The sequence below is a fragment of the Arachis stenosperma genome, chromosome 2 (assembly GCF_014773155.1).
Source record: "Arachis stenosperma cultivar V10309 chromosome 2, arast.V10309.gnm1.PFL2, whole genome shotgun sequence".
NCBI lineage: Eukaryota > Viridiplantae > Streptophyta > Magnoliopsida > Fabales > Fabaceae > Arachis > Arachis stenosperma.
In genome coordinates this window covers 62,639,848-62,711,936 of record NC_080378.1, presented here as the reverse complement: position 1 = coordinate 62,711,936, position 72,089 = coordinate 62,639,848, and the positions used below count along the sequence as shown (strand labels likewise).

The following is a 72,089-nucleotide window of genomic DNA, read 5'->3' as shown; positions in this document are numbered from 1 at the left end:
TTTAAAACAATAATCAAAGAATTGCGCATTGGGATCAACAAAGTATATTTAAAAATGATTCTTCCACTTGATATCTAACATAAAGAAAGAGTACTCACCTTGATGCATTTATTAGCCTGAAGTTTGTTGAAAAAAGGTGCATCACTAATGACATTGATAACTTTAAAGGTACCGCAATAACCCTAAATGTTAATCCTCTTTTCTTGAACTTTGAAAACAATTTGTTTCCCAATGAGTTGATGAAAAAACTGTAGACAGTATTGGTGCTCAATTTTCTGTCATAGATATTGAAAAGTGATCACTAATTAGTGGATGAAATTGAAGTATAAGAAATAGTTATTCATAGAGTATAAAGCAATAAAATTTAAGTGGATAAACCATACATCCATTTCATCTTCTAACAACAAAAAGACATCAGAACACGTTCTTTCTAATAGCTTAGTGGCTGCACTATCTAACAAGACAAACATTCCACAAGAAGTCCCGTGTTCAACAAGTATCTTAATCTTGTAACTATAATAAAGAAAGTAAATATGAGATTCATCTATTTGTCAGTCTTAGAAGAGGTTGATACATGAAGGTTACTTATATTATTGAATCAGAACCAAGAAAGAAAATTTCTAAATCATAACCTGGTGATCATAAAATGCTGAACTTCTCTGCTACACAGCTGACAATGAAACACATTATCATTACCTACAATTGGATGACCGCAAACACAAGAAAAGACCCACCACTCTGGTCTTTAACAATCTCTTTAATTTTTTCAACCACAAAGAATTGTCCATCCTATTTTAAAAAAATAATGAATTAAATGGGTAAGGAATGTCTACAATATCAAAAAATCAATTAACATCAGTACTTCTTATATACCACTAAAACATGTTAAAAAACTAATAGTACACACCTCATTGTTTCCCTTAAGATTAGCAATAGTCCGTATTAGCTTCCAATCAAAAAATTCATCATCAATTAAAGACACTAAGTCCCTAATATCATTACTACGGAGTCTACTGAAATGGTGTCTTGCAATACCGTATCTATGTAAAAAAATTAATATTAGGATAAAAGAATTTCAGGAAGACAGTTATAAAGAGAGAGAGAGAGAGAGAGAGGCAAAAATTTTGAGTTCAGAGAGACAAAAGTTAAGAAAAATTGAATCCAACTAACTGATTTAGAAAATTCACAGTTTCCTGCATATCAGGGTTGATTGAAACTCTAGAAATATTGATCACATTTTGGAGACTGACCTTATCTACAAATCACAGAAGACAATAAGAAGAAATTAATTCATAAAGAAACTATTCATTCCTAAACAAAAATATTTAAACAAATCAAATTGAGACATCTGTGCAATATGGACAACTTTTCACCTCCATTGACTTTGATCTTGAAAGATTGCAGAATAACAGTAGATAGTGGTCTCTGATACTTTTTCAAACTATTGATGTCTATAAGAGCACAACAATCACCAAGAAGATTGCAGGGGATTTTCTTCCTAGGTAATGATTATAAGAAAGGACGGACAACAATAGAATAATTCAACAGCAATAAAAGAACATGAAAAACACGGCATAACGTAATTTAAAAAAAAGGATCAAAAATAGAAAGATAATGGATACCCATCAGCAAAAACTTCAAAGATCATAACTTTCAATATCTTTCCATTATACTCAACATCCATTTTCCTTTTCAATCCGCAAAGGACCCCAACAAAATTTGTTTAGCAAAATTATAGCAGATAACATTAAATCCTCAGAATTAGTACCATGGGACATTTTCTTGAATTGTTGGTAATTTCAATTTAAAACACCTTCATACCGGTTCACATTTGAAAAAGTGAAACTTACCTATTAAGTACTCATAATCAATGCGCTTTTAAAGAATCTGGTCCATAGAAGTTAGAATTAAACCAGAATTAGGTACGGCTGTACTTGCAGGTGCAACAACAGAAGTACAACACTTGAAAAGGATGCGAAACCGACGTCTTGTAACCCTGACCAATCCACCATTAGGTATCACTTTGAAGTTAGAAATAATGAATACATCTCCTTCTTTTAACTGATGAATAAAGGTTGTGATCAAATCATCCTCAACAGTTGCTTGGATGTTGTGGTGCTGAAAAAAAATACAAAAAAATCATCTCAACATTTGTAAATGTTATACCATCACATATTACATGCTAAAAATTATCACATACACAATTTTAAAATACAGAATTTAGTTAACTAAAAATTGAGTTTTTGATAAAACATACACACACACACACCTGCTTATCCATCAAGACCATATGTAAGAGTTTCTGCATATTTTCATTAACAATGCTAACATCTTTTCAAATGGTCAAAATCTTAGCCTCAATACTCCAAGCTTCCTTCCATGGAGAGATTTTCTCAAGAGGATCAATAGTAAGACTCATGTTATAAAAAGTAGAGATGAAAAAAACAAAAAACACAATTTGAGCAAGACAAAACTGTGTGGGATCTAAGTCTTATCTCAGTGGAAGGGAATACAAATGAAGAAAGGCAAGTAAGAAACAATTGATAGCTTTTGAGAGATGTCCACAATACTCCATCACCTCATCACTACTTATAGCAGAGAAATGAGCAAGTTTGTAAGGCAAAGCTTGTAGAACACATTTTTCTTTAAGTCTTTGAATAGATTAATTGATTGATTAACATATGACATTTAATGTGTCCATAGGTAATTAAATTAGATATACTTATACCTCTATATATAGCTATGTCATATCAACCTATCTATAAATCTATATACATCTATCTATCTATCTATCTATAAACAAACCATACCTATTATTCCTAAAGAATAAATTATTTTTCAATTTGTGTTGGAAAGTCCCATACCTATACCTATTATATATATAAAATTAATGTGTTTCAATTTGTTATTTTAATTCTTGTAGGTAAATCATGAACAAAATCTCCTTTACAAATCTCTAGTTTTGACTAAAAGCATGGAGATTTGATTGATCAAATCTTTCACTATATAATAATACTGTTCCTTATAAGTATGAATGCTGAAATAGAACACATGTCAACTTATAGACAATTAGAAACATAGATTGCATTATTGAAAATGAAAATTGATACAGATGAACTGATAGCCAGCATTTAACAGTTTGATGTTTATCCCTTTCGTTAAAAATAAATCAAAGAAACACCATTCAATAAGAGGAAGTTAGCTCTGGACGTTAACAATAGTCAACCATAGTTAACAATTAGCAATCCATCTCTATTAATAACATCAAAATATGAATGGAATTAATCAACTCATAAGCCCAACCATTAAGTCAAGAAGACAACAATAAAAAACCAAGAAAATTAACTCAGAAAAACAACAGTAAAAATATTTTATCCAAAGGAATCAATTAAACTGAGAAAATGAAACCAAAGTAGCAGTGAATTAGAGGATGTACAAAATTAACTAAGAGATCCAAAGAACAACCATAAATAATTAACCAAACAAAAGCAACATCCTCTGCTAATAATTATCACCAAGAAAGAAATCAAGAACGCAACAATTAATTTGAATAAATTGGTAAGCATGAGAAAAGTGAACTCGTATTTACAACAACAAAAAAAATCAGAAAAATTAACCTAGAAAAATAACAACTAACGTTAAGATTGAAACTAAATAAGTAACGAAGAGGGGTCTCGAAGATAACGTAAGCAACACCGGATAAGAACAGCAACAATCTGAACGCCGGTGGGGACCTGTTCTTTCGGTGATGGAGAGATCGACGGCAGGAGTTATGGCAGAGAGGGAGTGGCACAAAGGGGAAACAACCTATCCTGATGCCAAGAACAGCATAACATGGATAAACGAAAATGGCCGGGGAATAACCCATGTGCTATGTGAAAGTTATACTGCAAGGCGAACAGCACTACTGCCTACAGCAGAGTACATCGCGTATGCAGAGAAGCGTGCAGGGGCAAAGGGGGGGAGAGAAAAGAGAATGGTAGGGCTCAGGTCTCTGTAAAGAAGGAGAAACTTATGAGGTACATGAATTCTGATGTTTCAATCCAGTGAGGAGCAAATAAGGTAATTAAACCAAAATAAACCAATATTAAATATTCCAACATTATTATAGTGGATAAGATTAATTCAATATTATTGTAATTAAAAGAAAATAAAATTAGCAACAATCAAGGTTAACTTTATATTTAAATGTCAACTTCAAATATTATGAATTTTTAAATAAACACAAGATGTATATTTTTTAATAACAATTAAATTTAATCTTAGGTTGAATACCTTTAAAGATGGCAAACAAAACCTTTTTATTAACCACGATTTATATCTTTTTGGGCGATTCACTTTTTTTTGTACTGATTAATAATTAATTTATTATTCACCAGTTCATTTCAATTTGGTAAAATAAATGCATATTTTCTTTTCTTGTAATTAAAAAGAAATTTCATTAAATACATCAATATCATAGTTATATGCACATTAGAATTCAAAACATACTAACATTGTATTACAAATCAAACAACATTTTAAAGTAGTATCTCAACATATTAAACTAAAAAGCATGGAGATCCTCCACAGCCTCATGATCGCTTCCACATTGGCTAAAAGTATCTTTAACTTCCGATATACAATCAACCAGAACATGAATCTGAAGAAAATTGAAATCATCTCAGTTATTAATATTTTTTAATACTAATAATTGAATAAATTATAGACACTATACACAAGATCTTATGCTCATTCATCTCAGCAGCAGCCTCAAAAAGACTAATAACCGAGACATCATCCCAAATTTGTTGAACAATATACTCTGATCGATTCAGCTCATATTCCACAGGCCTAGCATCAACCATGAATACAACTTTTTTGTGCAAAAGACTTGAAATGAATTTTAATAGAACAACTTTGCAATAAGATCCCTAAAAAAACCGAAAGAGTTAACAAATAGCATAATAATAATTTATGTTTTTCTTAGGAATGTGAAAAGATACAAACTAACTATATCTATATCTATATACTAATTGAAACCACAATTACATGATAACATGATTCAACTCTAGGTGATTATCCAAAAAACTTGAGTATTTTGTCTTTATTATTTGTATGACCTCACGATCTTTAAGAACAAATATATTATTGCCATTTGTATGAGACACTACAATCTTTAAGCAAAATCTTAAAAACCTTGAGAAAATAAGAAAAATTTTAGTAAACATTCAAATAATAATTAGTTACCAAAACAGAATAAAATTAAAGAACAAAACACCTTGGGACAGCATCAATGCATTGAAGCTGACATAAACCGGTAGGCTAATATAACCTATATAGGCTACAACATTGAAAATATGTCCAATCTCTAGCAAAGTCACTATTACAAAAGAATGGGTTGAGAATAGACCAAGTTGACACATGACCTGAGCCAACACACAAGGAAAACCCCTATATCTGACAATCATATTTGTTGGACACAATCTAAAAAAGTCAAATCAAAATAGTATCCAGACAGCATGATTACATTTAGATCCACTTGGAATCATAAGCTTTTCTAAACACTAATAGATATACTATATAAAAGGGTATGTCTAAAATGAGTTCAACACTTATGTGCTTATTGAATGTGCCACATTTATATAGGTCATTAGATTTTATTAGATTAAAATCAAAGGCTAATATAAAAGAAGAGTATTGATGGGCTCTAATAAATAGAGAATATCTTAGTATATAAATAAATGCTTTAAATAACAATACTTTAATACACAATACTTTAAATGATAACAAAATCTTTTATTCTTAAATAATAAAATATAAAATATATAAATACAAAATATCTAAATATTTTTTATTTATTAAAATTAATTATTATACAAATTTTTTTATAATATTAAAAAATTATATTAAAATAATATTTTAAACTGTAACATAAAAATATAAAATAATTAAATTATATTAAAATAATTATATATCATGTATTATATATAATATTTTAAATAAATTATATTTATTATATATAAGTTAATAGTAATTAGTTAGTTTACTTATTAGACTATTAATTTTATTTAACACATTTCAGATACTTCTATATCGAATAATGCCAGTTTAATTGATCTTTAAGCCCTGTTTGGTTTTCTTTAGCATATTTCACTGTGAGAGTTTGATTTGGGTAGTGTGCTAAAGAAAAATGAAATAAAAGAAATCTTTATGAAATCATGTCATCAAATTTAATTTTTTTTCTATAATAATTTATTCATTAGATACGAATTTAATTCCTATATACTGATAAAAGTAAATTTTATATCTCTATATATATATATATATATATATATATATATATATATATATATATATATATATATATATATATATATATATATATATATATATACGTGTATTATTATGTCATTAAAAATATAATTTATATCTATATATATATATATATATATATATATATATATATATATATATAATATTTTAAATAAATTATAGGGCAAATGACCAATTTAAAATAAACAACAGAAACGTTTACCAAATTACAACAATGGGAAAATTGATACCTGGATGTCTTGTTTCATTATCTATATAAACCGTGGGAGCCAACCACGGTTCTAAGTTACACATAAATCGTGGCTGGCAGGGAGGTTTTACTTGGAAGAAAAGGTCAACGTAAACTGTGGTAGGTAGGCACGGTTTACCCTTTGTTAATGAAAGAGAGAAATCGCTGGAAGCAGCCACGGTTTATGAAGATAAATATGAATAAAATGTGGCTGGCAGCAACAGTTTATGAAGGACCTCCAATAGGCATAAACCCTTGTAAATTAGCACGGTTTATGAGGATGAAAAATCTATATATAGGTGAGTAAGATTCAAGCTGGTGAAGAGATCATTATCACAATGTCAAGTGAGGAAGAGAGTGTTCTTGTCTTAGTGCATTGCTCTAGAAAAATCAAAAGAAGCAAAAAATATGGTGTGAAGTTCACTGACAGAGAACCATTGAGTGTATTCATTAGTTCATCAAGTACTTTGTCGGATGTGAAGAACAGCATCTTGCAGAAGCGTGGGGTATTTGGGAGCAAGTTGGTGAAGAAGATATTCTACAAGATTCCCATCATTGTAGTCTCGAGCGGTGTTCAGTATGATACGTTCGTGTTAGCGGCTAACGAAGATATTATGTTCTATTTCATTGCATTAGGAGTTTTTCGGAGGTCAGAATACACGAGCTGTATGCGAAGTTGGAGGTTGCTGTCGATAGTTCTGGGGCATCGGCTCCTGTTCATAGCTCGACTGCCGCAGGCGGTGCGTCTTATTCGATGCCTGTGGTTTGGTCATCTGTTCCGCAGGTTGCATCACCTTCCTTCGCGGATGATTTAGAACGAACAGAGGCAGTTGGTTCTGTACCTTTTCCTAATAATAAAAAGGTCGTTTAACCAACCTCTTGGTCGATATATCCAGGCACATGCACGATGCCATTTAACCGGTACATGCGAGCTTCTTCTTCCATCGGTCCGCTACTCAGCTGGTTCAGAATCTCAAACCGGCTACTAAACCAAAAAACTATCTTTCTCTCTCAGCCACCAACCTTCTCCAAATTTTTGCAACCTCACAAATGATCCGCCCTCACCAGCCACGGCTTCCCTATTTAAAGCTACACACTCATAAACCGTGGCTGTCTCTAGTGTTTTATGCACAAACCACTTCCTTCATAAACCGTGGCTGCCTCCCACGGTTTATGTGTTACTTTCTCCACTAGTAAATTGTGGCTGCCACCCACGGTTTACCTTCAAATGCTCTTCAACGTAAAACCTGGCTAGCAGGCACGGTTTATGTTCATTTAGAAACCGTGCTAAGCTCCCACGATTTCTATATAAAATGAAACAAGACATAAACGTATGCACTTTCCAATTGTTGTAATCTGGTAAAGGTTTTTCCCAATTGTTTTAAATAGGTAAATTGTCCTAAATTATATTTTAAAAATATTTTTATAAAAAATTATATTATATAATAATATCTTTAATAAAAATAGTTAGTTAATAAATTTTGACTATAATAATCTAATTATTTGTCAAGTAATATAAAATAAAATTTTAATTATTTTATATTTTTATGTTATAATTTAAAATATTATTTTAATATAATTTTTTAATATTACAAAAAAAATTGTATAATAATTAATTTTAATAAATAAAAAATATTTAGATATTTTGTATTTATATATTTTATATTTAATTATTTAAGAATAAAAGATTCTGTTGCCACTTAAAGTATTTTGTATTAATGTATTGTCATTTAAAGCATTTATTTATGTACTATGATATTTTGTATTTATTAGAGTTCATCAACGCTCTTCTTTTATATTAGCTTTTGATTTTAACCTAAACAAATCTAATGGTCTATATAAATGTAGCACATTCAATAAGCACATAAGTGTTGAGCTCGTTTTAGACATACCTTATATAAAATACCTACACCTACACACAGCAGCTCAATTCCACAACTTAAATCAAGCTCCATCAACCTTGGCAATCTTGGACCCACGCCCATCTGCATCATTAGTCGCCTCATTAAATTGGGGATTCAAATTTCTCTTGCCCTTGAAAGTAACAACATGATCTTCATGATTAACCCTCTCTCCATATTCGGAAGATGCATCAAGAACTTGGGAGAACACCTCCTATGACATACAAATTAACAAAAGGTATAAAAATCACTCAACAATGCAAAATACATTTAGAAACAGCACACATACGAAGGGGAAAAATATTATATGATAGCACCTGAGTTTCTTTCGCTAGTGAGCTAAGTAATATATCTATTTCAGCAGAAAGATCATCACTAAGGGTATCATTCTCGAGTGTTTTCTCAGTTTTTCCACTTTCATGATTAATTAAGGCAGCAACCTCAGTCCCTCCGAAAATATCAAGCTATTTTTCAGCCAGAAAATCTAGAAGAGATGGGGATTTACATAAAATCCCATAAAACTCAGCAGCAACTTTTTCACTTTTGGTAAAAGTCCTTGATGACTCCTTCTTAATACCAATATCTCCATTTCTACGGGGAACATATTTGTTCAATTCAGGCTCCTATTGATATAGCATAAGAGTTAAAAAATAGATAAGAACATAAGAAAAGTTGACCACAGCACAATACACAAAAAAAAAATAGGAATTTACACAATATAAAAATACTTATATGTATATGTAATCTTTTTTGGAGTAGACTCATCATCAGCATCATAATCGGGAAGTTCAAACATAGCTATAATGGTGGAATCATCACATACTCTCCTAACTCGAAAAGTGCCATAAAAATTATCAAGTCCGACACCTTTGGTATCAACCTTCATATAAGTATAAGGATCCCTACATATAAGCTATTTTCAAGGTAATAAATAAGAGATACACAGTTTGAATAACACATATGAACCAAAATAAAGAATATGGGTAAAAAAAATGAACCATATAAAGTGAACAACACACAAAAGAAAACTAAGCACATACACTTGCAATTTTTTGAACCTCAATAAACAAGTCAGCGCATGATTTCTTAAACAAATAAGATGCTTCACGATCAAAGAGAACGAAAATACCCTCCCCACTATGATCTTCAAGTGTTATTTTAATTTTAAATCTGCAGAATGAAGAAAAAAAAAGAACACAATGATTCAAGATAAATAAAAACATGAAACATTATTCTTATAAACAATCCACAACAAAAAAATGAAAAAAACATTTTGAACAAAATTTCTGACCTCAGAGTGACATTAGTTATATACTTCACACAGAAATCACAGTAGTATGCACGATTTTGAGGATAGATACCCTTTTCACACACACAAGCAGAATACCACCAACTTTCATCCTTAATAATACCTCTGATTGTACCAAAAATGATAAAAGAACCTTCGTAGGCAAGGGACATTTTAAAATTTGTTAACAATATGCATGAAAGAACATATCTGAAAATTGTTCCTTTTTTTCTGTTCATTAGTGTATAAAATAAACACAACTAACCCAAAAAATGTCAACCTCATTGTTATCTTGGAGCTCTTTAATAGTGCATCTTCTAGTTAAACGCATGAAATCATCTTCCAAGGAGACAACTTTACCCTCATTTGCGATAAACAGTGGCTGGGTACCATTGACACCTTGCTCAATCATACTAACAAAAAAATGATGCAAGTACATGTACTTGTTACTCCAGATTGATTATAACTAAGGAACAGAAAGAAAAACACCAAAATAAACCATGCTAACCTCTGCCTGAATTCAACAACTTCAGGAATATCAGGATTGAATAATATTTAAGTGGCATACATCACATTTTGGAGACCTACCTGACCTACACAGCAATACTGAAAGAGTCTAGCAAAATTCATGGGAGACAACACATAGAGTAGCAATAAGAAAATGTAGAGAAATTAAACAATGTACCCTTAAAGAACTTGACTTTTGCAAGTTGAATGACAACAACAGGCTGCTCCACATAACCAGAGGCTAGGAAATGATTTACTTGATTAACATAGTCCCCAAACAATGCACAACGCACTGTAAGACTAAAACTCAAAACATGAGAAAGAATGAAACAGAAAATAAGGAAAAAAGATGATTAAAAGATAAAGAGAAACCACCATAAATGATTGAATTAACATACTCTTTTGAAGTTAATTCGAGCACAATCATTTTCACAATTTTCTGCTCTTTTGCATATTCTTTCTCTTCACCCACTAAAGTTAAAAGATCAATGACATCTATTCCAAATAAACACAATCTATTAAATGTTTAAACAATTCGTTAAAAAACTTGAATAAAAGAATAGCACAATGATGATATACATACCAACCAAAAAATCATAATCTTGGGTCATGTTTAGCAGGTCAGAAAAAGGAAACATGTTGAAACAAGTCTTTGGGATAACATCTTCGTTAACAGGTACAACAGTGGTTTGGTGAAGGAAAACCAATCTGAATTCATGAGAAGTTACTCTATAACTTCCATGATTTGACACAACAGTAAAGTATGCCATTCTATAAACTTGACCTTCAACTATATGATCCCTAAACCTATTAAGAAGTTGTTTCTTAACTGTAGCTTGAATTTTTCCAGCCTGGAAATGCAACAAAAAATCAGATTAGTGAAAAACATAATTTTAAGTTGAAAACTGAAAAACAACAACTAACACCATATTTAAAACAGTAGCTAATAGGGGCTAACATGCTCATCAAGGAGAATCATCTCCATTGAGTTAGGAACCTCATGGTTACCAAAAGAGGGCACAACCCAAAGCCTTAGAATCCTAAATTTCTGCCTTCAAGCCTCTCTAGGAGGATGCATCTTAGAAATCATATCAAATGGAGGAGGCATTGAAGAAAAAAAAAAGAAAAAACGACGAAAACAGAGTTGATGAAATAGATGAAGATATAAACACAGAAAATTTGAAATAAACAAAGCTTAGGAGGAAATAGAAGACAGCAGAATGTTTGTGCATTGAATGTGGTTCACCAACCATCCTTTTATAGAAAAATTTTAGGGCACAAGACTCACCTTTTTTATTCAAATTGAACATGAAAATGGAGGAAAAGGAAAATCTCAATCCACATGCATCTCCATTCAATGGAATAGGGAAAATTAATCACATGAGCAAAACCTGAACAAAAAAAAATGAAAAAAAAACAAGTGAAAGTTTGAAGAATTCAAGGAATAGGGACCAAAGAAAGAAGATATCACACAATACCTAATACAGTGCACCTACATATCATTAGACCATAGGGAAGGCACAATCATCAACCACCCCAAATAATGATTCTACTCATAGTAATGAGAGTTGATAAATGTATTAGGTAGGCATAGGTTCAAAACGGCAAATGAACATGAACAAAATTATAGACACACATCAATAAAATTCTGTCAATCACATCAACAATCATGAAATGGATTAGATAGAAACCCCATACCTTCATAATGATTCCCAAATTTCCAATGAAGAATGTATGGCACAACATGATTATGTGTGCCAAAGATATTTTCAAGGGAACATAAACCTGCTAGATAGATTTCTCTTTGGATGAAGAAGTTTGTTAGTTAGACAAACAGTACCGTAAAGCCATTTTAGTGGTACAAGCCCATTCCTTTCTCAATGAAGCACATAAATTCATGACAAATAGCTCTAGTTCTATGCAAGAGGTGAAATATACACCAATTTTTGCATAACCAATAAAAAATTGAAATGCAATTGAGTTGACTAACCTAAGATTTCATCAAAATGCAAATAAATGACCAAGAAGCTATCAATCAATTCCTATCAATCACATCACCACTCACCAAATAAATTACATAGAAACCCTATACCTTAATAGGAATTCCCACATTTTCAATGAAGAATATATGGCAGAACATCATTATGTGTGCAGAAGACATTTTCAAAGGAAGATAACCTACTCCACGTATTTCTCTTTGAAGGAGGGGATCCCCTAGTTAGAAAAATAGTACTGTGATGCCATCTTAGTGTGACAAAGGCCATTCTTTTCGCAATGAACCTCTTAAATTCAGAGCAAAGAGCTGCATGTCTATGCAATAGCTGAAATATAAAATAATTTTTATATAAACAATAAAAAATGAAATGCAATTGAGTTGAAATCAAAATATAAATAAATGACCAAGAAACTATACATCAATTTCTGTCAATCACATCACAACTCATAAAATAGATTACGTACAAAACCCATTCCTTGATAACGATTCACACAATCCACATACAACCAGCAATTCACTTTATGTAAACTTAATGGATTTGTTGAATATACACAAAAAGAAAAATAGATTCATCAGTTTTTAATATTGGAATGAATGGGTCTACTTTGGATATAATTATTTGAGTGCTTCATAAAATTTGACATCAAGCATATATAGCAGAACATGATTTTGAATGCAAAAAACATTATAAATTTCTATATTCAGCCCAAACAATTGAAAGGGATTATTGAATGAGAATGGAAATCGAAATGCAAAACTTGAATAGGAGAGAATGAAAATGCAAAACTTGAATAGGAGTGGCACAATCCCATTCCTTTCTCAATGAATCACACAAATTCATGACAAACAGCTCTAGTTCTATGCAAGAGGTGAAATATACAGCAATTTTTGTATAACCAATAAAAAATTAAAATGCAATTGAGTTGACTAACCAAAGGTTTCATCAAAATGCAAATAAATGACCAAGAAGCTATCAATCAATTCTTATCAATGACATCACCACTCATCAAATAGATTAGATAGAAACCCCATACCTTGATAAGGATTCTCACATTTTTAATGAAAAATACATGGCAGAACATCATTATGTGTGCAGAAGACATTTTCAAGGGAAGATAACCTACTCCACGTATTGATCTTTGAAGGACGGTATTCCCTAGTTTGACAAATAGTACAGCGATGCCATCTTATTGTTACAAAGCCCATTCCTTTCTCAATGAACCTCTTAAATTCAGGGCAAAGACCTGCATGTCTTTTCAACAGCTGAAATATAAAATAATTTTTATATAAACAATAAAAAAATGAAAATGCAATTGAGTTGAATAGCCAAAGATTTCTTCAAAATATAAATAAATGACCAAGAAGCTATCAATCAATTCCTATCAATCACATCACCATTCACCAAATAGATTAGATAGAAACTACATACCTTGATAGGAATTCCCACATTTTCAGTGAAGAATATATGGCAAAACATCATTATGTGTGCAGAAGACATTTTTAAGGGAAGATAACATACTCCACGTATTTTTCTTTGAAGGAGGAAATTTCCTAGTTAGACAAAAAGTACCGTGATGCCATCTTAGTGTGACAAAGCCCATTCTTTTCTCGATGAACCTCTTAAATTCAAGGCAAAGAGCTGCATGTCTATGCAACAGCTAAAATATAAAATAGTTTTTACATAAACAATAAAAAAATAAAATGCAATTGAATTGAAATCAAAATATAAATAAATGACCAAGAAGCTATACATCAATTTCTGTCAATCATATCACCACTCATAGAATAGATTAGGTACAAAATCCATTCCGTGATAATGATTCACACAACCTACATGCAACCAGCAATTCACTTTATGTAAACTTAATGGATTTGTTGAATATGTACAAAATAAAAAAAAAATAGATTCATCAGTTTTTAATATTGGATTGAATGGATCTACTTTGGATATAATTATTTGAGTGTTTCATAAAATTTGACATCAAGCATATATAGCAGAATATGATTTTGAATGCAAAAAACATTATAAATTTTTAGATTCAGCCCAAACAATTCAAAGGGATTATTGAATGAGAATGGAAATGGGAATGTAAAACTTGAATATGAGAGAATGGAATTGAGAATGCAAAACTTGAATAGGAGAAGTTGGGTTTATAAACTCACTTTGCTGGAGAACTCTGTCAATCACATCACCACAAAGAAAGTAGATTAGGTAGAAACCTCATACCTAAGACAATGATTCACAAAACCAAATCCATGATCCATAAATATAAAAAATATAAGTAAGAAGACAATCTTTATAATCATTATAAAATTCAAAAATTGATGAAATACACAAAGCACATGCAACAAACAATTCAACAGCTAACAAAAGGAGAAATGATAATCAAATTAACAACTCAATTTGTTGGAAAAATTCTGTCAATCACATCACCACAGAGAAAGTAGATTAGGTAGAAATCTCATACCTACACAATGATTCACAAAACCAAATCCATGATCCATAAATATAAGAAGACATAAGTAAGAAGACAATCTTTATAATCATTATAAAATCCAAAAAATTGATGAAATACACAAAGTACATGCAACAAACAATTCAATAGCTAGCAAAAGGAGAAATAGTAATTAGATTAATATCAAATTCTAAACAAGAAAATGAAGAAGTTGAACCAGATTCATAGACCATACTCAAATTAATAGCAACTTCCAAAGAATGCAAACAAGAACATGAATCCAGAAACACACCAAGTCACATAGACAATTTGCAAATTAGAAAATTCACAAACCCTAGACAATAAAATCTGGGTTAACCGTCTAAGAGATACTAAAATTGATCACAAAGATGTACAAAATGAAGGAAAAGAAAAACGATGAAGAGGAAAATAAGTTTGGAACTAAAGGCACCATAAGAGTGCACCTGATTGATTGATTGGCGATCTTGAATTTGAGACTGTAACGAAAAATTCCTAACCTGGATGAACGGCGGGGAAGTAAAGTCCCAAGAAACAGAGCTTCTACACAATGTTTTGTAGGACAGAGGAAAGGAAATTAGGAGAAGAAGGCAAAGGTCCTAAGATTCGAAGTAATGATTACATGTTCAACCAAATCCGTGAAGAAGGGAGGTTACGTGAGTAAATTGGTAAAAGGAACAGCTGACGGCAGAATCATAGAGGAGCACATGCACCCTTGACGGCTGGAGGAGAGTGTCTACCTAGAATTGGAACCGGCCTGGAACGCGAGGAGCTCTCTACATCGGAGATGAATCTATGCGAATTCTATGTTTAATAGATGTATAATGAGAAAAGAACAAAGATTCGAACTCAGATGTTCATGTAGTTGATTTAGAAAAATAAAAATGGCTAACTAAATTTGACAAAGAATACCATATACAATATTATTATTAATTTTGTTATAAATAGTTGGGAGGCCATGGTCGGCCAAAATAAAGCTCCGTCCCTATGATGTATATACACTGATACAAATATTGGACACAAAATGATACAAGATATGTTAATACACGAATTTTCAAATTTTATAAGATATGCATATATATAAAATATAAAGTATTTTTTAGATAGATCGTAACGATATTTTTACATTTTATTAATATTAAAATATAAATTATTTTTAATATTTTATTTTAATTATATAAAATATTTAAAATAATTTTTGTTTTCATAAATAATAATATATAACACATATTAAGAATAAGATTAAATATGTTGACACATGATGGTATTTAGGTGCGTTCAAGTATGTCAAGAGAAAAATTTTTTATTTTTTATTAGTTATTAAGACACGGTTAGACACAACAAACACATATATCAAATAAGTGTCAATGAGTGTTGTGTTCAATACGCAAATATGACAACTCAGTGAAGTTTCCGTATTTTATAAGCTCCGCCCTAGTTGTTAAATCTCACTATTAATCTATGATTATGCAAGGTAAAAGAAGATGGATTAATAGTTTATGAAAATATCTCTTTTTTCTCCTTATCATGGGTTGAGTTTTGTAAAGAATGCTTTAAAAGTATAAAAAAGAAATTCTCAATGGATTATGATCAGTTACTCAAAGTAAAGTAAGACTTCAGCACATCTAATCTATTGTTTAGTAGGACCAACTACAAAGACTCTGTTTCCAAATTTGAGACAAGCTAAACCAACAATAGATGAATCTTCTCATATTAGCTAAGACAACAAGTAGATAGAAATGAAACACAAATCCAATTGTCTTGAAGACAAATCGAATTGTAAAGCAAAATTTTTGGGTTCCCTTTCTATTCCTCCTTACGTTAACCCAGACTCACCAACAAACCCAGCAGCTAATTATTCTTTTCGATCTTCAGCGTATCAATGAAGTTCTTCCCTTGAGCGATGTCATTAGACGCAAGAAAATCAAGAAAATCTCTAAAGCTGCTTTCCCTGTACTTCTTTGGATGCTCATGATCATCATGATCATCATCAATAAGCTCTGCAGCAACCCCCATCTTATCATCCATTCCCAAACTAAACAAGCTAACAATGGAGAACCTTGTCCTGTCCCTGTGAAGAGTAGCTCTATGGACAACACTCTTGAACAAACCATTGCTTAGCACCTCAAAGTGATCACCGATATGAACTTGAAGTGCATAAGGAACATGTGGAACTAACTTCCAAGAACACGTAGTAGAATCCATTATCTCAAGGCCTTGGCAGTTTTGGTACACGATGGTGAGGCAGCTGTAGTCAGAGTGTGGTGGAAGGCCTAAGGCCATAGCTGGCTCTGGACATGGTGGGTAGCAGTTCACTGCCATCACTTGCATCCCATCTTCAAGTTTTTTTGTTAGAGCCGGTGTTGTTGATGCCTTCAATTTTAGACTTTCTAGGATTGCTTCCATCACCTCTAGGCTCACTTTCTTTATTTCTTCACAATATCTCCCCATCTTTTCCCTAAAATAATCTCCAAACTTTTATTTTTTACAAATCAAATTCTAACTATAAAATACTAATTTGAATTCCTTACATACAAATATTTTACCTTATTATGTCATTACACAATAGAATTAATTAATAATAAAAATTAAATTAAATATTTCTAATTTTACTATATTAAAATCAACGTAGCTTTTCTACAAGGATAATAAACATATCTAAGTTTTATTCTTCTAATATATATATATATATATATATATATATATATATATATATATATATATATATACTAGATCCAATTACGTGTAGGTTGTTTATTGTCCGACAATAAAATAAGTACTGACTACTATAAAAAATAACAAATTACCAATAAATTTATCCACGAAATTTTTCTTTTTTGTCGACCAATTTTTGTTTACAAACAAATTGGTTGTTCTCCGTGAGTAAAAAAAGTAAAACATAAAATAAAAATATATTTAAGAAATACTATGAGAAAATTTAATTTCGCTTTTAAATAGTAAACTTGCTTGATATATATATATATATATATATATATATATATATATATATATATATATATATATATAATTATTTTAGGAAAATAACAAAAAGTTTGGACATTCGAAAATTGAAAAATTAAATATTCAAAATTTAAAATTACTCAGCTAAAATTTATGCTATTTGATAATTAAGTATTATTAGTTTTTCCTTATAAATTTCCTAACTGCACTAGCAATATAGTAAAGAATGAATAAAATTAATATTGGTGTTAAGTTTAAATGATTTTTTTATTAGCTAAGATGATAAAACTTATCCTGCATGCACATGCATTGTTGATGTTGAGACATGTGGAACCGAACCGACAGAAGAATGAGAGAGGAACATTGAAGCAACTCCAACTCATGACTTATAAAAATACAAAAAGAAAAAGTTAAGAGATGTCATATAGTTGCAATGACTAGTTTAGATCATACAGCGTATGTGGGGCGATATATATTGTACATACTACCTAAAAACATGAATTTGTAGTTCACGTACACAGCACCGTTGAAGTTGGATGAATGCCACAAATGAATAAAATAATAGGAATGAAGATAATTATGTATGGTTAAAAAGGTACGTATATTTAAGACTTTTTTATTCGAATAAATTTAAAAGGGACCAGACTTACACGAATCCATTAAATGAAATTTTGACGCAAATTAAAGTTTTCAGTAGTTTTTTTTTTCAATTTCCGATATTTTTAGTTGAAATTTCTAATTTTAAAGAAAAGATATGCATAAATAATATGAAAGCATCACATAGAAATGGATTTTTTTAAACGAAAATACCTGTAGTCTGGTGGATTATCAGGCCACATGTGAATCCAATCGTTCAAGGGATGAGCATAGTGTTTTAGAAAAACCCTCCAAAATTGATGCTTATCAACCCCATCTTTCAAGCTTGTTGCGTACCTCACTGGCTTGCGCACATCACTTGAACCCAATTTTAACTTTTCCTTTGTCGGCAAATCGAAAAACTTCGATGCTACGGATATTGCTCCCTCCAACACTGACTCACTTATTCCGTGGTTTACAATCTGAATCAGTTTCCAAACTCAACCGTGTAAGCAAATCTATTACAACAAATTAAAGTTATTAATTATGAAACTAAACCTAGAGAAAAAAATTAATCTTTTTTCCAAATTAATGATAATAATGATAATTTTCAATTTTGTGACGTTTTGTTGGGATTTAGGTCAATATTGATTTAGGTCATTATTATTATTATTATTATTATTATTATTATTATTATTATTATTATTATTATTATTATTATTATTATAGGACAGAGAAATGGTGTACTACTTTAATTTTCTTTTCTAAAATATCTTTTAATATATATATGAAAAATATATTTCTAAAACCGTGCGTTTCGTTAAATAAATATTAAGTATTTACCATCTTAACTAACTTGATATTTTCTATTATTATACATATTTGAAAAGATAGATTAATATGAAATAATATATTTATTGATATACTAGTATATATAATATAAATAATAAAAAGATTAAGTATGCAATTTTTTTTTCAAAATATCCTTCATCGTATATAATTATAAAAATTTATTTTATTAACTCCAAGAGTTGAAGTCATGACTTCTTTCTCAAATTTGTTATTATTATCCTATTTAATTTATTAAATAGTTGAACCAAAATAAATCGAATGAAAATTTTTTTTGAGAACTAATAAATTTATTGCTTACGAAAATTCTATACTGAAATATATTAAGTAGTTAATATTAATTAAACTTTTTATTCAAATTATAATTTTAATATTTATTTTTGAAAAATATACAATTTAGTGTTAGAATTTAAAATATAATTTAAATTTAGAATTAAAAAATTGGCTGAAAACAGTTAACTTCTAATTAGATTCATGAAAAACCAACACCGAATCATGAAGACGTTGGATATCTTTCTGAAAAAAAAAAATTTACCGGCATCAATATTATTGGTTAAATATATTAATTCAGTTTGATATAAAATTGGGGATGTAAAATTTTAAAAGATAGAATAGAACTTTATTATAACAGAGAAATTGAGAAAAACATAACCAAAGTGTTTAGAAATATTTATAAATTAAACTTCCATGAAACACATGTTTAATACCGTTAGTATTACGACGACAAGGTAGTTTGGAGCATATGCATATAATATAAAAGGATTCTAAAAAGCTTAAACTGATTTTAGAATTCACCAAACATTAAACTTTTAACTTTTTGAATTTAACATTCTAATATCATATTATGATACCACTCATTCTAAAAACTTCAGCTGATGAAAAAAGGTAGCACTAATAATTATATCTCTAATACTCTATGAATCTATATTATACATATTGTATAAATATTTCATTGACTCCTCATACTTTTTCAATATAAAAATAATATACTTAAAACGTTAGATGTGTCTAAATTAAAATTAACTATTAAAATTAATTATTAAAATAAAATATATAAAAATAATATTTAATTTAATCTTGATAGGTAAAATTTAATCTAATCCTTACGATTTTAATTGTTTCTATTTATTTTTTAAATTTTACCATATAATTTATGTTAGTCTCTAAGATCATTTTAGATATTAACAAAATGTTAATGTGAATAGTTAAATATCTCGTTAAACTCTATAAAACAACATGGTATTTGTTAGGTATTTGTTTTGACACTCAAATAGCATAAAAACATTTTAAGTTATTAAAATTTTTTCTCCCAAAACAAATAATTTGACCTTCTTTTTAAATTATTTGAGCGTCAAATTTAAAATAGCATAGTTTTACAAGTTCTAACATGCATATTATCTGACCTTAGTACTCCATTAATATTTATGTGTCGAAAATTATTTCTGAGACTAATATAAGTCATATTTAAAAAATTTAGGGACTAAATAAAAATAATTAAAATTTTAAAAATTAAATTAAAATTCACACGTAAATTTAAAGATTAAATTAAATATTAATTTAAAATACATATTAAAATATAAATATATTAAAAATAAATTTAATTATATATTTATTATACATAAATATATAATAACTAATTTAATAGTTAATTTTTAATATATACATAAGATATTTAAGATATTTAAAAATTATATCTTGAGTTCGAAATTTGAAAGAAACCATGTGACAAAATCTAATTTAATTTCAACATTTACAAAATTAACTAACTTACTTGAAAGAAGCCCAAGCTACGACAAGCGTCGCTAATTTCTTGAATTACACGAAACCTATTTTCTGCTGACAAGCCATTATTATTCCTGAGTGCAGCTATGTCAATAACAGCAACGTTAGCATCTTTTGGTGCCAAACTGGGCCTTTGCAAAGTTGGAACCACGTAACGTTGTGGAACATAAGTGAAACCCATCTCTTGAGCACTATTTCCCGTTGAGAATAATGAGCTTGATTTCTCCTCCTTATCATGATCCATTTTTTTCTTACGGATTGTATGTTTATTCAAGTTCAAAATCACGATGAATATAATGTGCAACAGAATTTATGCTTTTATAGCCATAGTGCTTGGTAGCTAAGTTATTACGTTACTAATTAATGCTTTGAATTGGGACTGTCGTATTTGCAAAATTTAAAAGCGTCAAATTGTACTGTAACAATAATATAAAACACATATTTCATTCATGAATTCCGGTTACTACAAGAATTTATATATATATATGCATCTGGTCTTTTTTCTTTGATAAGATTAATTATACAATTTTTAAACAAGACAACTTTCATGTTCTGCCGTGTTAGCTTTTTTGTTGAGATATATGCATGTGGTACCGTTTTTTATATTATTATACTACTTGGACCCAGGAAAGAGACAAAATTGGTCTGAATCAACTTGAAACAATAGACGTGGTTTTTGTTGTTTTGCCGCTGATTCTTGTCTTGTATAAGATATATGTTTTGTTTTAGTATGGTGGATTTGAGATACTTGATATATGAATACGTAGAGGTGGAGAGATATTTGAATGTGGCCAGATTTAGTACAGATACGTACATAACAATGTACTTTAACATGAAATTTTGTGTACTTTTTTTCTTCTTTACAATTTATCAACATTGGAAAACGGAGTTAGTTATTAACCTGCACATTTTTATTTTTAATATTAAATTAATAATGATGTTTTTTGAATTGTGATCTATTATGATATTTTTTTAAAATGTGAAATGATTTAATTTACGGAGTACGAGTCACACTGTCCGATTTTAAAGGAGTACAGAAATCGGACCGTCCGATTTGTGTTTAAAAAATTAAAAAAATTTAGAGTACACAAATTAGACCGTCGTCCGATTTGTGTTTAAAAAATTAAAAAAATTTAGAGTACACAAATTGGACCGTCCGTCCAATTCGGTAAGTCCAATTTGTGTACCTCAAATAAAAAAAGCAAATAGGTGAGTCCGATTTGTGTACCCCAAATTTTAAAAATTTTTTAAACACAAATTGAAAGGACTGATTTGTGTCCCTCTCATAGTTTTAAAAAACACAAAAAATTACAATGTTAAGATATGTCACTCTTCCTACTTCCATATATAAATTTTTTAGCCCATTAACCTGTTTTAGTTATTCATTTACAGGTTAAATCACTACAAGAAACATAGTTAAAATCTACGGGTAAACCATCGATAATATTAAATTTCGACGGCAAAATGAACAGCGGAGGTGGTCGCTATTAAACTGGTTGATTTTTCAAAATTCTAATAAAATCGACGGCTTGCCTTGCCGTCGATAATAATGTAATAAAATCGACCGTCAATATTATTATATAAAATCGACGTCATTTCTGTCGATATTTGATTCAATTAAATCGACAATAGTTTTGTCTATAATATGCTTAATAAAATCGACAACAGTTTCATCTATAATATGCTTAATAAAATCGACAACTCGATATTTGATTCAATAAAATCGACACAATTGCCGTCGATTTATTAATTTAGATACCGACAAATTCTTTGTCTATATTTTGTTTTTTTTTCTATTTTAAATTTAAAAAGCGACAACTTTTTCGTCGATTTTAATAGTTATATGTTTTAATTATTTTTTTATTTAAAAAATAGTAAACAATTAATACAAATAAACTTTTAAATATATAAATAAAATTTATACAGAATATTAGATAACAAGACAAATAAACTTTTAAATATAAAAATAAAATTTATACTAAATATTATTTTGCCAATATAACCTTTCCTTATTTCCAGTTAATATTTGTTATGTATATATGTCAATCTATCTTTTGCCTTTGTGAAAAGCTAATTAATAAAAAAAGCTGTGACATACACTAATTAGGAATGAAAGTACAACAGGAATGAATTAATTAATTAATTTACATGTTGTTGAAGGAAAGAAGAAAGTAGTGACTAGTGAGCAAGCTATGCATGTAGTATATATAATTGAGGACTTAACTTTGTGCATAGTTTTGATGATTCAACACTTGTAATTAAGACTACACTAGTAGTAGTACTAAGAACAAAATTGAAAACTTCATGGTGTCTCTGAAGCTACCTAATTAATCCAAAACATATAGAGATCTGCATTATCAAGAGGTAGTGAATGTGTCTATCCTTGTGATCTTCAATATCTTTACAGTGGAAACAAACATCTTACACCAACATCAATATATAATATCAATTAGTTTCATTAAAAAAAAGAAAGAAGAGAATTTAGATGATGATAATGACTTACTCCCAAGGAACATCCCTAACCATAACAAGATCTCCTTCTTCATCTTTATAAGTGAGGACATGGCATCTCTCACCAGGTTGAACTACAATTTCATCCATCTCTGTACCCAGAGAATGGTGGTATCGAACATGTTCTCAAGTCTCTTAACAAACTCATGGTAGCTTCTATGTACTAATATGTTGAGTTTCCTCCCTATTGGAATGTCTTCGGAAATGGATCCTCTTCATTTTTTTTAACACTTGAGAGAATAAAATGTGATCTCTCACCTTTGATTCTATGAGTGGGACCAAAATTAAATAGGAGAGAGAACAATAAAGGGTGAGATCAAACACTGGACACCATCCAGTTTCTTTTTCACTGGAGAGGATCCACTCCCAATGTCTTCCATGTACACCTTCACAAACAGGCTTCCACCACATTCTTCATAAGCGCTGAGTGCAAGCATCAAATTCAAAGAAGCAGTTGAAAAAATGTTAGAAGAAGAGGAACAAGTAGTAGCAGCTTTTCTTCCCATGCTAATAAAAAATGGTAATAGTAGGTAGCACTATCACAATTGCACCAAGCCTCTTATTTTTATCTCCCTTTAAATAATAACAAGAGAACCTAGAACACAGATCCTATATTCCTATTCCTATTGCTATTGTTGATGATACTAAAGGTTATATGCATCATAAATGACACAACAAACAACAGAGTCATATGAAAATGATTTTCCAAACACACTTCTCTTCTTCTTCTTCATTCTGTTATCCAATTAGCTAGAAATATAATGGATACTCTTTCAAAAAAAGGGGGCTAACTTAATTTAAGAATCTAAGAACATAGTTAGTAGCATTCAACAATCAGAAAAGGAGCTAACTTAATTTCAGATGCAAAAAAAAATACTCCTCAAAATAGTCACGGTTTTTTTCGGAACCAAAGCAGCAAGTATATCAAAAATTCAAAATCACTTCAGAAAATAACAACAACAATAACAACGGATGAAACGAAAGAAAAAGAAAGAAAGGGAAGGAATGGCGCCAACCTTGCGAATAGAATCCAAGAAATGGAAGTGGCGGGATTAGAACAAAACTAGAAATGCTGAGATCATAGCCTAGATACTGTCAGTACATCCAACAGAATGATCCACTCCTCCATTGGTCATTTTAGCAATTATCTGTTGAACAATATTAACATCATAGTCTTTCTCATTTTAGAAGAGTCAAGTTTCTCTATATATAGATAGGTGGAACATATCAAAGGCTTTTTAGTTTGTTATTTTAGGATCGATTTATATGGAGGTTTAGTTAAAAATTCTTCGAATAAGCTCAAATAAACGCTAATTAAAAAACAGTTCAATTCAGATGGGATAAAACGAGATCTTTGTACTCATTTGAAATAGATTGTTAGTTTGAAAGACTTTATTAAAATTCAACTTTAGAGAAAATTTTTGTTTTTTGCTATTTTATAAAGAAAATAAATAAATTATACTAAAAAGAAAATATAACAATAAGAGAGAAGAATTATTTCTGGAGTATTAAGAAGAGTAGTTGTGATCTTAAGACAAAATAGAAAGAGAAAGAATTGAAATTTGAAACTAAAATGAAAAAAAAAATTGAAGAGTTACCTTATTGATGAAGCAGCTTTAGCTTTCACAGTTCCACAGAATTGTTGAGATAAACATTGCCACTTGAAGAAGTGACGTGTTCTTTGTTTGTGAAGTGATATCAATTATCATAGCAAAAGCAAAATCCAAATCAGAACAAAAGCAAAATTCCTAACCAAAAATCAATACAGAAGGAGAGAATAAAATATGTACCAAAATCATTTTAATTAAGCAGAGAAAGAATATTAGTAGAAAAATAATATATTAAGAATTCATGAAGCAGCAAATTATGACCAGAATAAACATGACCAGAATTTCTAGATTTAGAAAATAGGATATTACAATTAGGTCATGGTTTACACCTGAAATTGGAGATTTCCAAATGAAACTGAAGTTGGCTTTGAAAAGAGTTCAGTAACAGTCAAAAAATGATACCTGGTTCTTGTGAGCTCAATTGAGAGAGAGTGGAGAAGGGCCAAAGTAGGAGGAGCGATGACGGCAACAGAGAGAATGAGCAACGGCGGCACGTCAGCAACGGAGCGACGGCACGTGCAAGAGGAACGACAGTGGCGGCGCAAGCAAACGGAGTGATGACGGCACAACCGTGAAGTGAGTTGAAATTGTGTTTCTGAATGCAGAAAAGAAGTGGAATGCAAAAAAGAAAAGAAAAGGATAAAATTGTGTTTCTGAACTTGGAGCAGGAAGTGGGTGCGGGCTGGTGTTTTTAGCAATAAAAATTGACGGTTAATTTATAACCCACAAACTATCCGGCAAGTGTATCAGGTCGTACTAAGTAATACCTCAGGTGAGTGAGGGTCGATCCCACGAGGATTGATGGACTAAGCAACAATGGTTAAATGATTTACTTAGTTAGGTGGTGCACGAAATTGTGATCTCTGACAACGGCACCAAAAACTTGGTACACGCGATCGTAATCTCAAAACTTTTCTCATAATTCTGCACAACTAACCAGCAAGTGCACTGGGTCGTCCAAGTAATACCTTACGTGAGTAAGGGTCAATCCCATGGAGATTGTCGGCTTGAAGCAAGCTATGGTCATCTTGTAAATCTCTGTCAGACAGATTCAAATGGTTATGAAGCTTTGATAATTAAAAGATAAATAAACATAAAATAAAGATAGAGATACTTATGTAATTCATTAGTGGGAATTTCAGATAAGCGTATGGAGATGCATTATTCCTTCTGAATCTCTGCTCTCCTACTATCTTCATTCAATGATTCATACTCCTTTCCATGGCAAGCTGTATGTTGGGAATCACCGTTGTCAATGGCTACCTCCCGTCCTCTCAATGAAAATGGTCCTCTACGGTTTTTGTACGGCTAATCAACTTTCAGATTTCTCGTCTCGGATGAAAAATACCAGGCACAGCTACCGCATGGCTAATCAGCTGTTGGTTCTCGATCGTGTCAGAATAAGATCCAATTATCCTTTTTGCGTCTGTCACTACGCCCCACAGTCGCGAGTTTGAAGATCGTCACAGCCATCCCTTCCCAGATCCTACTCGAAATATCACAGACAAGGTTTAGACTTTCTGGATCTCAGGAATGCTGCCAAATGTTTCTAGCCTATACCACGAAGGTTCTAATCTCATATTCAGATGCCCCATTATCAGAGGGAAAACGATGTGAATCAACACATCGTTGATTAGAAACCCAAGAGATACACACTCTAGCTTTCGTAGGTAGAACGGAAGTGGTTGTCAGGCACGCGTTCATAAATTGAGAATGGTGATGAGTGTCACGGATCATCACATTCATCAGGTTGAAGTGCGAGTGAACATCTTAGAATAGGAATAAACTTGAATTGAATAGAAAATAGTAGTAATTACATTAATACTCAAGGGACAGCAGAGCTCCACACCTTAATATATGAGGTGTAGAAACTCCACCGTTGAAAATACATAAGTAAAAATAGTCTAGGCATGGCCGAATGGCCAGCCTCCAAGTCTAAGGACTAAACATTCCAAAGATAAAAATACAATAGTAAAAGGTCCTATTTATACTAGACTAGTTACTAGGGTTTACAGAAATAAGTAAATGATGCAGAAATCCACTTCCGGGCCCACTTGGTGTGTCCTTGGGCTGAGAATTGAAGCTTTCATGTGTAGAGACTTTTCTTGGAGTTAAACGCCAGCTTTTATGCCAGTTTGAGCGTTTAACTCCAGCTTGTATCCTGTTTCTGGCGTTTAACGCCAGAATAGGGCAGGAAGTTGGCATTTGAACGCCAGATTGCGTCGTCAAAAATCGAGCAAAGTATGGACTATTACATATTACTGAAAAGCCCTGGATGTCTACTTTCCAACGCAATTGAAAGAGTGCCAATTGGAGTTTTGTAGCTCCAGAAAATCTATTTTGAGTGCAGGGAGGTCAGAATCCAACAGCATCTGCAGTCCTTTTTTCAGCATCTGAATTAGATTTTTGCTCAGGTCCCTCAATTTCAGCCAGAAAATAGCTGAAATCACAGAATAACACACAAACTCATAGTAAAGTCTAGAAATGTGAATTTTGCTTAAAAACTAATAAAAATATACAAAAAAGTAACTAAATCATACTAAAAATTACCTAAAAACAATGCCAAAAAACGTATAAATTATCCGCTCATCATTAGGCAAGCAGAAAATGGTTTTGAGATGTTTAAAAGGTTTAAAAAGTGACTTCAAAATATCAGAAGATAGCAAGTAATTAAGTTGAAAATAAAATATGGGAGAAAACAGTTAAGACTTCAGAGTTATCTATTTTCTGGATTGACTTTTCTTATTAACTATTTTAATCATGCAAGATTTAATTCATGGCAAACTATTTGTGACTAGACCCTAATTTCTTAAACCTTCCTAGTCTCCTCTAAAATTCATTAACTGCCAATTCCTTGGTCAATCAATTTCAATTAGAGGGTGATGATCAAATTCCAGTTTATATGCCACAAGAATCCTAATTATCCAAAAATAAGGGGATTATATGTCACGTATCCCGTTAAATACAAACAAGTAGAAATTCAGGATGATATATTTTCAAGTTGTTGTTCAAGTAAAGAACTTTTCCAAGTTATACAAGAACTCAATTAGAACATGGGTCATACTTTCGTTCCACCCAAATTCATAAAATAAAGAACGAAAATAATTATTGAAATATAAATCAAAACATGAATTAAAATAAAAAAATAATAGTATCAATCCATACAATAGATAGAGCTCCTAACATTAACAGTGGAGGTTTAGTTGCTCATGACTCAGAGAAAATAAGGATTCAGGTAAACTGTAGAATACGGAATGTAAATTGGTATAGAATTCCCTAATGGAATCCCCCGGAATCCCCTAAAGAAGAAAAGTTTTTCCTTTTTATAACTAATCCTAATTTATTTAAAATCTAATATCTAAAATTAAGATAATATCTTTTCCTATTTTCAAATTCAAATTTGAATCAGAATCAATTAAATAATCCACGCCTTGTAACGTGGAGACCACTTGGCTTCACTGGATCTGTGCCTAACTTGGCAGAGAGCTGCCCCTTACTTGAGTGCCAAAATGGGGCCCAGAAATTGCCCCCAGCATTTTCTGCATGTTCTGCACGTGGCGCATATCACGCGTACGCGTCAGTCACGCGTACGGGTCGCTGATCTATTCTGTGTGTCACGCGTACGTGTTAGGTACGCGTACGCATCGCTGTGCAACTTCGCTTTTCACGCGTACGCGTCAGGCACGCGCACGCGTCGCCAAGGAAAGCTCCAAATCATGCGCACGCGTCGCTCCTCGATGTCATCTCCTTTAATTCTTGTGCTGCAGAAACTCCATCAAATCCAGCTGAATGCTACCTAAAATAAACAGAATTGCACAAGACTCAAAGTAGCATCCATAGTGGCTAAAAGACAATTGATTCTTGATTAAACTTAACAATTTAAATACAAATTCACTAGGAAAAGATAAGAAAGATGCTCATGCATCACAACACTAAACTTGAATTGTTGCTTGTCCTCAAGCAACCAAAACTAACATTGGCTTAGGATGTGAATTTGCATGAGAATGAGAGTTTGATTAAGCTCATGTCTCTTCTTAAAATGGGGTTTATTCATTGTAATTTTGAACAGTTTTGGCATCTCACTCTCCTTTGAATCAGAGGAACGTCAGTGTTAGTCGGAATTAGAATTCGGATCATATTATGAATTCTCTGATCTTTATACTCCAATTTAATCTTTAAACACAACATGATTTTCTTTAATTTATTTTTCTTTAGTGCTTTGCACCTTGAGCCTAACCGTGACTTTAAATGTTTTGTCTCAAGGGTTACTTGACACAGAAACACCACAAGCACTTAACTGGGGAACTTCCTTTAAGTTCTGATTTTTCTTTCAGTTACTCCCAGACAGTGGTGCTCAAAGCCTTTGGCATACTCGGTTAAATGCACTTGGTCTCGACTCTAAGTGTTCTGTCTCAAGGATTACTTGACACAATCACACCACAAGCATATGAATAGCAAAACAACTCTTTGACTTTGCTTTTATAGTTTCTTTTTTTCTCTTTTTTTCTCTTTTTTTTGTTGTTTCTTTTGCTTCAAGAATTAAGTTTTTATTTATTTCAGAGAAGTCATAATAATTCTCTAAATTCTTGTTCCTTATACATCAACATTCTTTGATTCAAATTCAAATATGCACTGTTCATGTCATGCATTCAAAATCACAAATAATACCACCACAATTAAGTAAATAAGACTACTCTTAAATATAACTCAATTTCTCATGCAATACATCACTTCTTTTTCTTTTGAATTCAAATTTTAGTGAGCAATACATGAAATTTTTTTTTTTACTAAAAGTACTAAAGATCATGCAAGCAATCAAAGCAACAGAAAATAGACGATAACACAATAAGAATGGAAGAGAAATAGAATGAAAGGAACTTAACCACCTTAGTTATGCTGGTGGTCATCTCATTCCTTCATGAAAAATATTCTTCTCCCTTTGGTGCTAGACAGAAAAGCCATAAGCGAAGCGTCAACACCAAACTTAAAAGGTTTGCTTGTCCTCAAGCAAAGAAGAACTGCAAACAGAGAGGGATATAAAAGCAATCAATATGATGAAAGAAGGATAAAAAGATAAAAGAATAAGAGAGAGTTAGGATTTAGGAGGGGGATGATTTGAAATCAGGCGCTGAGGTGGTTAAATTGGGCGTCGCATGCGACGCGTACGCGTGAGGCACACATATACGTGGATCGCACAAACCTCAAGCGATGCGTACGCGTCGGGGACGCGTACGCGTCGGGGACGCGTCTGCGTGGTGGGGCTTGTGCGCCCAGCATAATTCCAGCCCCATACCAGCATAACTCTTTGGCCAAACACCTTTTACGCTGATTTTACTCATCCACACGTGTGCGTGCTTGACGCGTACGCGTGGAGTGCCAAAATTGTAATTGACACGCACGCATCATGGACGCGTACACGTGATCAAATTTGTGCGCAAGGCACACTTCCTTTGCCAATCCCGCACAACTCTCTGTTCACTTTTATTTTTCACGCACATACATATGACGCGTACGCGTCAGCGATGCTTGCGCGTCGTGTGCTCATTTTTTTTGAAGTGTCCGGTTCCTATTAAAAAATAGCTGCATGATCAAAAAAATAGTGAAAACTCAATAAAAATCAAATTAGTAAGAAAACTACTACTACGAAAAACAACTAAGAATAAAAAGGAGCGATCATACCACGGTGGGTTGTCTCCCACCTAGCACTTTTAGTTAAAGTCCTTAAGTTGGACATGTGGTGAGCTCCTTGTCATGGTGGCTTGTGCTTGTACTGATCCAGGAATCTCCACCAACGTTTGTAATTCCAATTGCCACCGGGATTCCAAGCTAGGCGCATAACGCCTTCGAGCAAGTTGAAGCAAGTGAGAAGGCCCCAAGAGTTTTGATTGTGGAAATGAATTCCAGGGTCCCAAACCTTGCTTTTACACATGTCTTCTTATGGATCCCCATTGTTTCCACCGGGTGGCAAGTAATGTGAATTCTCACAGAGACATCCAAACAACCTTCTAGACCCATTCAATTGAGCTCTACACCAATCTTTACACTTCAATTTGGAGCATGCAACCATATTGAACCTTGCTTGACAACTCTTGCCACTAACCATCTTCCTCTTACTCTTAATGCCACAAAGAGCTCTTAGTTGACCATTCGTCTCCAGTAGACCATATTCAAGTAGGAAAGTAAAGGTTAAGGATATGAATTTTACCCACTTGAATGTTGTATTGGATGGTGATGACTTTGGAAGAGGTTTGCAAGCTCCACTCCCTTGTGTTCTTCTTTGAATTCTTCTACCTCTTTGCAAGCTTCCTCAACTTTAACCTCTTGCTCTTGGTAGCTTTCTTCTAATTCAATCTCTTTTTCATTGCTTACTAAGGGCATGGGAGGTTGTGCATCTTCCTTTTCTTCCATATGTGAGGGTGAAAAGTTCTCTAATTCACTGGAGTATAAACTCCTTTGATTGGTTTCCTTACTTTCTTCCATAGGATCTTGCATTATATCTCTTGGGAAGGAATTTGCTTGTTCCTCTTCTTGGTTCTTGATCATCGTCTGCACATATTTCTCTATATTTTTTACACTTGTCTTTATATCATGTAGGAATTCTTTCATGAAAAGCTCAAGATCTGATGGTATTTGAGATGAATAAGGAGATGGTGGCTCTTGATATGCATAAGAAAGAGATGATGGTTCTTGATAAATGTAAAAAGAGGATAGTTCTTGGTATGAATAGGGAGATGGTGGCTCTTGATATGGGTAAAAGGATGATGGTTCTCGATATGGATAGAGAGGTGGTAGTTCTTGGTATGAATATGGAGATGGTGGTTCTTGATATGAATATAGAGGTGGTGGTTCTAGATAGTTGGAACATGCAGCATTGAAGTTTCTTTGGTTTTGACTTTGCCAACCAAAATTTGGATAGTTCCTCCATCCACCATAATATGAATCACTACTTGGGTGTGAGTAGTAACCCATGTGATCTCTCTCCATTATTTTTCCTTAGCACAAAACACCAAAAAGGATTAAACGCACCATGTGGTAAACAGGAAAGCAAAGAAGAAAGAACAGAATTCTAAGAATTAAAATAAAACTAACTAGGAAACACCAAACTTAATTTCAGAAATTAAGAAAAATATTGGTGCTATTTATTTATTTAAATTTTTTTTTGAATTTTTTTAAATAAAATTTAAATAAAATTAAAACTAAAATGCCTAATCTAAGCAATCAAACAACTAATAGTTGTTAATCACAGTCAATCCCCGGCAACGGCGCCAAAAACTTGGTGCGGTAATTTATAACCCACAAACTATCCGACAAGTGCACCAGGTCGTACCAAGTAATACCTCAGGTGAGTGAGGGTCGATCCCATGAGGATTGATGGACTAAGCGACAATGGTTAAATGATTTACTTAGTTAGGCAAGCAGAAAATGGTTTTGAGATGTTCAAAAGGTTTAAAAAGTGACTTCAAAATATCAGAAGGCTGCAAGTAATTAAGTTGAAAATAAAATATGGGAGAAAATAGTTAAGGCTTTAGAGTTATCTATTTTTTGGATTGACTTTTCTTATTAACTATTTTAATCATGCAATATTTAATTCATGGCAAACTATTTGTGATTAGACCCTAATTCCTTAGACCTTCCTAGTCTCCTCTAAAATTCATCAACTGCCAATTCCTTGGTCAATTAATTCCAATTAGAGGGGGATGATCAAATTCTAGTTTATATGCCACAAGAATCCTAATTATCCAAAAATAAGGAGATTATATATCACGTATCCCGTTAAATACAAACAATTAGAAATTCAGGATAATATGTTTTCAAGCTGTTGTTCAAGTAAAGAGCTTTTCCAAGTTATACAATTAGAACATGGGTCATACTTCCGTTCTACCCAAATTCATAAAATGAAGAACAAAAACAATTATTGAAATATAAATCAAAACATGAATTAAAATAGAAAAATAATAGTATCAATCCATACAATAGATAGAGCTCCTAACCTTAACAGTGGAGGTTTAGTTGCTCATGACTCAAAGAAAATAAGGATTCAGGTAAACTGTAGAATACGGAATGTAAATTGGTATAGAATTCCCTAATGGAATCCCCCGGAATCCCCTAAAGAAGAAAAGTTTTTCCTTTTTATAACTAATCCTAATTAATTTAAAATTTAATATCTAAAATTAAGATAATATCTTTTTCTATTTTCAAATTCAAATTTGAATCAGAATCAATTAAATAATACACGCCTTGTAACGTGGGGACCACTTGACTTCACTGGATCTGCGCCTAACTTGGCAGAGAGCTACGCCTTACTGAGTGCCAAAATGGGGCCCAAAAATCGCCCCCAATGTTTTCTGCATTTTCTGCACGTGGCGCATGTCACGCGTACGCGTCAGTCATGCATACGCGTCGCTGGTCTATTCTGCATGTCATGCGTACGCGTCGCTGTGCAACTTCACTTTTCACGCGTACGCGTCAGGCACGCGTCGCCATTGAAAGCTCCAAATCACGCGCACGCATCGCTCCTCGATGTCATCTCCTTTAATTATCGTCCTGTAGAAACTCCATCAAATCCAGCTGAATGCTACCTAAAATAAACAGAATTGCACAGTGGCTAAAAGATAATTAATTCTTGATTAAACTTAATAATTTAAATGCAAATTCACTAGAAAAAGATAAGAAAGATGCTCGCGCATCAACGGTGTATATGTCGATTTTATTTTGAAAAAAAGCAACATCTTTAGCGTCTATTTTATACATTAAATCCACACAATCTATTTGATTTTAAAAAGCAATTTGGACCGTTCAAATTTATCGACGGAAACGTTGTTGATATTTTAAATATAAAAATAGATACCATGTCTGTTGATTTTAATATAAAAGTATTTTCAACCCCCGCTTCGTCGACAATATAACGATAGTTAAAAGAGATTTAATGCATCATCAAAAAATCGACGACCAGGCTGTTAATTTTATTATTTTATTTTTAATTATTTATTTTAAAATATCGACAGCAGGCCGTCAAAAATATCGACGAGAGAGATGGCCGTCGATTTTTTGCGTCGATAAATACACTTTTTCTTGTATTAAATAGTACAATTAATTTAACTATAATTCAACTAAAATAATTGAATTATAATATATATATATATATATATATATATATATTCTAAAATAAATCCTAAAAAATACTTCGAATAAAATTATTACAAAAAAAAAGGGGTTAAAATAGCGATTTTTTTTAAATGATGACGGTTCCAACTGCCATTATTATCAAAAACGGCGCCTCCAAAAAAAAGTCGATATTTTGGGGGCATTCTAGATAATACGGCGATTTTTTTATGATTAAAATGGCGGTTAGAAGGCACGATTATTTTCACGTAAAACGACAGTTTTTAAATTATTTAAATAACCGCCGTTTTTACCAAGATATAGTGGCATCATTCCTATTTATAATGGTGGTTTTTAACCACCATTTTTTCCAGGATATAATGGCATCGTTTTCATTTAATATGGTAATTTTTAACCGCTGTTTGTATCTAATTATGATAACAATTTTATACTTTTTAAAATAAGATTGAAACCACCTATTTGAAGTGATATTTTCAAAATGCGAACTTTAAAATCTTGTAATAACCAAAAGGCATAGCCATAAATCAAATACCATAAGATTATTTTTAATTCATACATGATCCAAAAGTCATAATTGAAAAGTCATAATCCAAAAATAAAGTATCAAAGTAACATTTTTCAATAATACGTCTTAACATATAATTCTTAATACATAAAATCTTTTTCATGCAAGGTCATGTTTCGTTGTTTCTCACTCCAGACCTACTTCCTAACTCTTTTGGTGATAGAATCTCACACAAAAGATGATTTTTAATTCATACATGATCCAAAAGTCATAATTGAAAAGTCATAATTGAAAAGTCATAATCCAAAAATAAAGTATCAAAATAACATTTTTCAATAATACGTCTTAAGTCTTAACATATAATTCTTAATACATAAAATCTTTTTCATGCAAGGTCATGTTTCGTTGTTGCTCACTCCAGAAGACCTACTTCCTAACTCTTTTGGTGATGGAATTACACACACATTAATATAGAATTTCATTTCTTCTTACGAAATTCTCTATCCTTCCACCTATCACTAATGCTATTAAGATTTTTCTTGTTAATATATTAATAATACATATTCTCATAAGTTACATATTGATAAAGATTTATCAATATGAGAATAATATGTATTAAATAAAATTTTATGTATAATAAAATTTAATTAAATTTACATATATTTACTCAAAATATTATTAATAGATTAATAAAATTATTGATACTTTGAGTTTGTTAAGTTTATAAATGGTGTCGATAATATATATATATATATATATATATATATATATATATATATATATATTTTATTTAGTATTAGTAGCCTATTTATAGTGTATTTTAGTGTAAAGATACTAAATAGAATTATTAATTTAGTTTAAAGAGATAAAAAAATTAAATTTGTTATTACTAAAAAAATTTTACTATGTATCAAATAATGTGTTTATTAGTTTTTATTTTATTATGAAAATGATCTAGATCATAATACTAATAGTATATCATAGGATTATTATTATTAATGCATTAACCGAATTTTAATATTTATTATTTATATATATTTACAACTTATATTTGAGAATTATTTATTTAGTTTTATAATAAATTATTTTTTTTAATTTAAATAATTTATTAATTAGTTTGTATTTATTATACCATAATTATTTAATAATTTATTGAAAAATATTAATATAATGAATACAAATTTTAAAAAATATTATTTAAAGAATAGGGATAAATAAATCCCTAACCAATTCGAATTTAGAGACAATTAGGTCCCTGTTTATTTTTGAACTTGACATGTCAGCATTTTCCATTTAGAGTTGACGGAAAAAAACCCACAGGGACCGCATTGTGTCGCGGAAGTAAAGGATACGGACTGAAGTAGATCGTTTTTATTTTAAGAGATCGCGTTGTCATTTTGAGAAATGGACAAGGGCTAGGTTGGTAGTTCACTCATCTTTTAACTAACTTCAATTTAAGATAAGTTTTACATAAATCCAAGCTCCAAGCACCAAGTTATAACACACTAAAGTTGGTCAAAATTATGCTTTTACCAATTTCACCAAATAGCCAATTTTTACCAAAACTCAATTCAATCTATTTTCAACCCATTCCAAAATCACTTCTATACATCTCAACACTCATTCATCATCTTATATCCATTCAAACACCCAATTAAGTAAGTTTTAACATAATCAGTCCAACTTCATAAGTTTTCTATCAATAATCAAATTGGTAATTCATCATATAACTAACTCCTCATGATTCAAATCAACAATTCACTCCAATACCATTTCTAAACACTTCAAATACTCACTTATCAACCCTATCCATTTCAAACTTAATCAACCTAATTATAACTCATTTAACACATTCTATCATATATATCCTTTCTCAACAATAACACATAACACTCTCATATCCAACGTTCACAACCAAATTAAATTCAATTATTACTTCAACCAATTATATCTCACACCAAATTAGATCAATTATCCAACTCAACATCATCAATTCATCAATCACAACATAACCACACCATCACTTACCTCAACTTACCAAGTAGGAGATTTTCTCACCCTATCACGGTCTCCAACCCAATTTTCATACCAACGCCTCAATAGGCAATAATTTAAACCATCATAATCAAACACATCACAACAATTTAAACCATGCATACTCATATATACATCCATTCAACTAATCACAACAACAACCAATTTCAATCCAATCCTATCCTAAAGACAATTAACCTAAGTTTTCATATAGTGTTACATGGTGTCTATCCGAAATTAAGACCCATACCTTCGTTGATGGCGGTTTCAACCTCCAAAAAGTTCTTCTCTGGCAATACCAACCTCCACTAATTCTTATCACTTCGATCCACAACTTAACTCCGCACTAAATCAACGCCAAAACCAATTCCAAACCAGCCAAGATAATCCATACAATCTAATCACAATAATAATTCAACATTCATACTAGAGCACTACTTAAAATCATGGATAATAAAGGGTTTGAGCTTTTATACTGTATCTCATGCATCCTTGGGCTAAAACTCCATCAAAACTCAAAGTTGAACCTTCCCTAAACATTAAAAAATCGAAATTCCTCAATAACTCAACTCAAAAGTGCAAATTGAAAGGAAATAGAAAAATGGGTAAGAAATTCAAGAGTTTCTTGCCACAATACTTATATAGAATTGGAGAGGAATTCAAGACATATGCATGCCTGTAAACGGCTCGTCAATCGAAACTCTAGAGTAAAAGTTATATCCAAATAAAGATGATGGAGCTAGGATTTTTCTCTCTTTTCTCTCTTCTCCTTCAATCCATGCCTCATACACAAATGAAAAAGAATGATGCTGAAATAAAGCTACGTGTGGATTTATATATGTGAGTTTGGGTCTGGTGTAGCCCAATTTCATTTTCTTAGCTATTTGTTCTAATTTTGAGCCAAAATCTTTTAGAATGAGTTTTTTAATTCATATCCTAATTATTTTTATCTTCGTAAATTATAAATCCTAATTTTTTAACCTTCTTTATTCATAACTAATTTATTAATAATTTAATCGAATTTTGTATGATGTGGTTGAATTTTTGTATTATTCTTAAAAAAAGTACCTTTTATTTTAAACTTTATTTTATTTAAAGGATGCTATACATATTATAATTATATATAGGTGAGTTCCCGTAATATTCTCATTTTTAGAATGACATAACTAAAAGTGTGATATTTTAGTAGTGAGACTGTTATATATAATTTTATATTTATTATATTTATTATATTTAATATTATTCATTTATTTTAGTATTAATGAATATGAAATAAAATAAGTTTGGATTACTTTGAGCTAATTTTTATTATCTCTTAAATATTTTTTTTAAAAAAATAATTACTTCAAAAATTTTAAATGCAAAATTAACTGAAGTGGATATTCAAATTATTTATTGCTAAAGTATCAATGCACTTTATCAATTATTGATACAATTATTAGGGGTTCATGGGAAAAGTTCCATTTTCCATTCCAAGCAATAGTGCAACACATTATTCTTAAATATAATTTTTTTTTTCACATATTCTGATTTATCTTTATTTCGTCTTTATTTATTCTCCAGCTGAAGATAGACTATTCTCTTCTCCGAGCTTCAAACCCTGAAAAAACAATGTAGCAGACAAATCATTATTCCGAAAAAATAAATAATAAAAGAGAAAAAGTTAGTATATATATATAGGTTAGTATGTCTATTATATATGTATAAAAAGGCTTAGGACGAAAGATTTGGTAAACAAACACTAATATTTTTTGGCTATTGCATCCTATATTTAAGATAACACTTAAAAAAGATAGTCTAATATATACATACAGGCAACCTTTTATATTAGCAGCAATAAAATAGAATTATAATAACGAATTTTTAATAAACATACTATAAGTGATGTTGTTGATAAATTAAAAAATATTTATCAAGTATTATTCTATTAAATATACAAAAATAATTATTATAAAAATAATATAATATTTTTTTAAAAATTGTTTTTAAATTTATTTTAAATTTTAAACTTCACTTCTTTTAGAAAACAAAAATAACCCAAATGGCAAGGCTAACTATTGTGCCGAAAAAAAGGGAAGAAGAAGAAAGAAGAGTCTCTTGTCCCCCCCAACAAAACCCCAACCCTAACAAAATCCTAACCCCAATCCATTCCAAATGTTTCGTTCCTCTCTGTCTCTGGTTCTTCAATCCATTCGATGATGACGTGCGTTCCTTTATTGAGCTTCGATCTCAATCTTTGCTCGCGAATGAGCTTCGATCTTCTCTGCTCGCAAATGAGTTTCGATCCTCTGCTCCTCTTCTTGTTGAGCTTCGATCCTCTCTGCTTGCGTTCATCACCGCCGGTCACTATTCGATTATCACTGCTCTTGTTTTTGGTGAGATTCTCGTTTTTGGCGTTCTTCTGCAGGTACTGATGATTCTACAGTTCTTTTTTTGTTTTATTTTAGCACCATTTTGTGTTTTGAATCTTAACTTTTAGTTAAACTTGTAGCTGTGCGCATTAATTTTAAACTTGTGAGCATGTATCCCTACCTATTTCTTCAGAATTAGCTGTGATATCATGTCCTGCATGTTGATGCTATGATCCTATGAGGACTGATTTACAGTTGATGCATACTATGCCTTAGTTGATTTTCAGATAATAGAGGTACACTATTAACACCAAATTTTAATATTAAAATTTCTTTATTCTTAAATAGCTAAGTTGTAAACATAATTAAAGCTTACTTTCTTTCTTAGGTTGTTTTTCCACTTTCAGTAAGCTAGCTGAGGAATTAATTAGGATGAGTGTGAGTTAGGTAGTGATGAATCTACTCTTGTCACCAACATAATAATATAATTTAGTTTGGAAATCAGATTTCAAGCAAATGTAATGGTTAAAAAGTGGCATGACGAAGAATGAAGTGTGATGGATAGTAATAAGAGTGGAGTAGTGGTATTAATATATTGAAAAAAGATTAATTAGCATTATAAGCTTATAACCTTTTGTTTATACTCACTACTGAAATAAAATAAAAGTGGTTGATGTGGCATGTGGTTCTTTTACATGTGTGCTTTTATATCTATGAATTATGATTTGTTGATTGCATTAGTTGATTGCATTTATGTTGATAACTTTGTTGTTACCAATTGCTGTTAAAATCTAAGCTTATAATTTTGCATTATGGCTTCTTGTATTGTCAAGACGTTGGGCTTCTCTTGCCGGAAATGACGATTGCTATTTGAGAAATTGGGAGATCAAAGCACATAGTAGCATAGCAAGGTAGTATAATAACACTAACAAGCCGTGCAAGCTCTAGTGTGTTCTTATTTTTGTGTATCAAATAATAATAGACCTATTGATTTTGCTAATTCAGAATTTCAGCTCTAGTGCAGGTTGAGATTTTGAGGCAGGAGAATTTTTAGGCAAAATAAAGGAAACTATTTTTTATTTTATTTTATATATTAAGCTTCCTTAGAATTTATGTTGATTATTTTTTCTTGTCTTTTGGCTAAAAAATCAAGCTGCTCCAAAAGACTGAGACAACGTTTTCAGATTGAGCTCTGAGACTGTGTATTTGGACTGAAATCTCTGTAGAATTTAAAATTGAACATTATTGTGTAAATTTATTGTTTTAGTGTGTGCGGTGCTGATTTTGAGTATTAGCTTATTTTCATTCCATGTACTCTGTAGAAATAAATATATAAAGTATATGTGTTGTGCTGATTTTGAATATTAAGCTTCCTAAGCACTTTCCTTATAGGACAGCATGTGAATTATTCATGTGAAGCTGAAGTACTCAGTTATTCTACTTTTCTAATTTTCTCTAGATAGACTCTAAAGACAGCCACCCTGAGTTGCTGATTTTCTATTTTTCTTTTTTGTCCCTTATTTTGGTCACATATAAACTAATTAAAGACGTCATACTATTAAAAACTCTGTTGTTTTCTTCTTAATGCTTTGGTCTGCAGACGGCAAAAATTGTGTTCCTCTCTTTTCACATTCATCTATACCACCATCACAATCTGTCACTCTTTCGAAGGTACTGACGATTCTGCCTCTTTCTTTTTCCTTTTCTATTTGCAATGATGACTCTGCCTCATTCCCAAAGCTCGTGATGCTTTCTTTGTGTTTCCGTAGGTACTAATGATTATGATTATACGATGGAGTAGAAGATTTTGATGACTTGTTGACTAAATTTGACAAGAAGAAGGGACAGTGTATAATGAACCATACTTGTAAATTGCCAATGAATTGGGATTAAAGATTCTTTTTGATTGTGTGGAAAATTGCAAATCTAATCCCCACAGGTGGCTTCCCTATAATTAATTGTTATTGTAATTAATTCTTTATTTTGCCTGAATCATATTCCTGTAAACATTAATCGAATAAAGATTGATTTGAAGTTTAACTTGCTTGGCATGAAATTGATTTGAAGATGTAGTATGTAATTTGCTTGGGTTGTAAATAAGATTTTAGCTGACTAAATAAGTTTTGTCCGTTCTTACTTAATTATATTCTAATTTCATGTATCTAGAAATCTCCTAGGAGAAGAATTGATAACTTAGATTTTAATGAGATTGAACGGCCTGAGCATTGGCTGGACTCTTCATTGAAGCAAATTAGGCCTAACAAGTAACAAGGTATGTAAATTTAGTAGCTGACTCTTATCAACTTTATATTGAGTTCACTGGGCTAATATCATTATGGTAATTAGAAATTATGTTGGTTGATTACCTTTAATTTGTTCATAGTTGCTTATATGTGATAGTAGTTTATCGGGATTTGGTGGTATATATACAGCTAGCTTTGAAGATTTTCACTTAGTAGTTTTTGGTATATTGAATGCTTCACTAACAAAGGAATTTCGCAGTGTAATTTTTTCCATTTATTTATTAAATTATTGAGACAGATATGGACTTCAAGATTAAGCTTTTTACAATTGATGGCAAAAGAGTGAAGCTTACTATTTGGGACACAGGTAACTGGTTAGTTATTTGATGAAATTTTTTTGTGCAAACGTAGAAAAACAAGGTAGTTAATTAAGAATTTTCATTGTTCTAACTCTATGCTGTGTGTGGAAGTTATTGTAATATTAAGTGCTTTTTTTTATTGTTATTTTGGCCATTGATGTATCCTAGTACTCCGCTTTATACTGTGTGTGAAAGTTATTATTTCTCACTATCATATGTGTTACAGTGAGTTTGAACTTATTTGGGAAAAAAATGGAAGGAGCCACTTTCAATTTTCTTACTGATCTTGTACTTCTAATGAAAAATGTTTTCTACTCGGTGGTAGTGCCTATTCTATATTGGTTCGAATAACAGTGATCACAATGCATGAGAACATGTACTAGGTTGATGATTGTGTTAGCATCTCAGTAAACTATCTTCTTCTGTAGGTTTTCTTACAAAAAATAAGAATCAATGGGCATACGCAACTGGTGGAAAGACGACTGGTAAGACGATGTAGAAAGATATGATGTGTTGAAAGAGAAGAGTCAGAAAGTGAAGTTGATGATAATCCTGAAGCCTTCAAGTGCTAACAAAACATCAGAACTGCGCTATGATCTCTTATTAATTGGAAAGAAAGTTTGGGTCATAAGGTAAAACTTATTCAGGATGAGTTTGATAAAGATCCTCGGGAGAATGGTTCTAAGGATGAAAATGGTTCCAAAGATGCTCATCGTATTTGCCTCCCCCCCCCCCCCCCCTCCTTTAAGTACATGTATTTTGTTAAGGGTCGTTTATTTAATTAATTTGCCATATTTTGTTATGTGAATTAAAGAGTTATAATAATATATTTTAACTTGATAATATATATTCAAGTAGAATAAGTTGAGGTTGTGTTTCTTTTATTATATTTTTTTATTTTATTGTATCAAATTTTAATGAAATGCTTAAATTATTGTACTGATAGCTAATAAATAGTGACAAAATGTACCTAGTAGTATCACAAGAGAAAACAACGGTTTTAAAGAAGAGCCAATGCCTTTAAATTAATGCCTTAGTAATATAAGAAGTGGCAGTGCTTCTAATAAAGTGATGCCAGAATCTGACCAAGAGCATTGTTTTTGTTTTAGAATAGACAGTTTTTGAAGAGTTGCTTACAAAAGCATTGCTTTTGAAGCAAAACCCGTTGCTTTGACCTAACACAACGACTGCATCTGAAAGAGGTCTGAAAATGTTGCTTTAAGTCTAAAAATATTGTTATAGATCAAAAGTAACTTTTTATTAATCTTTAGATAATATTTTTTAAATGTTGTCTCAGTTTGAAAATATTGTAGTTAAATTTTTTTATTATTAAACTTGAATCTAATAATATATTTATTAAGAAAAGAAAAATAATCTCATTATATATTATGACTAATCCTAGCTATATTTATTAATATTATTTCACATTTCTGATAGACTAAACTAATTCAGACGGTAAGAATTTATAATAAGAGCATTATTTATATTATCCCTATTAAAATATATTTTTAAAATTGAAAAATAATAAAATAAAATAGAAACATTCGATAAATTCACATCATCAGATCATAAAATATAAAAAATTTTAAACTCTAAATTCTATAATTATCATGTCAGCATCCTTATTAACGGTATTAACTTTTAAATATAATTAAAATATATTTAAATCATTAACAAGAAATTAAAATAAATAAAACGTTATTAAAGTATTTTTAAAATTTTTGAAAATTTTAAAAATAAAAAATATACTTTATCCAAAATTTAATTACTATCTTTTGTGCAATTTTATTTCCTTAAAATTCAGTAGTCCTAAAAAACAAAACAAGAATAAAGCTAGCTAATACAAGCAGTTAGAAATTGAAATGATGAAATGGACTTACGGGGTATAGTTAATATCAACTTTTCCAGCATTGGTGTTAGCTATCATAGAGAAAGCTTCTTGAGAGAGATCAAATGTTCCCTGGCAGCCTGGAGAGGGACAAAGATCGACAACCTTGACGGTAACACTGGCGCCGGTGCACGGTTGAGTGACGCCGGCATTGGTCGCACCTGTGCATGTGATCTTATACATTTGGCCACATGCACCTCCATTGTTGTATATTCCCTCGCTTGCAGCTGCAATCATCGTTCCCTCGTCCTCGTACCCGTAGCATGCGGATGCTGAAGATTTTCCAAGTAGCATATCAAAGCACATCATTATCTTCATGTTATATATACATATCCAAAAGAAAAACTTTGGTCTTCTATCTAACGAATTTTTTATTTAAATAAATAAATTAAATGTAATAATTATTGAAATAAATAATTTAAAAAATATTTACCGATTTACATTTTTAAATTATATTTGGTTAACAAAACAGAGTCTTCTCATATATGGCGTCCAAATTCAGACTGTAATATTTTTTAAACGAGATATGATTTAAAAATGTAAATCAGTAAATATTTTTTAAATTATTTATTTCGATAATTATTACATTTATTTTATTTATTTAAATAAAAAATCTCTTATCTAACTAGTGTGGCCTTAAATAAAAGGTTCAAATTTAAAAAATACAAAAAAATTTAATACGGAGAAAATATATAAAACTAGCTAACTTTTAGTTAGTTAATAATAGTTATTTTTTTTAAATTTATAATTTAAAGTTTAAAATTAAAAATTTATTATTTAAGATCTAAAATTTAAAATAAATAAAATAATTTTTATAAAATTAATTGACATTGACGAAAAAAAAAACTTTCTAACGTTACTCTTTAATGTATTAAGTGTGTGTTTGGATTGTGGTTAGTCAAACTGGAGTTTGAATAAAAGTGATTTTATAGAATTGATTTTGGATAGAAGTAAGTTTGTGTTAACATGATTTATGTTTGGCAACTCTTTACCAAAATTGATTTTGATAAAATAAATTTTGTTTGGATAATATTAGTTAAAATCACTTTTAGATAGATAATTACTTAAAAGGACATGATATTAAATTATAATATTATTTTTTTATACATGTTTAATTTTTTTTTATATTTTTTTCTTATATATTTTTTATATAGTATATTTTTAATACTCTTAGTACTCTTTTTTAGTACATTATAATTTTTAACTATTATTATTATTATCTAATGGAATCAATAAATTCTATTATAAAAAGATAATAATAAATATAATACACAAAAATTATAACTATAAAAATATATAATATCAAATAAAAAATTGATAAAAAAATAAAAAAGAGTTCATATAGAGAGGAATAATAAGAATTCTATAAATAATGCAATAATATGTATAAAGGATAAAGTTGGTAAAAGAAAAATAAATATTAAAGGTATTAGCTAAAAGCACGTTAGTGCAACGGAGAAGCTAGAAATTATTGCTTCTTGTAAACGTTGGTTTAGGAACAAAAGCACTTCTGCCTTTGTAAAGAAAAAAAATTAGCCAAACAAAAAAGTGAAGCTTTCAAGAAGCTCTAACGTGCTTTTTTCCTTCAAACATAATTACCAAACACACCCTAAAAAGAATATTTAAAAAATAAGAATCCAGAAAGAAACGTAGAAAAATTAGATTAATATTTAATATGTAATACATAGGTAAAAATTACTTATTTGACATGTTTTATTAAATAAGTTAAATTAAGAAAATAATATAAAAGTATATTATTCTAAAATTTTTTATTTTGATTAATTTTTTTATTCATTTAGCTTCTTTATTGAGAAGAAGAGAAATAAAGCTGCACTTGAACTCTTGAAGTAAGCATGAGATAGTTAAGAAACATGGACGTCGTCACGTCGGTTACTTAAGTGGGTTTAAAGGGAACTAACAGGCTTGTTAAGCCGCCTATCTTATCTTGTTAGTACTTACACAAATAATAAGAATATCTTTTACCAACTCAAAATTAGAATTTAATTTTAATATAATATTAATAAAAAAATTTTATATGTATATTTAATTACGTATACGTCATTAAATTAATTATTATTTAAATTGATCATGTAAATAATAATTTAAAAATGAATATATGCGATTATAAATGAAAAATTATATTATTAGTGCATTAAAATTAAACTCTAAAATTATTCAAATTTTATTAATAAAAAAGGGAGGAAAATGTTTTTTGGTCAAGTATTTGGTAGTTTTTCTTAATTTTTTTAATATATTTTTTTTCTTAATTAGAAAGCGGTTGCTAAAAGAATACAAATACAAAGGGCCATTTCAGGAGTTTGCACAAAAAGGATATTGTTTGTGAATCAGTCTTATTATATATACGAGCCATTATATAGTGTATTAATATATGCATTAATTAATTCAATACTCTTTCATTTAGTAAACGTGAAATTAGTCAAGATAATAAGTATTTTAAATTCTAAATAAAAAATTGATTCAGAAATAAATAAAAAAATTGACACACAATGGCTAAGATAAAATAGTACATTTCATGATATTTTTCCAAGTAGGATTTGTGCCCCTTTTTTAATAAGAAAAATAAAAATACTCACGAGTGTAAACTGTATAGTAAGTTGCTGTTCCCGAAGTAGCGGATGTCACCGAAACAAGGCTAAATATCGCAAGCCCCATGATAATAACAGCTCTCAGTTTGTTCGCCATATTGAAATATTGAAATGCAGGGAAAACTAAAGTTTTATTGTACAATGTAGCGACGGAATACTTAATTATATTGAACACTTGAAGTAGCTTCTGAATTTGTTCTGTTGGAAAATTGGATAACATTAATACCATTTTATAGTGACTGAATGCTATGTTAGCGGTCCGTCATTTTCGGAAGAGGAAGAGGGTCTCCGCACGTTTCTACGCAGCCACCGTCCCCGGACGTTTCTGCCCAGCCGCCACTATTTCTAGAGTTAGAATATTCTTAATAATTATTCAAGTCTCCATATATAACTACAAAATCTCTATCAAAATATAGTGATAGATTAAAACTTTTGTATCTTATAAATTATTTGAAAAAAATTTTATGACATAAACATGTTAGATATAATTTTTATTTTTCACAATAAGTATTATTTTCTGGTGATGAAATAAAGTAGTTTCTTCACATAAAGAAAATGGTATGGTCTTACGTCCTTCAGCTGCATGTCAGTGTTGTTGTCTAGACATCAGGTATTTACTATGGTACAGGTGATGCGTGTGCATTTTATACCCTTTTTTATAGCATTTTTTTAGTGTTTTTGGTTATATTTTATTCATTTTTAGTATGTTATAGTGCAAAATTCATCTTTTGGATGCTACTTTGAGTTTTTGTGTTATTTTTATGATTTTAGGTGAATTTTGGGTAAGTTTGGCAGAATCTTGTTTAGAGACGAAGAAAGGATAGCAGATGCTGTCAATCCTGACCTCCGTGCATTCCAACGAGCATATCTTGAGCTATAGAGGTCCAATTGACGTGGTCTCAACGGCGTTAGAAAGCTGACTTCCAGAATGACTGCCAAAACTAGCGTTAAACACCAAGTCTGGGTGTTTAACACCCAAGAAGGACTGACTTCTCAAGTTGAACGCCCAAAACTGGCGTTCAACGCTAGCCAGGGAGCAGGACCAGTGAAGTTCAACACCCAGAACCCAAGTTGAATGCCAGTCTTCAGCCCGAATCACTCCTAGTAGGCCCCAAAGTGGATTTTAGCACTCCTTAGTTTATTTTGTTTTCTTTTTATAAATTTTAATTAAAAATAATATCTTTTAAGTTTGGTTTTAGAGGTTTTTACTATAAACAAGAGACCTCCTTCCTCCTAAGGATCACGCCTCCCAGGAGGGGAGACAAATCTAGAAAGATTTTCTTATTATTTTGTTTTCTCTGTAAAGCATGGGTCACTAAACCTCCTAGTTAAGGTTAGGAGCTCTGCTTATTTCTATGGATTAATATTATTACTTTTCTATTCTAATATATGTTTGATTCCATTCTATGATATATTGTCGTTTTTCATCCAAATGAATCTGGGGTGGAAATGGAAGTATGACCACTTTTTCTACATGAGTTCTTGTGAGTCCGTGACAGGATAGTATTGAACTACAGCTTGAGAATATATCTCCTAAACTGCAAATTGCCTGGGCTAATTAGATATGTGACATAAAATCTGGTTAACTTTGGAGCGATTAAGGTTTTTGTGGCACTAAACTAAAATACTACGCTTCATTCTCCGATCCAAAAGATCTGACATTGTCTGTGACACTTTAAGTAGGATCAAGGGAGAGTGAATTGCATTGAGCTTTACCCTCGTTCGAGTTGAATGACCACTGACCCTGGCTTTTGATAAGAATCAGAGGAGATTAGATTGCCAAGGAATTGGAGTTTAATCACTTACATTTTGTCATAGAATGAATCATCATTGTTAATTTAGACAATAAGAAGTATTAATTCAGAAAGATAAGTATCTCCGAGGCCTTAACTGTTTCTATATATTATCTCTTTACCAATCTTTAATTGCTTTTCTTTACTTTCTTGTTTCATGCGCCTACAACAATAACTCTCTTTTCTGTTTTTCTGACTAAGTCCAGTAAGATAACTATTACTTGCTCAATCCAATAATCCTCATAGGATCGACCTTCACTCACCCATCTGAGGTATTACTTGGAATACTCAGTACACTTGCTGGTAAAGTTGTGCGAGTTCTAATTTTGCGCACCAACAGGAGACAGACAGCATGCTTCTATTAGTGTAATTGTGTTATTAAAACATAGAAAAAATTGAGATAACTAATCATGATTAGGAAAAAGGGGTTATCTGGACAAATCTGAGTATGTCTATCACGCTTTTTACTATTTCATTTTTTATTTTTTTCTTATATAGAAAAAGTTGCTTTTTAAGTTGGTAGCTCCAAAAAAAAAAATCATTTTTGGTTAAATAGTAACCCACCGAAAATCACGAGTAATGAAACCAAAAAACAAAATGAAAAAACAAAAGTAAATGCCAAATAAAATAGAAGTAAAAATCACAGCTTACAGTGTTAAGTAGAGAGCAGAACTCAATCTTATAGTATTAGGTATTCCAGCCCCGTTTCAAATTTTACCACAGTCGGACAACTTAGACGCGTATTGGGTGGTTGATAAACCCCATTTTTAGGGTTCATCTTGTATTGAAATTAGAGTATTTTGATAACCTTTTCTCGCATTTAACCTATGAATTGGCATGGTTTTGTAATCTCTCCCGTATTTGTGCTTAATTGTAAAAACATGCTTTTTAAGCCTTATTTTGATGAATTCTAGTTCCTCTTTGATTCCATAAGAAACCTTGATATGTTTGCTAGTAATCTCAGGATGAAATAGGCTAGTCATGGATCAAGGGAGCAAGGAAGAAATTATGCAAGTGGAGAGAAGCACAAAAAGCCAAAGAATTGATCTAGGCCATGCACGCGCACGTGCACAAGGCGCTCGCGCACACATTGCGAAACAAGCCAGGGACGCGCACGCGTACTGTGCGCGCACGCGTCGATGACAACACACGACCTCATTAATGCAACACGTGCCTGGCGATTTGAGAGGGTTTCTGAACCCATTTTTGGCGCCAATTGCTAAGGGAAAGGAATAAAAGGGTGAACGATTAAGGGGAAGGCATCAATTAACCAAGTCTAGAATATAGAATATACTTAGGATTAGTTTTAGAGTTTTAGAGAGAGAAGCTCTCACTTCTCTCTAGAATTAGGATTAGGTTTAGTTCTTAGATCTAGGTTTTGATTCATCTTCTCTCCTACTTCTACTTCCCAATTCATTGTTGTTACATTCATCATTCTTCTACTCCTTTGTTGTAATTTCCTTTATATTGCTCTTATACTTTGTTGTAGATCTACTATTGCTACTTCCATTTTCTTTCAATTCAATAAGAGGTAATTCAAAATAATTGTTCTTCATTGCTTTTCTATTGTTGATCTCTTGTTTTTGTAGTTGTAGATTCCTTTAATTCTTGCATTTAATAATGTTTACTTGTATTGCACTCTATGTGTTTGATGAAATGTCTCCTCTAGATATAGTGTAGGTTTTGTTCCTCTTGGCCTAGGGAGCGTAATTAGTGACTCTTGAGTTATCTAATTCCTTTGTTGATTGATAATTAGAAGTTGCTAATTGATTTGAATGCCTCAAAAGCTAGTCTTTCCTTTAGGAGTTGATTAGGACTTGAGGAATCAAATTGATTCATCCACTTGACTTCCCTCCATAGTTAGAGGTTAACTAAGTGGTAGCAATGAACAATTCTCATCACAATTGAGAAAGGTAACTAGGATAGGATTTCTAGTTCTCACATCTTGCCAAGAGCTTTGTTAGTTGTTAGTTTATTTTCATTGTCATTTACTTTCATGCCTCTTACCCAAAACCCCAAAATAAGTCATAATCAATAACAAGACACTTTATTGTAATTCCTAGGGAGAACGACCCGAGGTTTGAATACTTCGGTTTATAAATTTTAGGGGTTTGTACTAGTGACAAACAACTTTTTGTATGAAAGGATTATTGTTTGGTTTAGAAACTATACTTTACAACGAGATTTTATTAGTGAAATTCTAAACCGTCAAAAATCTAATCATCAGTGGTGGTTGTGGAGCATTAAAACATTGTTAGCTTTCCTAGAGTAAGTGCTGTTCGCGGTGGTTGAGTGTATGTTTGTGGTTACTTTGAATCTGAACAGAAAAATGGTTGTTCCGGTGGTTGTACCGCACCGCATTAGGAGACAGGTAAGAGACCAAGTATGGGATTTTAATTTGGGTTGTTAAATGTGTTGCTGAATATGTTTAGGTGTCAATTATAATTATGTGATATCAATTTATCTCTTTTAATTTATTTTTTTCGAGGTTAAACTTAAAAATATATTAATGTATTTTGAAAATGATTTAGGGTTGTGTATTCTAATTTTAAAGGTAGGTTAATTTTATATTTGACGCCAAACATTTAGTATTAAAGTATAATCGTAATGTAAGAAACAATTAGATTATTAAGAATAGGAAAAATGGCACCTTATTTGTGTTATCCATCTGAAGTAAATAATTTACGTTGTGTAAAAGTTTTAGTACATATGATGTTGCGATAAGAAGCAATTAGTCAATAAAAAATAACGGCACTTATTATTTTTTTCCCTTAATGTAAAGACTCTTTTGTGTGACAAGTGTTCTTATTGTCTTTTTGAGAATTTCTACGAATTCTTTTTTTATATATTATAACTGAACTTGTAAGCTAAAAAAATTAACAAGGCTCATGAATTAATTGATGAATTAATTGAAGCAAGGAAGATTTTTAGTGTTGGTTAGTTTTTAAATTTATATTTTCTTGTAATTTGAATTTGAATTTCATTTGACATTTTCATTTAGAATAGGCTATAAAAGGACCCATCCTGGACTCATCGGGGGGCTTTTTCTCTACTCTTCTTCTATTTGATTTCTTTCGTATTTTGTAAGTCATGAGTGGCTAATTCTCTTTGTTAAGAAAAGGAGCTCTATGAGTTTTCAATGAATTGATTATTATATTTCTTTTTCTCTAAGTCTTGTGAAATGAGCGGATAATTTGTATGCTTTTTGGCATTGTTTTTAGTATGCTTTTAGTATCTTTTAGTTAGTTTTTAGTATATTTTTATTAGTTTTTAATTAAAATTCACTTTTCTGGACTTTACTATGAGTTTGTGTGTTTTTCTGTGATTTCAGGTATTTTCTGACTGAAATTGAGGGCCCTGAGCAAAAATCTGATCCAGAGACTGAAAAGGACTGCAGATGCTATTGGATTCTGACCTCCCTGCACTCAAAGTAGATTTTTTGGAGCTACAGAAGCCCAATTGGCGCGCTCTCAACGGTATTGGAAAGTAGACATCCTGGGCTTTCCAGCAATATATAATAGTCCATACTTTGCCCAAGATTTGATGGCCCAAACCGGCGCTCAAAGTCACCTACAGAAATTCCAGCGTTAAACGCCGGAACTGGCATAAAATTTGGAGTTAAACGCCCAAACTGGCATGAAAGCTGGCGTTTAACTCCAGAAAAGGTCTCTACACGAAATTCCTTCATTGCTCAGCCCAAGCACACACCAAGTGGGCCCGGAAGTGGATTTTTCTGTCATTTACTCATTTCTGTAAACCTTAGGACACTAGTTTACTACTTATAGGATCTTTTGACATTGTATCCGTACCTTATGACCTCATGACACTTTACACGTTTCTTGTGTACTTCCACAGCATGAGTCTCTAAACCCCATGGTTGGGGGTGAGGAGCTCTGCTGTGTCCTGATGGATTAATGCAATTACTACTATTTCTTATTCAATCATGCTTGCTTCCATTCTAAGATAATACTTGTTCTTAATCCGGATGAATGTGATGATCCGTGACAATCATCATCATTCTCAACCATGAACGTGTGACTGACAACCACCTCCGTTCTACCTTAGATTAAGTAGTTATCTCTTGGATTCTTTAATCGGAATCTTCGTGGTATAAGCTAGGACTGATGGCGGCATTCAAGAGAATCCGGAAGGTCTAAACCTTGTCTGTGGTATTCTGAGTAGGATTCAATGATTGAATGACTGTGACGTGCTTCAATCTCCTGAAGGCGGGGCGTTAGTGACAGACGCAAAAGAATCACTGGATTCTATTCCGGCCTGATTGAGAACCGACAGATGAATTCCGCTATGCTGTGACAGAGCATATGCAATCGCTTTCACTGAGAGGATGGGAGGTAGCCACTGACAACGGTGAAACCCTACACACAGCTTGCCATGGAAGGAGACTTGCGTGTTTGATGAAGAAGACAGTAGGAAAGCAGAGATTCAGAAGATGGAGCATCTCCAAACCCCAACCTATTCTCCATTACTGCAAAACAAGTAACCATTTTATGTTCTTTTGCTTTTCACAATCAATCCTGATAAATTCTGATATCCTGACTAAGATTTACAAGATAACCATAGCTTGCTTCAAGCCGACAATCTCCGTGGGATCGACCCTTGCTCACGCAAGGTATTACTTGGACGACCCAGTGCACTTGCTGGTTAGTTGTGCGGAGTTGCAAAAGTGTTATTGCAATTTCGTGCACCAAGTTTTTGGCGCCGTTGCCGGGGATTGTTCGAGTTTGGACAACTGACGGCTTATCTTGTTGCTTAGATTAGGACTGTTTTATTTTTGTTGGTTTAGAGTCTTTTAGTTGAGTCTAGTTTCATATTTTAAGTTTGGTGTCAATTGCATGCTGTTATTTTTCTTTTGATTTTCGAATTTTTCTTGTTCTTAGTCCCTTTTTGATTCACAAAAGTTCTAAGTTTGGTGTCCTCCTTGTGTTTTTCCTTTAAAATTTTCGAAAAAATTAGTGTTTGATTTTCTAAAATTTTAAGTTTGGTGTCTTTTTGTGTTTTTCTCTTTCCTCTTTTTAAGAATCAAATCTTTTTCATAAAAATTTTTCAATCATATCTTTTTAATTGCTGTTTTCAAAATCTTTTTTTTTTACTAATTGATTCAGTTCTCAATTTGCTTTGATCTCATTTTCTCTTTGATTTTCGAATTTTTTTTTATTTTATTTTCCTTTTGTTTTATTTTATTTTATTTTAATTTTTTTCGGTCATTTCAAAAAAAATAAAAATAAGCAAAATTTATCTCTTTGCAATCATTACCATTTCCCTTTTGTCCATCATGGACTTAAGTGGAATTGATCAGTCCAGAAGGACTCTGGGGTCATATGCTAACCCCATTACAGCTGCATATGGGAGTAGCATCTGTATACCTCCCATCAAAGCAAGCAGCTTTGAGCTAAATCCTCAACTCATTATCATAGTGCAGCAAAATTGCCAGTATTCCGGTCTTCCACAGGAAGAACCTACTGAGTTTCTGGCACAGTTCTTACAAATTGCTGACACAGTACATGATAAAGAGGTGGATCAGGATGTCTACAGACTATTACTGTTTCCATTTGCTGTAAAAGATCAAGCTAAAAGGTGGTTAAATAACCAACCTACAGCAAGCATAAAGACATGGAAACAGTTATCAGACAAATTCCTGAATCATTTTTACCCTCCAAAGAGGATGACACAGCTAAGGCTGGACATCCAAGGCTTTAAACAAGAGGATCATGAATCCCTTTATAATGCCTGGGAGAGGTATAGAGGTATGCTAAGGAAATGTCCCTCTGAAATGTTTTCAGAGTGGGTCCAGTTAGACATTTTCTACTATGGGCTTACAGAAAAAGCTCAGATGTCTTTAGACCACTCAGCTGGTGGATCTATACACATGAGGAAGACAATTGAAGAAGCTCAAGAGCTTATAGACACTGTTGCTAGAAACCAATATTTGTACTCTAGCAATGAGTTCTTTCCAGAAGAGGAAGTCATGACAGTAGTCACTGACCCTAATCCTCAAGAACAGATAATTGAGCTTAATCAATAATTGCTCCTGATGACAGAACAGTTAGCAGAATTTAAAGAGATGCTCCATGAAACTAAAGTTGCTAATAAGAGCATAGAACTACAGTTGAATCAAGCAAAACAGCAAATATCTAAACAGATAACAGAGGAGTGTCAAGCAGTTCAATTGAGGAGTGGAAAGACCTTGAATAACACTGTTCAAAAGAGCAAAAAACCAAATAAGGAACAAATGACAGAGGACAACCAAACCACTGTTCAAAATCCCTCTGAGGACAGTAAGAGCCCAGAGAGGAATATTGGCGTTCAAACGCCAGAAAGGGAAGGAAAGTTGGCGTTAAACGCCCATTCCTTGCCCAGTTCTGGCGTTCAAACGCCAGAAAAGGGGGAAAAGTTGGCGTTAAACGCCCATTTTCCACCCATTTCTGGCGTTCAAACGCCAAGGGAAGATCAGACACCTGAGAGTGCTGACAGTAATCCCTCTAAAAAGGCTTCTTCAACCACTTCTGTAAGGAATAAACCTGCAGCATCTAAGGTTGAAGAATATCAAGCCAAGATGCCTTATCCTCAGAAACTCCGCAAAGCGGAACAGGATAAGCAATTTGCCCGCTTTGCAGACTATTTAATGACTCTTGAAATAAAGATTCCGTTTGCAGAGGCACTTGAGCAAATACCTTCTTATGCTAAGTTCATGAAAGAGATCTTAAGTCATAAGAAGGATTGGAGAGAAACTGAAAAAGTGTTTCTCACTGAAGAATGCAGTGCAGTCATTCTAAAAAGCTTACCAGAAAAGCTTCAAGATCCTGGAAGCTTTCTGATACCATGCACACTGGAAGGCACTTGCACCAAGACAGCTTTATGTGATCTTGGAGCAAGCATCAATCTAATACCTGCATCCACTATCAGAAAGCTTGGGTTGATTGGAGAAGTCAAACCAACCAGGATATGCCTCCAACTTGCTGATGGCTCCATTAAACACCCATCAGGCATAATAGAGGACATGATTGTCAAGGTTGGGCCATTTGCCTTTCCAACTGACTTTGTGGTGCTGGAAATGGAGGAGCACAAGAGTGCAACTCTCATTCTAGGAAGACCTTTCCTAGCAACTGGACGAACTCTCATTGATGTACAAAAGGGGGAAGTAACATTGAGAGTCAATGAGGATGAGTTCAAGTTGAATGCTGTAAAAGCTATGCAGCATCCAGACACACCAGAGGACTGCATGGGCGCTGACATTATTGACTCTCTGGTAGAAGAGATCAATATGGCTGAAAGCCTAGAATCAGAGCTTGAGGACATCTTCAAAGATACTCAACCTGATCAAGAAGAACTAGAGGAGGCAAGGGAATTTTCGAAAATTCCTCAGGAAAAGGATAAGCCTCCTAAGCCTGAACTCAAACCACTACCATCATCCCTGAAATATGCATTTCTGGGAGAGGGTGACACTTTTCCAGTGATTATAAGCTCAGCTTTAAATCCACAGGAAGAGGAAGCACTGATTAAAGTGCTAAGGACACACAAGACAGCTCTTGGGTGGTCCATAAGTGATCTCAAGGGTATTAGCCCAGCTAGATGCATGCACAAGATCCTGTTGGAGGATAATGCCAAACCAGTGGTCCAACCACAGAGGAGGCTAAATCCTGCCATGAAGGAGGTGGTGCAGAAAGAGGTCACTAAATTACTAGAGGCTGGGATTATTTATCCTATTTCTGATAGCCCCTGGGTGAGCCCTGTCCAAGTTGTGCCCAAAAAGGGAGGCATGACAGTGGTTCATAATGAAAAGAATGAACTGGTTCCTACAAGGACAGTCACAGGGTGGCGCATGTGTATTGATTACAGAAGACTCAATACAGCCACCAGAAAGGATCATTTTCCTTTACCATTCATAGACCAAATGCTAGAAAGACTAGCTGGCCATGATTATTACTGCTTTTTGGATGGCTATTCAGGCTACAACCAAATTGCAGTAGATCCCCAGGACCAAGAGAAAACAGCATTCACCTGCCCTTCTGGCGTGTTTGCCTACAGGAGGATGCCTTTTGGTCTGTGCAATGCACCTGCAACCTTTCAGAGGTGCATGCTCTCTATCTTCTCAGATATGGTAGAGAAATTTCTGGAAGTCTTCATGGATGACTTTTCAGTATATGGAGACTCATTTAGCTCCTGTCTTAACCACCTATCACTTGTCCTGAAAAGATGCCAAGAGACTAACCTGGTTTTAAACTGGGAGAAATGTCACTTTATGGTGACTGAAGGAATTGTCCTTGGGCACAAAATTTCAAGCAGGGGAATAGAGGTGGATAAGGCAAAGGTAGAGGTAATTGAAAAATTACCACCACCTGCTAATGTTAAGGCAATCAGAAGCTTTCTGGGGCATGCAGGATTCTATAGAAGGTTTATCAAGGATTTTTCGAAAATTGCTAAACCTTTGAGTAACCTGTTAGCTGCTGACACGCCATTTGTGTTTGACACACAGTGTTTGCAGGCATTTGAGACCCTGAAGGCTAAACTGGTCACAGCACCAGCCATCTCTGCACCAGATTGGGCATTACCATTTGAATTAATGTGTGATGCCAGTGATCATGCCATTGGTGCAGTGTTGGGACAAAGGCATAACAAACTTCTGCATGTCATTTATTATGCTAGCCGTGTTCTAAATGATGCACAGAAGAATTACACAACCACAGAAAAAGAGTTGCTTGCAGTGGTTTATGCCATTGACAAGTTTAGATCCTACTTAGTGGGATCAAAGGTGATTGTGTACACTGACCATGCTGCTCTTAAATACTTACTCACAAAGCAGGATTCAAAACCCAGGCTTATAAGATGGGTGTTGCTTCTGCAAGAGTTTGATATAGAAATAAGAGACAGAAAAGGGACAGAGAACCAAGTGGCTGATCATCTGTCCCGGATAGAACCAGTAGCTGGGACGTCCCTCCCTTCTACTGAGATCTCTGAGACTTTCCCAGATGAGCAACTCTTTGCCATTCAGGAAGCTCCATGGTTTGCAGATATTGCAAACTATAAAGCTGTGAGGTTCATACCCAAAGAGTACAGTTACGTGCAGAGAAAGAAACTAATTTCAGATGCCAAGTACTACCTTTGGGATGAACCATATCTCTTTAAGAGATGTGCTGACGGAGTGATCCGCAGGTGTATACCCAGAGAAGAAGCACGAAGGATCCTATGGCACTGCCATGGATCACAGTATGGAGGACATTTTGGAAGTGAGCGAACAGCCACTAAAGTTCTCCAGTGCGGCTTCTACTGGCCTACTCTCTATAAAGATTCCCGAGAGTTTGTGCGTAACTGTGACAGTTGCCAAAGAGCTGGTAACCTGCCTCACGGATATGCCATGCCTCAACAAGGGATATTAGAGATAGAATTGTTTGATGTATGGGGAATTGACTTCATGGGGCCATTCCCACCATCATACTCAAACACTTACATTCTGGTGGCAGTGGACTATGTATCTAAGTGGGTAGAAGCAATTGCTACACCCACTAATGATACCAAGACTGTACTGAAATTCCTCCAGAAGAACATTTTCAGTAGATTTGGTGTTCCCAGAGTACTAATCAGTGATGGGGGCTCTCATTTCTGCAACAAACAGCTATACTCTGCTATGGTTAGATATGGAATTAGCCATAAAGTGGCAACTGCATATCACCCACAGACTAATGGGCAAGCTGAAGTCTCTAACAGAGAGCTAAAAAGAATCCTGGAACGGACTGTAATGGCCCGAAGAAAGGATTGGGCAAAGAGCTTGGATGATGCTCTGTGGGCATACAGAACAGCATTCAAGACTCCTATAGGAACCTCTCCATACCAATTGGTGTATGGGAAGGCCTGTCATTTGCCTGTGGAACTGGAACATAAAGCCTACTGGGCTACCAGATTCCTAAACATGGATGCACAGTTAGCTGGTGAGAAAAGACTGCTCCAGCTAAATGAGCTAGAGGAGTTCAGACTCAATGCCTTTGAAAATGCAAAAATTTATAAGGAAAAGGCAAAGAAGTGGCATGACAAGAGATTGTCAACCAGAGTCTTTGAGCCAGGACAAAAAGTTTTGCTCTTCAACTCCAGGCTCAAATTGTTTCCAGGAAAACTCAAGTCCCGATGGAGGGGTCCGTATGTGATTACAGGAGTGTCACCATATGGATATGTTGAGCTTCAGGATATTGATTCTGACAAGAAGTTCATTGTTAATGGACAGAGAATCAAGCACTATCTTGAAGGAAATTGAGCAGGAATGCTCAAAACTGAGACTTGAGTGACTCTCAGTGAAAGTCCAGCTAAAGACAGTAAAGAAGCGCTTGCTGGGAGGCAACCCAGTCATTAGAAAGTTGTATGAATTGTTCTTACAGAGGCAAGTATCAAAAATGAAGGAATTTACAGAGTTACAGAAGGATTCAGCTCAAAAAGCAGAGAAAATAAGCTTACTGGCGAAAAAATGCCAGTAAGGGGCATTTTGGGCGTTAAACGCCAGAATGGGCACCATTCTGGGCGTTTAACGCCAGTAATGGTACCATTTTGGGCGTTAAACGCCAGAATGGGCACCATTCTGGGCGTTTAACGCCAGGTGTGCAGCATCCTGGGCGTTTTGGAAAAACGCCCAGTGATAAAGGATTTCTGGCATTTAACACCAGCCAGGGCACCTGGCTGGGCGTTAAACGCCCAAAAAGGGTAGCAAATGGGCGTTAAACGCCAGAATGGGTGCCATTCTGGGCGTTTAACGCCAGAAAGGTGGGGGGACCACATTTTTGTTTTCAACTCAATTTTTTTCAAACTTTCCTCTTTTTAACCATACTCTTCTACATAAATGCACTTCAATCCTTCATCATTCTCTTTCAAATCTTCACAAATCAAAACCATTCTTCAAATCTATTTCAAATTAATCCCAAATCTTCTTCAAAAACTCACCCTTTTCTCAATTTCTTTCCATATATTTTCAAATCCCTCTCTTTTTTTTTCGAAAACTCCCCTCCCCACCTTATAAATACACGTTTGGCTCCCTCATTCCACCACACCATTCGAATTTCCTCTTCCTCCCCCTCTCTTCTCTCTTTTATTTTGCTTGAGGACAAGCAAACCTCTAAGTTTGGTGTGCTTTTCCGTGATCACTAAATCAAGATTCATCAATATCATGGCTCCTAAGGGAAAACAAACTAATTTAAGAGGCAAGAAAGAGAATAATCCAAAGAATCTTTGGAATGAAGAGAAGTTCTTAACCAAAGAACATGAAGACCATTATCATAAAATAATGGGTCTGAGGTCAGTGATCCCGGAAGTTAAATTTGATCTGAAAGAAGATGAATATCCGGGGATCCAAGAGCAAATTCAAAACAGAGGATGGGAAGTTCTAACCAATCCTGAGACAAAGGTTGGAAGGAACATGGTTCAGGAATTCTACTCAAATCTGTGGCTAACAGATAAACAGAGAATGACTGGAACTGCTTACCATACCTACAGAACCATGGTCAGAGGGAAAGTTATATACTTCCATCTGGACAAAATAAGAGAAATCTTCAAGTTGCCTCAACTGCAAGATGATCCTGATTCCTTTAATAGGAGGATGGTGAGAGTAGATAAGGGGTTGGATCAAGTTCTAGAGGACATATGCCTCCCTGGAACTAAGTGGATAACCAATTCTAAGGGTGTCCCAAACCAACTCAAGAGGGGAGACCTCAAACCAATTGCAAGAGGTTGGCTAGACTTCATTGGGCGTTCCATATTGCCCACTAGCAACCGTTCTGAGGTCACCATCAAGAGAGCAGTGATGATTCATTGCATTATGCTTGGAAAAGAAGTGGAGGTGCATCATGTGATTGCTTGTGAGATCTACACAATTGCAAATAAGAATTCCACTGAAGCCAAATTGGCTTATCCAAGCTTGATTTCCTTGCTCTGTAAAGAGGCTGGGGTGAAGATGGGAGTAGATGAGTTCATACCCATTGAACACCCAATCACCAAGAAGTCAATGGAAGGACAAGTGCAAGACAACTCCATCAAGAGGAGGGCGCAGGAATTCCTCCCTGAATTTCCAAGAATTGACTACTGGTCCAACCTAGAAGCATCTATTAACAAGTTGCAAGAGACTATGGAGCAACTGAAGGAAGAACAGCAGAATCAGAACTGCATGCTCTGCAAATTGCTGAAGGAACAAGAGAAGCAGGGGCGTGAAATTCAAGAGATGAAACGCCAAAAGTTCTCCTCTCAAGCTGAGGGAGCATCCACTTCTCAAAATCAAGGTTGTTGAGTCCTAACTCTGTGAAAACCTCTATCATTAGGAGCCTATGTTTGCGTTTTTTTTTTGTTTTATTTTCTATTTATATTTTTTTAGTTTCATCTTATATCTATATTTGAGTCTTGTTCTTAGTTCATAATTAATAAAATTTAAGTTTATGCCTTAAAGCTATGAATGTCCTATGAATCCATCACCTCTCTTAAAAGAAAAATGCTCTAATCACAAAAGAACAAGAAGTACAGGGTTTCGAAATTTATCTCTGAAACTAGTTGAATTAGTTTGATGTGGTGACAATACTTTTTGTTTTCTGAATGAATGCTTGAACAGTGCATATGTCTTTTGAATTTGTTGTTTTAAGAATGTTAAAATTGTTGGCTCTTGAAAGAATGAGGAGAAAGAGAACTGTTATTGAGGATCTGAAAAATCATCAAATTGATTCTTGAAGCAAGAAAAGCAGTGAAAAAAAAAATTTTTTTTTCGAAAAAAAAAAAGAAAAAAAAAGAGAAGGAAATAAAGTTGTGATCCAAGGCAACAAGAGTGTGCTTAAGAACCCTGGACACCTCTAATTGGGGACTTTAGCAAAGCTGAGTCACAATCTAAGAAGGTTCACCTAATTATGTGTTTGTGGCATGTATGTATCCGGTGGTAATACTGGAAGACAGAGTGCTTTGGGCCACAGCCAAGACTCATACACTGGCTATGTTCAAGAATCAATATACTTAACTAGGAGAATCAATAACACTATCTGAGTTCTGAGTTCTTATAGATGCTAATCATTCTGAACTTCAAAGGATAGAGTGAGATGCCAAAACTGTTCGGAGGCAAAAAGCTACTAGTCCCGCTCATCTAATTGGAGCTATGTTTCTTTGATATTTTGGAGTCTATAGTATGTTCTCTTCTTTTTATCCTATTTTGATTTTCAGTTGCTTGGGGACAAGCAACAATTTAAGTTTGGTGTTGTGATGAGCGGATAATTTGTATGCTTTTTGGCATTGTTTTTAGTATGTTTTTAGTATCTTTTAGTTAGTTTTTAGTATATTTTTATTAGTTTTTAATTAAAATTCACTTTTCTGGACTTTACTATGAGTTTGTGTGTTTTTCTGTGATTTCAGGTATTTTCTGACTGAAATTGAGGGCCCTGAGCAAAAATCTGATCCAGAGACTGAAAAGGACTGCAGATGCTGTTGGATTCTGACCTCCCTGCACTCAAAGTGGATTTTTTGGAGCTACAGAAGCCCAATTGGCGCGCTCTCAACGGCATTGGAAAGTAGACATCCTGGGCTTTCCAGCAATATATAATAGTCCATACTTTGCCCAAGATTTGATGGCCCAAACCGGCGCTCAAAGTCACCTACAGAAATTCCAGCGTTAAACGCCGGAACTAGCATAAAATTTGGAGTTAAACGCCCAAACTGGCATGAAAGCTGGCGTTTAACTCCAGAAAAGGTCTCTACACGAAATTCCTTCATTGCTCAGCCCAAGCACACACCAAGTGGGCCCGGAAGTGGATTTTTCTGTCATTTACTCATTTCTGTAAACCTTAGGACACTAGTTTACTACTTATAGGATCTTTTGACATTGTATCCGTACCTTATGACCTCATGACACTTTACACGTTTCTTGTGTACTTCCACAGCATGAGTCTCTAAACCCCATGGTTGGGGGTGAGGAGCTCTGCTGTGTCCTGATGGATTAATGCAATTACTACTGTTTCTTATTCAATCATGCTTGCTTCCATTCTAAGATAATACTTGTTCTTAATCCGGATGAATGTGATGATCCGTGACAATCATCATCATTCTCAACCATGAACGTGTGACTGACAACCACCTCCGTTCTACCTTATATTAAGTAGTTATCTCTTGGATTCTTTAATCGGAATCTTCGTGGTATAAGCTAGGACTGATGGCGGCATTCAAGAGAATCCGGAAGGTCTAAACCTTGTCTGTGGTATTCTGAGTAGGATTCAATGATTGAATGACTGTGACGTGCTTCAATCTCCTGAAGGCGGGGCGTTAGTGACAGACGCAAAAGAATCACTGGATTCTATTCCGGCCTGATTGAGAACCGACAGATGAATTCCGCTATGCTGTGACAGAGCATATGCAATCGCTTTCACTGAGAGGATGGGAGGTAGCCACTGACAACGGTGAAACCCTACACACAGCTTGCCATGGAAGGAGACTTGCGTGTTTGATGAAGAAGACAGTAGGAAAGCAGAGATTCAGAAGATGGAGCATCTCCAAACCCCAACCTATTCTCCATTACTGCAAAACAAGTAACCATTTTATGTTCTTTTGCTTTTCACAATCAATCCTGATAAATTCTGATATCCTGACTAAGATTTACAAGATAACCATAGCTTGCTTCAAGCCGACAATCTCCGTGGGATCGACCCTTGCTCACGCAAGGTATTACTTGGACGACCCAGTGCACTTGCTGGTTAGTTGTGCGGAGTTGCAAAAGTGTTATTGCAATTTCGTGCACCATCTTGTAATTCTTGTTCTAAGAAAGAGCTTTGTTCTTCAATCTAAGGAACTAAATCTATTGAGAAATAATTCAGTTCTCACTTGAATTTTGTGATTATTCGAGAGGAAAGAATTATATAATTGAGCTCGAAATCTCTTTCTCATAATTCTTGTGATTTTAGGTGTGGGATTGATATGTGACATATAATCACGCATATTTGGATTATAAGAATTGTGTAGTGAAATAAGAGAAGTACTTCACCTCTTTTCTTGAGAAATTGATCAAAAAATTAGTAATTGATTGAGTTAAGAGAAATCAAATCATCAAGAGATTGGGATTTGATTACTTAAGATTTGCTTGAGATTAAAATTGCATAAAAGAAGGTGAAATAGTACACATTGATCCAGAGATACCCATATCTTCAATAGTTTCTTCATCTTAACTCCCCAATCCCTTTTAATTCTTGCAATTTAAGATTCACGTCGTTTACTTTCTTGTTTTTAATTCATTGAAAATTATAAGCTTGGTTACATTTTCTTTATTCAGTTCTTTCCTTTAATTCTTGTCTTTTACTCTTTTTTATTCTTCTCTATTTTAATTACTTACAATTTACATTCTCAACACTTTACTCTTCTTGCAATTTACATTTTTGTACTTTAAATTTCAAGCAATTTACATTTACGTTATTTACTTTTTTGTCATTTTATTGCTTTCAAATTCTTATTCCTTAAATCATTTAAATTACATGCTTTTATTATCAGATGTTCATCATTAAATTATGGATTGTATGACTAGAATACTCAATCAATTATTTCTTGCTTAATTATTTAATCCTCGTGGGATCGACACTCACTCACTGTGAGTTTATTACTTGATAGACCCAATGCACTTACTGGTAGTTATCCGAGATTGTAAAATCCCATATCAGTACACATGATTGGACTCTTGTGCATTGTAAAATCCCGTATCAGTACACATAATTGGACTCTTGTGCGTATGCACAAGACATGTGTACGCACGATGCCAACTTCTTGTGAGAACCGAACTAGGTTCCGCGCATTTTTGCTGAAACACTGTTTTTGAACCATTTAGCCTTTTCGACAAGTTTGTGACCCCCTGTAACCTCCGTATGGAGTCAAATAACCAAAATTTAAGCTTTGAATATATTAGGGGAGAATATAATAAATTGAATTTCCAGATAAAAAATTAGTTAATCGGATGAAAATATTATGGGAATGGTAGTTCGTCCCGCCCATGGTGAGGACAGTAGCTTAGTCCCACTCACGGAATGATGAGATTGACTATTTTGATAAACGAATGGGGTTACTACATATTATAACTTATGAAATTGATTGACTTGGTAATATGATTGAATGTGATATGAAAACTAAAGTGGGAATGATGTGGGTTTCGTTCCATTTGTGTATTATTGTGGCACCTGCACTGAGTAAGGATGGTGGCTTTATCCTATTTGCTCATAGTTGCGGTGTGATGTGGAGATGGAGATCTCGCCCATATTTTCTCTGTTTACAAGTTGGAAAGGCACTAATCCTTCGTTTTATATGGCACGACCTCCATAAGAAGGTGGTAGGGTACTTTTTCTTGGAACATTACCTCCTGAGTACCTTCAAGAGAAGGTGGTAGAGCACTCTTCTTTGAAATTTATTCCTCCTGGAGATGCACAGCAAAGAGACAATATCGGCGTTAGTTATCGGATGTGTCGAGTCTGGCACTTTAACCAATACGTGAGCTCACGACCAGTAAGACAGACATGAATTATGTGCATTTGTGCTATTATTTGAGTATGCATAATTATTTTTGGTTTCTCTATATGAGTAATTTGTTTAACTGCTAGTTGTACTACTTCTTCTAATTGTGTTTATTTCTGATTGCCTTGTATTTGGATTGTGTTTGTGATTGATCCTATTGAACTAAGAAATCTTAAAATTGAGGTTAAAGATGATGATGTATTGAAAAAAATTGGGGCTAGAGGTAGTTGATAGAGTTGAGACATTAACAAATTTAATCCTATATGGATTAGTTAAGAACCTAGGCTTGTTTTAATTTATATATTTATTATTGGGTATTAAAAATAAAAAATATTCATATTGTTAGCATTTATCTAACATTCCTTAATTCTAACCGTGATTAGGCCTAAAAGCTCGCTCACCTCGTTAGAAATAAATATAATCTAATCAATTTTTATCTAATAATATTATATATTGGTATAATCATAGGAGAATTAACTTTAGCAAATTAACAACACGCTGTTTAGTTACCGTAGAAGTATTATTATGTATAGAATTATCAATAAATTATGTGTGGCTTCTGATGAAAATAATATATTCAACATGGATATTATTTGTTAGGTAAAAGATAATGGATTGACAAAGAAAATTAATTACAATGGGTATATTCATTTTAACAAATATTCTTTTATCCAATACTATAAAATTACTACAGGTTCAACTTCCATCGATAGCGATAGAATTATTAAATTGGGATATTTTTGGGCTATAGTATTCGTTAACCAAACAATTAATGAAACACTCATCTATGCCTTCTCATTTTGATTACATTTATACATAAAAGAAATTATACCTAAAGAAAAAAAGAAAAAGAAAAGAAGAGTTGAAATAGCAAAAACGATAAAAATGATGATTTTTATAATTTTATGTGGCTATCTATATATAGAAGACTAGAAGACTATGATTATCTAATAAAATTAATTTGTATTTATTGCATTCAATTTGAATAAGTAAAAAATTATCTTATTTTAGTTTAGCCCTTAATTCACATTATTTGAATTTAGCTCAATATACATGATTTGATTTGATTTAATTATTAGTAAAAAATATCTCAATTGTCTATTTTATTCATAGATTCATTATTTTAATGATCAATAAATTAATCAAATTAATTAATTAATACATATAATTAGTATTATGAATTTGGTTTAATAAATTAAAAAATAAATAAATAATACTAACAAAAAAGTAAAAGAAATAAATTAGAAAATACTACTAAATCAAATTGATATGAATTATAATAAATTATATAATATTTAAATATCTAATTAAAATCAATTAGTTGATATAGTTAATTTATCATAATAAATTGTATTTAATGTGTTAAAAAAATAAATTGCTAAACACTCTAAAAAACATGTCACGTCAGCTCCATCATTAAGTGCACAGAAACTTGATTTTTATATAATAGAATAGATAATAAATATAATAGATGAGCATATAATATGTGATTTATTTTAATTGTAAAATTAGTAATATATAATAGATTTTTTATTAATCCTTATTGCTTGTTTGTTGTTAATTTTTACGTTATTACTTAACAATTTCCGCTTATGAAACTATCAACTATCTAATATTATAATTTAGTTAATAAGAATGATGACATAAATTTTTTTTCCTAAGCCTTGTTATAATTTATAACTAGAAAAGAGCCATAAATAAATTTATTTTCTTAATGAATGTTAATTTTGTTGTAAAATTCTATATTACCTTTAAAATTTTAGCTAATTGAATCCAATTTCTACATTTTGAAATAAATTTACTTGAGAAAATTAAAATGTAAATCACATTATTAATACAAAATTAATTTATTAATATAATTTGTGGTGTTTACTTGAACAATTAAATTTAATTTTTAATGATAATAAAGTCAACCCATTTTATTGTCTTGTGCTTTCAAAAAATTCACAAAATTGACATAAAAATCTAATAATTGAGAAAAAATTTATTATAATGGATATATTCATTTTATCAAATATTCTTCTATCCAATACTATAAAAAAATACATTGGCCACCTTGAATTACTACAGGTTCAATTTTCATCGACAGTGGTAGAATGTCTAGATTGAGATATTTTCGGGGTTATAGTATTCGTTAAACAAACAATCAATAAAACATTAATCCGTGCCTTCTCATTCTGAGTATATTTATACATAAAAGAAATTATGCATAAAGAAAAAAGAAGAAGAAAAAAAAGAGTTGAAATAACAAGCTAAGAGCCATAAAAATGATGATTCTTATAATTTTGTGTGGTCATCTACATATAGTAGACTACAAGACCATGATTATCTAACAAAATTAATTTGCGTTTATTGCATTCAATTTGAATAAGTAAGAAATCATTTTATTTTAGTTTATTCTTTAATTCAGATGATTTGAATTTGGCTCAATACCAAGATTCAGTTTTGCCGGTTTAACGTTTTTTTTAAGCAACAGTTTTTGCTGTTACCTGAATCGGTGGAGTCAAAGGTTCCTGGTTCGACTGATCCGATCGGTTTTTTAAATCTTGGTATTGAGCCAAATTTAAGTTATGTGAATTAAGAACTAAATTTAATAAGATAAGTTTTTTACTTATTCAAATTGAATGTAATAAATACTGTTCCGGCCCGGCCCAGCTAGCACGTCGCTCCGGTCTGGGCGGCCGATCCGGCGAGAACATGAGACCCGAACCGAGGGGAAGACCCGAATATTCCCTCTCTTCCAGCAAGGCACATGACAGCTGGGGAGGAAAACTTCCTGGAAGGCAGGTCTGACCCTGTGGGGCCCGCCTTAGGAGCAGAGTATATAAGGGGAGGGCCCTACCCTTACCCCATGGTACATCACTATCCACTCACCTTTACTGCCATTTGTATGGATTCTGACTTGGGCGTCGGAGTCCTTTTTGCAGGTGGCTCCCCCTTTACACCACAACAGCTCGGGAGATCAGGAGGCTCCAGTTCTTCACCCTTCGACACCGACTCGGGAGATCCACTCGTTTACCAACAGCTAGATCCAGATTTCCCCTATCTAGCTCACCTTACCAACCCGACACGTTCACCAACCGAACCACCGAACATTGACACCGTCTGTGGGGAAATCTGGATCTGGCTTGAATGGATTTTCCATTAGGTCTTGTGAAAGGAGAGGATGGAGGCGAGCCACGTGGGGAGGACTTGACACCGTCTGTGGGGAAATCTGGATCTGGCTTGAATGGATTTTCCATTAGGTCTTGTGAAAGGAGAGGATGGAGGCGAGCCACGTGGGGAGGACTTGGTTCGCCACGCTGGTAGGGTAGCCTCTTTGGCTTCCTCCCACGAACGCACGAGATCTCCCCTCGGCGAGATGAACTTCCCTCCCATTCCCAGGAAAGGCGTCCCTTCGGAGGGACGGAGAGCGATAGTGCTAGAATAATGCAGGAGCTGCGCCACAGGGTGTAGAACTTGGAGCGGGAGCTAGCGAGCAGGGAGCGCTACCAGCCGCCCTGAGGCAATCTCGGTCTCGATCCCCTCAAAGGAGGGGGAAAATCAGAGGAAGAAGCCCCCAAAGAGACCGCCCCAAGCACACACCAACCCCCCGGTCCGGGCCAGAGAGCCAAGGGGAAAGAAGGGATGTGCCGAGGAGACGGCAATATCCTATAATCTACACTCGACCTCCAGTGAGACATATCGAGGAGAAAAACCGAGATGATAGCAGAGAAAGACCAAGGAGGCGGCGACACCCTGTAATCATGGGGGCAACCCCTTTTTACCACTCCATTCTCGGGGTCTGGCTATCGAAACATTTCGATGAGCCAACGAACATGAGATACGACGGAACCCAGGACCCTCAGGAACATCTAACAGCCTTTGAGGCCAGGATAAATCTGGAAGGTGTGGGTGATGAAGTGAGATGTCGCACCTTTCCCGTGACCTTAGCAGGACCGACAATCCGTTGGTTCAACGCTCTCCCCCAAGGCTCCGTGACAACCTCCGCGGACATAGCCCGCGCTTTTCTGGCTCAGTTCACCATGCGCATTGCCAAAGCTAAGCACCTGATCAACTTGTTAGGGGTGATGCAAAGAAGCGGGGAGACGACCAGGAAGTATTTGGACAGGTTCAATGACGAATGCCTGGAGATTCACGGCCTGACCGACTCGGTGGCTAGCTTGTGTCTGACAAACGGGCTATTAAATGTAGACTTCAGGAAACACCTTACCACCTAGCCCGTGTGGACAATGCAAGAAATCCCAAATGTGGCTAGAGATTACATCAATGACGAGGAAGTCAGCCAAGTCGTGGCCGGTAACAGGGAAAGACCTAAGGAGTTTTCCAAGGACGGAAAGCCAGCTAAAATCTTCAAGTCGTTCCACCGGGTAGGGAAGTTCACTAACTACACCCCTCTGAGAGCCCCGATAGTCGAGGTGTACCAGCAGATAGCCTACAAAGGCATCTTGTCGAAGCCTTGCCAGCTGAAGGATAGAACTGGAGGGAACAAAAACATCTACTACGACTATCACAAGGGCTTCAACCATAAAACCTAAGATTGTTTTGACCTGAAGGACACTTTGGAGCAGGCGATCCGGGAAGGTAAGCTAGCAGAGTTCTCTCACCTCATAAGAGAACTCAGGAGGCGAGATCGCGACCGATCTGGCGATGACAGGAGCCGCATCGTGAAACCAAGGCAAGAGCCCGAAGAGGACAATGAACGTGGCCTCACCATCGTGAACGTTGTGGTTGGGAGAGACGCTGCACCAAGGTTGAAGTCGGCATATGGTGGATGAAATTGTGATCCATATTCTTTGTATTTGTATGAAATCATTATTATGGCACCAGTTGAATTCACAACTCCGTTCAACTAACCAGCAAGTGTACTGGGTCGTCCAAGTAATAAACCTTACGCGAGTAAGGGTCGATCCCACAGAGATTGTTAGTAAGAAGCAAGCTATGGTCACCTTGTAAATCTCAGTTAGGCAGATTAAAATTATGGAATTTAGAAAATCAAATATAATTAATAAAAAGGGATAGAAATACTTATGTAAATTAATAGTGGGAATTTCAGATAGGCGCATGGAGATGCTTGTGCTCCTCTTGAATCTCTACTTTCTCATTGCTTTCATCCAATCCTTCTTACTCCTTTCCATGGCAAGCTGTATGTAGGGCATCACTATCATCAATGGCTACTTTTAATCCTCTCGGAAAAATGGTCCTATGCGCTGTCACTGCACGGCTAATCGTCTGGAGGCATCACACTTGGTTGATAGCTACATCCCATCCTCTCAGTGAAAATGGTCCAAATGCTCTGTCACAGCACGGCTAATCATCTGTCGCTTCTCAATCAGGTTGGAATAGAATCCATTGATTCTTTTGCGTCTGTCACTAACGCCCAGCCTTCAGGAGTTTGAAGCTCGTCACAGTCATTCAATACCGAAATCCTACTCGGAATACCACAGACAAGGTTAGACTTTTCGGATTCCCAGGATCCTACTCGGAATACCACAGACAAGGTTAGACTTTTCGGATCCTCATGAATGCCGCCATCTATCTAGCTTATACCACGAAGATTCTGTTGGGGAATCTAAGAGATATGCGCCCGGCCTAAGGTAGAACGGAAGTGGTTGTCAATCACACGCGTTCATAAGTGAGAATGATGATGAGTGTCACGGATCATCACATTCATCAAAGTGTTGTGCAACGTATATCTTGGAATAAGAATAAGAGAGAATTGAATAAAAAGTAATAGTAATTGTATTGAAACTTGAGGTACAGCAGAGCTCCACACCCTTAATCTATGGTGTGCAGAAACTCCACCGTTGAAAGTACATAAGTAAAAGGTTCAGGCATGGCCGAATGGCCAGCCCCCAAAACGTGATCACAGGATTCAAAATACAATCCAGGATGATAATATGATAGTAAAAAGTTCTATTTATAATAAACTAGCTCCTAGGGTTTACATGAGTAAGTAATTGATGCATAAATCCACTTCCGGGGCCCACTTGGTGTATGCTTGGGCTGAGCTTGATCTATCCATGAGCTGAGGCTTTTCTTGGAGTTGAACTCCAAGTTATGACGTGTTTTGGGCGTTCAACTCCGGATCATGACGTTTTTCTGGCGTTTAACTCCAGACAGCAGCATGTACTTGGCGTTCAACGCCAAGTTACGTCATCAATTTCCGAATAAAGTATGAACTATTATATATGGCTGGAAAGCTCTGGATGTCTACTTTCCAACGCCGTTGAGAGCACGCTAATTGGAGTTCTGTAGCTCCAGAAAATCCATTTCGAGTGCAGGGAGGTCAGATTCCAACAGCATCAGCAGTCCTTTTGTCAGCCTTTTTCAGAGTTTTGCTCAAGTCCCTCAATTTCAGCCAGAAATTACCTGAAATCATAGAAAAACACACAAACTCATAGTAAAGTCCAGAAATGTGAATTTAACATAAAAACTAATGAAAACATCCCTAAAAGTAGCTTGAACTTACTAAAAACTACCTAAAAATAATGCCAAAAAGCGTATAAATTATCCGCTCATCACAACACCAAACTTAAATTGTTGCTTGTCCCCAAGCAACTGAAAATCAAATAGGATAAAAAGAAGAGAATATAGTATAAATTCCAGAATATCAATGAATATTAATTATAATTAGATGAGCGGGACTTGTAGCTTTTTGCTTCTGAACAGTTTTGGCATCTCACTTTTTCCTTTGAAGTTCTGAATGATTGGCTTCTCTAGGAACTTAGAATTTCGGATAGTGTTATTGACTTTCCTAGTTAAGCATGTTGATTCTTGAACACAGCTACTTATGAGTCTTGGCCGTGGCCCTAAGCATTTTGTTTTCCAGTATTACCGCCGGATACATAAATGCCACAGACACATGACTGGGTGAACCTTTTCAGATTGTGACTCAGCTTTGCTAGAGTCCCCAGTTAGTGGTGTCCAGAGCTCTTAAGCACACTCTTTTGCTTTGGATCACGACTTTAACCACTCAGTCTCAAGTTTTTCACTTGGACCTTCATGACACAAGCACATGGTTAGGGACAGCTTGGTTTAGCCGCTTAGGCCTGGATTTTATTTCCTTAGGCCCTCCTATCCATTGATGCTCAAAGCCTTAGATCCTTTTTACCCTTGCCTTTTGGTTCTAAGGGCTATTGGCTTTTTCTGCTTGCTTTTTCTTTTTCTTTCTATTTATTTTTCGCCATTTTTTTTCGCAAGCTTCTTCTTTTTCACTGCTTTTTCTTGCTTCAAGAATCAATTTCATGATTTTTCAGATCATCAATAACATTTCTCTTTGTTCATCATTCTTTCAAGAGCCAACAATTTTAACATTCATAAACAACAAGATCAAAAGACATATGCACTGTTCAAGCATTCATTCAGAAAACAAAAAAGTGTTGTCACCACATCAATAAAATTAAATTAAATTCAAGGATAATTTCGAAATTCATGTACTTCTTGTTCTTTTGAATTAAAACATTTTTCATTTAAGAGAGGTGAAGGATTAATGGATTTATTCATAGCTTTAAGGCATGGTTACTACATACTAATGATCATGAAGTAGAGACACAAAACATAGATAAACACAACATAAAAACCGCAAGGCAGAAAGAAATAAGAACAAGGAATGAATCCACCTGAGTGAAGGTGGCGCCTTCTTGAAGGTCCAATGGTGCTTTTTGAGCTCCTTTATGTCTCTT

General features: G+C 33.4%; 2 protein-coding genes and 2 long non-coding RNA genes across 6 annotated transcripts; 2 read left to right on the top strand and 2 right to left on the bottom strand.

The window, feature by feature from the left end:
- Positions 1-16,324: 16,324 nt before the first annotated feature.
- LOC130962934 (flavanone 3-dioxygenase 3) lies at positions 16,325-21,122 on the bottom strand. Its single transcript, XM_057889091.1, has 3 exons — positions 20,868-21,122; positions 18,482-18,729; positions 16,325-17,168 (listed from the first exon to the last, which is right to left on the bottom strand). The coding sequence occupies exons 1-3, from the start codon at positions 21,120-21,122 to the stop codon at positions 16,562-16,564; spliced, it is 1,110 nt and encodes a 369-aa protein (XP_057745074.1). The 3' UTR covers positions 16,325-16,561.
- A 16,910-nt stretch (positions 21,123-38,032) lies between these two features.
- Positions 38,033-46,299, bottom strand: LOC130960834 (EG45-like domain containing protein). Its single transcript, XM_057886325.1, has 3 exons — positions 46,097-46,299; positions 43,495-43,774; positions 38,033-38,261 (listed from the first exon to the last, which is right to left on the bottom strand). The coding sequence occupies exons 1-3, from the start codon at positions 46,203-46,205 to the stop codon at positions 38,255-38,257; spliced, it is 396 nt and encodes a 131-aa protein (XP_057742308.1). The 5' UTR covers positions 46,206-46,299; the 3' UTR covers positions 38,033-38,254.
- On the top strand, positions 38,695-42,459 carry LOC130960835 (uncharacterized). Of its 3 annotated transcripts, none has more exons than XR_009079269.1 (6): positions 38,695-39,068; positions 39,846-39,923; positions 40,613-40,683; positions 40,782-40,951; positions 41,179-41,622; positions 42,043-42,459. It is a non-coding gene; the product is annotated as an uncharacterized LOC130960835 (long non-coding RNA). The 3 variants fall into 3 exon arrangements; XR_009079268.1 differs by having other exon boundaries at positions 40,782-41,284; positions 41,554-41,622; XR_009079267.1 differs by having other exon boundaries at positions 40,782-41,622.
- Positions 46,300-46,535: 236 nt separating the features above from the next.
- Positions 46,536-47,496, top strand: LOC130957317 (uncharacterized). Its single transcript, XR_009077242.1, has 2 exons — positions 46,536-46,718; positions 46,880-47,496. It is a non-coding gene; the product is annotated as an uncharacterized LOC130957317 (long non-coding RNA).
- Positions 47,497-72,089: the final 24,593 nt, after the last annotated feature.

Coding starts and splice junctions, on each gene's coding strand:
- LOC130962934 (XM_057889091.1), bottom strand. CDS start 21,122: ATGGATCATGATAAGGAGGAGAAATCAAGCTCATTATTCTCAACGGGA. Junction 18,730..20,867: donor GTAGCTTGGGCTTCTTTCAA/GTAAGTTAGTTA, acceptor AAACTGATTCAG/ATTGTAAACCACGGAATAAG. Junction 17,169..18,481: donor GATAATCCACCAGACTACAG/GTATTTTCGTTT, acceptor AGATTATTTTAG/GGAAAAGATGGGGAGATATT.
- LOC130960834 (XM_057886325.1), bottom strand. CDS start 46,205: ATGGCGAACAAACTGAGAGCTGTTATTATCATGGGGCTTGCGATATTT. Junction 43,775..46,096: donor TTACTATACAGTTTACACTC/GTGAGTATTTTT, acceptor GAAAATCTTCAG/CATCCGCATGCTACGGGTAC.